The sequence below is a fragment of the Oncorhynchus keta genome, chromosome 31 (assembly GCF_023373465.1).
Source record: "Oncorhynchus keta strain PuntledgeMale-10-30-2019 chromosome 31, Oket_V2, whole genome shotgun sequence".
NCBI lineage: Eukaryota > Metazoa > Chordata > Actinopteri > Salmoniformes > Salmonidae > Oncorhynchus > Oncorhynchus keta.
In genome coordinates, this window is record NC_068451.1 from 915289 (window position 1) to 987377 (window position 72089).

Consider the following 72089-nt stretch of genomic DNA (forward strand, 5'->3'; position numbering starts at 1 on the left):
TACCTATATTGAATACATAATTTAAAAATTCACAGTGTAGGTTGGAAAAAGTATGTGAACCCTTAGGCTAATGACTTCTCCAAAAGCTAATTGGAGTCAGGAGTCAGCTAACCTGGAGTCCAATCAATAATATGAGATTTTCTTTTTTCACCTTTATTTAACCAGGTAGGCTAGTTGAGAACAAGTTCTCATTTGCAACTGCGACCTGGCCAAGATAAAGCATAGCAGTGTGAACAGACAACACAGAGTTACACATGGAGTAAACAATTAACAAGTCAATAACACAGTAGAAAAAAAGGGGAGTCTATATACAGTGTGCAAAAGGCATGAGGAGGTAGGCGAATAATTACAATTTTGCAGATTAACACTGAAGTGATAAATGATCAGATGGTCATGTACAGGTAGAGATATTGGTGTGCAAAAGAGCAGAAAAGTAAATAAATAAAAACAGTATGGGGATGAGGTAGGTGAAAATGGGTGGGCTATTTACCAATAGACTATGTACAGCTGCAGCGATCGGTTAGCTGCTCAGATAGCAGATGTTTGAAGTTGGTGAGGGAGATAAAAGTCTCCAACTTCAGCGATTTTTGCAATTCGTTCCAGTCACAGGCAGCAGAGAACTGGAACGAAAGGCGGCCGAATGAGGTGTTGGCTTTAGGGATGATCAGTGAGATACACCTGCTGGAGCGCGTGCTACGGATGGGTTGCCATCGTGACCAGTGAACTGAGATAAGGCGGAGCTTTACCTAGCATGGACTTGTAGATGACCTGGAGCCAGTGGGTCTGGCGACGAATATGTAGCGAGGGCCAGCCGACTAGAGCATACAAGTTGCAGTGGTGGGTGGTATAAGGTGCTTTAGTGACAAAACGGATGGCACTGTGATAAACTGCATTCAGTTTGCTGAGTAGAGTGTTGGAAGCAATTTTGTAGATGACATTGCCGAAGTCGAGGATCGGTAGGATAGTCAGTTTTACTAGGGTAAGTTTGGCAGCGTGAGTGAAGGAGGCTTTGTTGCGGAATAGAAAGCCGACTCTTGATTTGATTTTCGATTGGAGATGTTTGATATGAGTCTGGAAGGAGAGTTTACAGTCTAGCCAGACACCTAGGTACTTATAGATGTCCACATATTCAAGGTCGGAACCATCCAGGGTGGTGATGCTGGTCAGGCGTGCGGGTGCAGGCAGCGAACGGTTGAAAAGCATGCATTTGGTTTTACTAGCGTTTAAGAGCAGTTGGAGGCCACGGAAGGAGTGTTGTATGGCATTGAAGCTCGTTTGGAGGTTAGATAGCACAGTGTTGTGGTGTCGTCTGCGTAGAGGTGGATCAGGGAATCGCCCACAGCAAGAGCAACATCATTGATATATACAGAGAAAAGAGTCGGCCCGAGAATTGAACCCTGTGGCACCCCCATAGAGACTGCCAGAGGACCGGACAGCATGCCCTCCGATTTGACACACTGAACTCTGTCTGCAAAGTAATTGGTGAACCAGGCAAGGCAGTCATCCGAAAAACCGAGGCTACTGAGTCTGCCGATAAGAATATGGTGATTGACAGAGTCGAAAGCCTTGGCAAGGTCGATGAAGACGGCTGCACAGTACTGTCTTTTATCGATGGCGGTTATGATATCGTTTAGTACCTTGAGCATGGCTGAGGTGCACCCGTGACCGGCTCGGAAACCAGATTGCACAGCGGAGAAGGTACGTGGGATTCGAGATGGTCAGTGACCTGTTTGTTGACTTGGCTTTCAAAGACCTTAGATAGGCAGGATGGATATAGGTCTGTAACAGTTAGGGTCCAGGGTGTATCCCCCTTTGAAGAGGGGGATGACTGCGGCAGCTTTCCAATCCTTGGGGATCTCAAGACGATATGAAAGAGAGGTTGAACAGGCTGGTAATAGGGGTTGCGACAATGGCGGCGGATAGTTTCAGAAATAGAGGGTCCAGATTGTCAAGCCCAGCTGATTTGTACGGGTCCAGGTTTTGCAGCTCTTTCAGAACATCTGCTATCTGGATTTGGGTAAAGGAGAACCTGGAGAGGCTTGGGCGAGTAGCTGGGGGGCGGAGCTGTTGGCCGATGTTTGAGTAGCCAGGCGGAAGGGGTGGCCAGCCGTTGAGAAATGCTTGTTGAAGTTTTCGATAATCATGGATTTATCGGTGGTGACCGTGTTACCTAGCCTCAGTGCAGTGGGCAGCTGGGAGGAGGTGCTCTTGTTCTCCATGGACTTCAGTGTCCCAGAACTTTTTGGAGTTGGAGCTACAGGATGCAAATTTCTGCCTGAAGAAGCTGGCCTTAGCTTTCCTGACTGACTGCGTGTATTGGTTCCTGACTTCCCTGAACAGTTGCATAAAATAAGAATTTGTTCTTAACTGACTTGCCTAGTAAAATAAAGGTAAAATAAATAAATATCGCGGGGACTATTCGATGCTATTGCAGTCTGCCCCACAGGATGTTTTTGTGCTGTTCGAGGGCAGTTAGGTCTGGAGTGAACCAAGGGCTGTATCTGTTCTTAGTTCTGCATTTTTTGAACGGAGCATGCTTATCTAAAATGGTGAGGAAGTTACTTTTAAAGAATGACCAGGCATCCTCAACTGACGGGATGAGGTCAATGTCCTTCCAGGATACCCGGGCCAGGTCGATTAGAAAGGCCTGCTCACAGAAGTGTTTTAGGGAGCGTTTGACAGTGATGAGGGGTGGTCGTTTGACTGCGGCTCCATAGCGGATACAGGCAATGAGGCAGTGATCGCTGAGATCCTGGTTGAAGACAGCGGAGGTGTATTTGGAGAGCCAGTTGGTCAGGATGACGTCTATGAGGGTGCCCTTGTTTACAGAGTTAGGGTTGTACCTGGTGGGTTGCTTGATGATTTGTGTGAGATTGAGGGCATCTAGCTTAGATTGTAGGATTGCCGGGGTGTTAAGCATATCCCAGATTAGGTCACCTAACAGAACAAACTCTGAAGCTAGATGGGGGGCGATCAATTCACAAATGGTGTCCAGGGCACAGCTGGGAGCTGAGGGGGGTCGGTAAGCAGGCGGCAACAGTGAGAGACTTATTTCTGGAGATAGTAATTTTCAAAATTAGTAGTTCGAACTGTTTGGGTATGGACCTGGAAAGTATGACATTACTTTGCAGGCTATCTCTGCAGTAGACTGCAACTCCTCCCCCTTTGGCAGTTCTATCTTGACGGAAGATGTTATAGTTGGGTATGGAAATCTCAGAATTTTTGGTGGCCTTCCTGAGCCAGGATTCAGACACGGCAAGGACATCAGGGTTAGCAGAGTGTGCTAAAGCAGTGAGTAAAACAAACTTAGGGAGGAGGCTTCTGATGTTGACATGCATGAAACCAAGGCTTTTCGATCACAGAAGTCAACAAATGAGGGTGCCTGGGGACATGCATAAACACGCAGAATGGAGTACCGTGATTAATGGACAGTCCAGCATGCATCAGCTATGTAGCCAAGTGATCAGGGGGCAGCGGTGGATGGGGCAGGGAAGCTGGACTGGCGAGTGTTATCCAGGTGAAAAAAACTAACAATGACTAAATAGCTTGTAGCTAGTTAGCTGGTTAGCTTCTGGAGGTTCTTGAGTGTGTTCTAAAAATTTAAAATAATAGCGATTCCGTATCACACTGGGTGAGGCAGGTTACCGGAAGGTATAAACAAATAAAAAAATACCGGAAGGTATAAACAAATAAAAAATCGAGAAGAGATAGAAAGTAAATATGGGTCCAGTGAGTGTTTGGGACGCGGCTATTCAGACGGTTAGCAGGCCTGTGCTAACAAGCTAACAGTTAGTAGGCCGGGGCTAAACACGGTAGCAGTTAGCGGACCGGGGCTAAACAAGCTAGCAGTTAGCAGGCCGAATTAGCAAGCAAGGAGATAGCAAGGGCTAGAGAGTTAGCCTTTGGGGGACGTCGCGATGGGGTGAGTCTGTTTATTCCTCTTCATGCGGTGACATCGATAGACCGGTCGTGGGTCTGGATATTGTAGCCCAGGAGTATGCTACGGTGGTAGCACAGGGGCTCTGGCCGGGCTAGCTTCAAGCTAAGTGGGTAGAAACGCTAGCCAGGAGTAATCATCCGGGGTTGCGGTTAGTTAGATAGCTAGTTGTGAAGATCCAGCTGAAAATGTTCCGTTTGCGGTGGGAATCCTGGGATAAAAAATAAAAATAGGTCCATTATGCTCTGGTTAGAGTCGCGTTGTTCGAACTGGCGAGAGCTTTCCAAGCTAAAGGTTAGCTGATGACCGGTTAGCTGAAGACCGCTAGCAATGTTTTGCTGACTGATAGCTGGTAGTTAGCTGGCTAGCTTCAGTTGAGGGGTTCCGGATCCGAAGTAAATATAAATACTTTAGGAAAAATAGCTACATTGGGTAAGGCGGGTTGCAGGAGAGTATTTAGAAGTTGAGGATTAGCAAAATGTTTTAAAAGATATGCGTAGAACAAAATACGAAAAAAAAACGATATATACAAGGGACACGACACAACGTCTTACTGCTACGCCATCTTGAAACCAAGATTAGAGATGTTGGTTAGAGTTGCCCTGCCCTATGCAAAACACTCACAAAATTAGAGTTTGCTATTCACAAGAAGCATTGCCTGATGTGAACCATGCATCGAACAAAAGCAATAATGCTCAATGAGGTTAAGAAGAATCCTAGAGTGTCAGCCAAAGACTTATAGAAATCTCTGGAACATCTCTGTTGACGAGTCTATGATACGTAAAAATACTAAACAAGAGTGGTGTGCATGGGAGGACACCACGTCTGAAGTTCGCAAAAGGGCACCTGGATGTTATACAGCGCTACTGGCAAAATATTCTGTGGACAGATTAAACTAAAGTTGAGTTTTTTGGAAAGAACACAACACTATGTATATGTCAGTTGGTAGAGCATGGCGCTTGTAACGCCAGGGTAGTGGGTTCGATTCCCGGGACCACCCATACGTAGAATGTATGCACACATGACTGTAAGTCGCTTTGGATAAAAGCGTCTGCTAAATGGCATATATTATTATTATATTATTATGTGTGGAGAAAAAAAGGCACAGCACACCAACATCAAAACCTCATCCCAACTGTAATGTATGTTGGCGGGAGCATCATGGTTTGGGGCTGCTTTGCTGCCTCAGGGCCTGGACAGCTTGCTATAATCGAGTTTATCAAGACTTTTTGCAGAAGAATGTAAGGTTATCTGTCCGCCAATTGAAGGTCAACAGAAGCTGGGTGATGCAACAGGACAACGACCCAAAACACTGAAGTAAATGGCTTCAACTTATGACAATACGCCTTCTGGAGTGGCCCAGTCAGAGTCCTGACCTCAACCCGATTGAGATGCAGTGGAATGACCTCAAGAGAGCGGTTCACACCAGATATCACAAGAATATTGCAGAACTGAAACAGTTTTGTAAACAGGAATGGTCCAATACCGTTGTGCAGGTCTACAGAACTACAGAAAATGTTAAGTTGAGGTTATTGCTTCCAAAGGAGGGTCAACCATTTATTACATCCAAGGGTTCACATACTTTTTCACCCTGCACTGTGAATGTTTACACTCTGTGTTAAATAAAGACATGAAAATGTATAATTGTTTGTGTATAATTAGTTTAAGCAGACTGTGTTTGTCTATTGTTAACTTAGATGAAGACCAATTTAAACAGATATCCAGGTAATTCCAAAGGGTTCACATACTTTTTCTTGCCACTGTATACAGTTTAGTTCAGGGGCAGAATGACAGATTTTTACCTTGTCAGCTCTGGGATTCGATCTAGCAACTTTTCACTTACTGACCCAACGCTCTAACCACTAGGCTACCTACCTGCCGCTCCAAGTTAGTATTGTGGAGTAACTACAATGTTGATCCATCCTCAGTTTTCTCATATCACTGCCATTAAACACTGTAATTGTTTTAAAGTCAGTATTGGCCTCATGGTGAAATCCTTCCTCTCCTGCAACTGAATTAGGAAGGACGACTGTAGCTTTATAGCGACTGGCTGTATTGATACACCATCCACAGTTTAATTAATAACTTCACCATGGTCAAAGGGACATTCAAGTTCTTTTATTTTCTTTACCCATCCACCAATAGGTGGCCTTCTTTGCGAGGCATTGGAAAACCTCCATGGTGGAATCTGTGTTTGAAATTCACCGCTCGGCTGAGGGACCTTACAGAATTGTGTGTGTGTGTGTGGGGTACGGAGATGAGTCATTAAAAAGTAATGTTAAACACTTATTGCACACAATGAGTCTATGCAACTTATGTGACTTTACTCCTGAATGTATTAAGGGTTGCCATAACAAAGGGATTGAATACTTATTGACTCAAGACATTTCAGCTTTTAATTTTTAAATAATTTGTAAACATTTTGAAAAACATAATTCCACTTTGACATTCTGGGTTATAGTGTGTAGGCCAGTGACAAAAAAATCCCAACACAAAAAGGTGGAAAAAGTCAAGGGCTGTGAATACTTTCTTAAGGCACTGTATAATGGCATGGCAAAATATATGAAGTTTAAGGGATTAGTTTCAAAAATGTATTTTAAAAAAAAAAAGGTATACAAAACTGCTCAGAGCGTCGGTCAATAGCAGTGACAAGAGATTGTTGCACAACCACTTATCTGCTCCTCTATTTATCTTTGTACCCGTTTCATAATTATAGACTCACAAACTCTGTCAGGAGACTTGGTAGTCTGTGGTCAGGCCAGGGTATCACACATGCACAAACGTGGTTTCCATATTTGATGCGTTTCATACCATTCCAATGAGCCTGGCCTCCTACAGCGCCTCACACCAGTCTCCACTGAGTAGGATTGTCAAGTCAGTAGTGTTGCTACTGCAAAACCTCTCAAATGACAACTGAAGTGGAAAACGATCTAAATGCGACTCCTCTGAGGCGGGGGGGACTAACAGAGTAGAAAGCTAATGACTTTTAAATGAGCAATGGTGTAGTTCCTCCATTTAATCCTCACAGGAATGATCTACAGAATACAAAACCAAAGAAGAACCGAGGCCGTGTCCCAAACAACACTGAGTCTTGCTAACCAGAAGGACCTGAGGAGGCATCACCGTCATGGACACCTTGAGGAGAGGAGAGCGGTGCCTGTGTAGACAGATTTCTATTGATAATAAATGACAAACCAATCAATATCAAACAGCCCATAATAGTACAAGCACAGCTTGTCATAATAAGTTGTAGGAGCACTGAACATCTTTGATACAACTGACCTAGCTATAAGACGTTTCAAATTAATAAATACATAAATGGTTGACTACCACACAGCGGTTCTCCACAACTATACACACGGTTCATTTCAGTATATTGAAGGAAAAGTAGGCAATGGACCTACCCCAATTCCTCTACGAGCTATAAAAAGGTATCTAGAATGTACTAATGGTGTTATGTGGAAGTAGATAACACCCCCTTGTGGCCAACAGCATTACCTTCAGTGTAATGTCATGTTATAGATTAGTAGTAGTCTATGATAAACGACCAGTCCAAGGGATATATGGTTTCATGCCACTAGTAGCCCAGGCAAAGGTCACTTCAAGGCAAAATTACAACTTGCATTGCCTACAAGCAGTATCATCTTACACTTCTAGAAGTTCTGTGCTTCAAACATGATGTAAACGCTTACATATCACATTAATCTGTACCTTACTTCTTTCTCTATGACAAAAACAACATGTGGCATTACAGTAAATATACATGAGGGAAAAGGGGGAACCACGCATCACATTTCAAAATGTGTTATTATGTATTAACTGGCCTCCAATACACAGAAGAAACTCAGCAGGCAGTAGTGAATTTGTATTCATGCTTAAATGAGAATAAATGTAAAAGGGAAACAGCCCACTACAGACAATAGCTCGCCCCATCCAATCAAAATGAGTCACTGTCTCAACTGCAGTCAATGACTAAAATTACATAATATCCACGACATGGCCGATCCAAAAGCCAATTGAGCAGAATGGGGGGGTGGAAAGTAACTTCAAAGAGCACTTTACACTGGGAGACCCTGGGTGTTTTCACTACAGCTAAGACCAAGAGCATAGGAAGCTAGTTTGCCCAAAACCCTACTTATCCACTAACAAAAGCCCTCTCACACACCTCTATTCTGCCATAGGTGTATGAATTATTTGCATAAGAGGTAATACAACAGAGTACATACAAGGCAAAGAGACTGCTTCCTTAGTTATTATGCTGGAACACCAGCCAAGCAATTAAGTGCATATGGCTTGAAGCTTTGTGAAACAAATGTTCTATGAATCAATGTGTATAACAACTTTTATCAAATCTTTGTGCTTGTCAGTGTTACCAAGTTTAACTTGCTGCCAGCAGGAGATGTTTCCTTTGAGGAATAAAACATTCTTTGAAAATAAATGTTTGCCAGCTAATTCATCACCAACAATACAGGGGGAAAAACTGGCTTAAGTCTGGCTTAAGTTTAGAAGAAGACGCAGTAAGTGCCATGAAAAAGTTAATGGTTAATAAAAAAGCACTTGCAAAGGTTTATGGCAGTGTAGCCACTGTAATGTGTTCCAGGGATCTGTGTGGAAGGGGAATGTTCTCTAAAGCAGTCCTACTGGAGCCACTGCGTGCGCTCAGTGCAGTGGGATGAAGCCCCATGTCAGCAGCGTCTCCCAGGATGATGGTATTGTGGGGGAAGGAGGGTGAGGGGCAGGCCAGATGGAAGGCCGGCTTGTTGGAGTGCAGCGAGGGTCTCTTGCTGCTGCTCACAGGGGGACAGTCCATGGACGGGGCCTGGCGCCCTGAGCACTCTGTGGGGGGAGGCCCATTGGCAGACCCAGAGCAGCCGGTGGGGGGATGCCCATCAGAAGACCCTGAGCAGCTCAAAGGGGGAGCCCAAGCGAAGGAGGAGGGGGCTGGGGACTTGAACTCGGGTATAGCTCTCAACGCCTGGCCAGGGGCAGTCTTGAGGGTGCCGGGGGGCCACAGGCCCTGGAGCTCAGAAGAGCGGATCACCTCACCAGAAGGTCCTTAGTCTTCGGTGTGCACTGTGTGAAGAAAGGAGGAATGCAGAGAAGTCAAGAAAAAGGGAAATGTGAGAAAAGGAAAAGACGAGGGGATATGAGGAAGTGAGACGGACAGCAATGGTATGGCAGAACATGGTTAATGAAGGGAAGTGCACAGGAGCTGAAACAAGCATTCGTTTGGAGAAGCACAGTGAGATTGACGTGAGCGCAAAAGCTAGGTTAGGTGTGACAGCATGGCATTGTGGAGAAGGAGTGAGTAACCTATCCAGTTAGCATAGGACAGGGAGGAACAAAGATAAAAGAGACAATTCGACACAAAGCTTGGGGAAGCTTCCCTTCCCTCTTCTGTTAGGGGAATGAGGATATGTAGGACAGGACAAGGTGTATGGTTGATAGGATAATTATGTTCTCCAGGTACAATTAAATTATATTACTCTGTCTGCAAACCAGAATTTGTCATGGTCGAATGAAACAGACGGAGGCCCAGTCTACCACAGTTAAATGTTTATTCACGGGAACGTTCTGGAGTCAAGAATACAAACAATTCATTTTATACTGACTTCTCACGCCCACACATACACACAAACATAGGCACACACTTGTCCTGCTACGCACACACTGTCTGTCTCACTTCCCAGCCGACAGAGATAGTGACTTTGTCCTTGAGACGTACTCCCAGTTCTCTCCCAAATCTCTAGTCAGGTCGGCACCAAGCTCAGACAGTCTGTGTTTAAATTACCATACAGGCATATTGTTTTACCCTAATTCTAACTAGGACAACACATTTATTGATTATGATTTCATACATTCTAATCAATTCCATACAATTATATGTTTCAGGGCAGAATATTCTAATCATTTAATTAACAGACAATTTTCACCTATCAATGGGTCACCGGGGTTGACAAGATGGGCTTGTTTATCCATTATTAGCACCAGCAAGGAAGGCAATACTGAGCCAGTATCCCAACACAGATATTTCTCACAAATTGTGATGTCATTTCACAGTTACTTATGATAGCAGCCACACATGATGAACATGCAAACGGAACAGATGACAGCCAAAATAAATGTGTGGTGATGGGTTGGAGCTTGAGCCCTACTCTTACCATCGACCCTCTACATGTGAAAGTTAACCGACAGAGCAAAACCTATAGTGAGGTGGAAGGGACACATCACAAAACTGGGAGTTACACACAGTGGAGCGCAGAGATCTGTCAGTTTAGTCCTTGTATAAAAGGAGAATCACTCAAATATTAAAAAGCTACTATGGGAGAAAAGGCCCCAGGACTGCAGGATAAACTGATGGTAATATGGAGTTACTGAAACACTTTTTTTTTTATAAAAAAAATCTATGAATAAAACAGATAAAGATCATTACTAAGCCAAGATGAAGGAAACTTACACCAGAGGACAACCTTAAAAATACATATTTATTTAAGATAAGAACAATTCAAAGTAATGCCTCTACAATGCTACATATTACAGGAAAAATATAGCATTCAGTAGGGTGAAAACCCACACCCACTGCCCACAGTGGGTGAAAACACTTTGGTTATGACATTTACATTTACATTACATTTACATTTAAGTCATTTAGCAGACGCTCTTATCCAGAGCGACTTACAAATTGGTGCATTCACCTTATGACATCCAGTGGAACAGCCACTTTACAATAGTGCATCTAAATCTTTTAAGAGGGGGGTGAGAAGGATTACTTTATCCTATCCTAGGTATTCCTTAAAGAGGTGGGGTTTCAGGTGTCTCCGGAAGGTGGTGATTGACTCCGCTGTCCTGGCGTCGTGAGGGAGTGTGTTCCACCATTGGGGAGCCAGAGCAGCGAACAGTTTTGACTGGGCTGAGCGGGAACTGTACTTCCTCAGTGGTAGGGAGGCGAGCAGGCCAGAGGTGGATGAACGCAGTGCCCTTGTTTGGGTGTAGGGCCTGATCAGAGCCTGGAGGTACTGAGGTGCCGTTCCCCTCACAGCTCCGTAGGCAAGCACCATGGTCTTGTAGCGGATGCGAGCTTCAACTGGAAGCCAGTGGAGAGAGCGGAGGAGCGGGGTGACGTGAGAGAACTTGGGAAGGTTGAACACCAGACGGGCTGCGGCGTTCTGGATGAGTTGTAGGGGTTTAATGGCACAGGCAGGGAGCCCAGCCAACAGCGAGTTGCAGTAATCCAGACGGGAGATGACAAGTGCCTGGATTAGGACCTGCGCCGCTTCCTGTGTGAGGCAGGGTCGTACTCTGCGGATGTTGTAGAGCATGAACCTACAGGAACGGGCCACCGCCTTGATGTTAGTTGAGAACGACAGGGTGTTGTCCAGGATCACGCCAAGGTTCTTAGCGCTCTGGGAGGAGGACACAATGGAGTTGTCAACCGTGATGGCGAGATCATGGAATGGGCAGTCCTTCCCCGGGAGGAAGAGCAGCTCCGTCTTGCCGAGGTTCAGCTTGAGGTGGTGATCCGTCATCCACACTGATATGTCTGCCAGACATGCAGAGATGCGATTCGCCACCTGGTCATCAGAAGGGGGAAGGAGAAGATTAATTGTGTGTCGTCTGCATAGCAATGATAGGAGAGACCATGTGAGGTTATGACAGAGCCAAGTGACTTGGTGTATAGCGAGAATAGGAGAGGGCCTAGAACAGAGCCCTGGGGGACACCAGTGGTGAGAGCGCGTGGTGAGGAGACAGATTCTCGCCACGCCACCTGGTAGGAGCGACCTGTCAGGTAGGACGCAATCCAAGCGTGGGCGCGCCGGAGATGCCCAACTCGGAGAGGGTGGAGAGGAGGATCTGATGGTTCACAGTATCGAAGGCAGCCGATAGGTCTAGAAGGATGAGAGCAGAGGAGAGAGAGTTAGCTTTAGCAGTGCGGAGCGCCTCCGTGATACAGAGAAGAGCAGTCTCAGTTGAATGACTAGTCTTGAAACCTGACTGATTTGGATCAATAAGGTCTTTCTGAGAGAGATAGCGGGAGAGCTGGCCAAGGACGGCACGTTCAAGAGTTTTGGAGAGAAAAGAAAGAAGGGATACTGGTCTGTAGTTGTTGACATCGGAGGGATCGAGTGTAGGTTTTTTCAGAAGGGGTGCAACTCTCGCTCTCTTGAAGACGGAAGGGACGTAGCCAGCGGTCAGGGATGAGTTGATGAGCGAGGTGAGGTAAGGGAGAAGGTCTCCGGAAATGGTCTGGAGAAGAGAGGAGGGGATAGGGTCGAGCGGGCAGGTTGTTTGGCGGCCGGCCGTCACAAGACGCGAGATTTCATCTGGAGAGAGGGGAGAAAGAGGTCAGAGCACAGGGTAGGGCAGTGTGAGCAGAACCAGCGGTGTCGTTTGACTTAGCAAACGAGGATCGGATGTCGTCGACCTTCTTTTCAAAATGATTGATGAAGTCATCTGCAGAGAGGGAGGAGGGGGGGGAGGAGGATTCAGGAGGGAGGAGAAGGTGGCAAAGAGCTTCCTAGGGTTAGAGGCAGATGCTTGGAATTTAGAGTGGTAGAAAGTGGCTTTAGCAGCAGAGACAGAGGAGGAAAATGTAGAGAGGAGGGAGCGAAAGGATGCCAGGTCCGCAGGGAGGCGAGTTTTCCTCCATTTCCGCTCGGCTGCCCGGAGCCCTGTTCTGTGAGCTCGCAATGAGTCGTCGAGCCACGGAGCGGGAGGGGAGGACCGAGCCGGCCTGGAAGATAGGGGACATAGAGAGTCAAAGGATGCAGAAAGGGAGGAGAGGAGGGTTGAGGAGGCAGAATCAGGAGATAGGTTGGAGAAAGTTTGAGCAGAGGGAAGAGATGATAGGATGGAAAAGGAGAGAGTAGCGGGGGAGAGAGAGCGAAGGTTGGGACGGCGCGATACCATCCGAGTAGGGGCAGTGTGGGAAGTGTTGGATGAGAGCGAGAGGGAAAAGGATACAAGGTAGTGGTCGGAGACTTGGAGGGAGTTGCAATGAGGTTAGTGGAAGAACAGCATCTAGTAAAGATGAGGTCGAGCATATTGCCTGCCTTATGAGTAGGGGGAAGGTGAGAGGGTGAGGTCAAAAGAGGAAAGGAGTGGAAAGAAGGAGGCAGAGAGGAATGAGTCAAAGGTAGACGTGGGGAGGTTAAAGTCGCCCAGAACTGTGAGAGGTGAGCCGTCCTCAGGAAAGGAGCTTATCAAGACATCAAGTTCATTGATGAACTCTCCGAGGGGACCTGGAGGGCGATAAATGATAAGGATGTTAAGCTTGAAAGGGCTGGTAACTGTGACAGCATGAAATTCAAAGGAGGCGATAGACAGATGGGTAAAGGGAGAAAGAGAGAATGACCACTTGGGAGAGATGAGGATCCCGGTGCCACCACCCCGCTGACCAGAAGCTCTCGGGGTGTGCGAGAACACGTGGGCGGACGAAGAGAGAGCAGTAGGAGTAGCAGTGTTATCTGTGGTGATCCATGTTTCCGTCAGTGCCAAGAAGTCGAGGGACTGGAGGGAGGCATAGGCTGAGATGAACTCTGCCTTGTTGGCCGCAGATCGGCAGTTCCAGAGGCTACCGGAGACCTGGAACTCCACGTGGGTCGTGCGCGCTGGGACCACCAGATTAGGGTGGCCGCGGCCACGCGGTGTGGAGCGTTTGTATGGTCTGTGCAGAGAGGAGATAACAGGGATAGACAGACACATAGTTGACAGGCTACAGAAGAGGCTACGCTAATGCAAGGAGATTGGAATGACAAGTGGACTACACGTCTCGAATGTTCAGAAAGTTAAGCTTACGTAGCAAGAATCTTATTGACTAAAATGATTAAAATGATACAGTACTGCTGAAGTAGGCTAGCTGGCAGTGGCTGCGTTGTTGACACTACACTAATCAAGTCGTTCCGTTGAGTGTAATAGTTTCTACAGTGCTGCTATTCGGGGGCTAGCTGGCTAGCTAGCAGTGTTGATTACGTTACGTTGCGTTAAAAGAACGACAATAGCTGGCTAGCTAACCTAGAAAATCGCTCTAGACTACACAATTATCTTTGATACACAGACGGCTATGTAGCTAGCTATGTAGCTAGCTACGATCAAACAAATCAAACCGTTGTGCTGTAATGAAATGAAATGAAAATGTGATACTACCTGTGGAGCGAAGCGGAATGCGACCGGGTTGTTGAGTGCGGAAGTTCTATTCAGTAGACGTTGGCTAGCTGTTGGCTAGCTAGCAGTGTCTCCTACGTTAAGGACGACAAATAGCTGGCTAGCTAACCTCAGTAAATTAAGATAATCACTCTAAGACTACACGCTCTAAACTACACAATTATCTTGGATACGAAGACAGCAAAGACAACTATGTAGCTAGCTAACACTACACTAATCAAGTCGTTCAGTTGAGTGTAATAGTTTCTACAGTGCTGCTATTCGGTAGACGGTGGACGTTTGCTAGCTGGCTAGCTGCTGGGCAGATAGCAGTGTAGACTACGTTAGGACGACGAAATACGAAGTTGCAATAGAAGTGCTGACTGTTTCACTTTGTTGTCCTCTTTCTTTTCCTTTTCTTCTGTCCTTCTTTTGTCCTTATTTTGTCTTCCTTTCTTCTGTTAACTAGATATTTTTGTTGTTATTCTTTGTAAGCTAGCTAGCTTCTTCCAGGAGAGTCCCTAGCAACTGCTTAGCAACAAGTAAACAATTCTGCTAGCAATTCAGCTAGCTAAGATAACTGTACAATTTTATGAAAAATAGTTAATTTTTCAAAAGCCTGTCTTTTTGGTTTGTTCCTTGTTTTGTCTTCTATTGAGTCTTGCAGTTTTCTCTTGATTTTTTCGATGTACTTCACTCATTTCACTTCCTTATGTTATAAAATCAATTTTACCAATATGATTTGTCATGTTCTGAATCATTCAGTGGGGTCTTTCTCTAACGTATTATGAACATTATATCTAAAAAGTCTGATTTTGTAAGCTAATGCATCTGATAATAAGAACTGAGGCCAGTTGACAGAGCAGTGCAGCTTTCGACAAAACTTAAGGATTTGACATTTTTTGGTCGTTGTCTTATAAGTTGTTTCCGCGGGCTGCAAATAGCTAAACTAGCATCACACGAGCTGAATTAAATGTAAAAGACTGAAAATAAAGAGCTTGCAAAATGCTCAGTGCTCCATTGACATTTCACAGAGTCTTTGAAACGAACAGGAACTTTGCAATAATATGAAAATACTACATCATGTCTCAAAATCAATATATATATACATAAAAATCCAATTAACTTCACAGATCTTCATTGTAAAGGGTTTCAACACTGTTTCCCATGCTTGTTCAATGAACCATAAACAATTAATGAACATGCACCTGTGGAACGGTCGTTAAGACACTAACAGCTTACAGATGGTAGGCAATTAAGATCACAGTTATGAAAACGTAAGACACTAAAGAGGCCTTTCTACTGACTCTGAAAAATACCAAAAGAAAGATGCCCAGGGTCCCTGCTCATCTGCATGAACATGCCTTAAGCATGCTGCAAGGACGCTAGAGGACTGCAGATGTGGCAAGGCAATACATTGCAATGTCAGTACTGTGAGACGCCTAAGACAGCACTACAGGGAGACAGGACAGACAGCTGATCGTCCTCGCAGTGGCAGACCACGTGTAACAACACCTGCACAGGATCGGTACATCCGAACATCACACCTGCAGGACAGGTACAGGATGGCAACAACAACTGCCAGAGATACACCAGGAACGAACAATCCTTCCATCAGACTGTCCGCAATAGGCTGAGAGAGGCTGGACTGAGGGCTTGAAGGCCTGTTACAAGGCAAGTCCTCACTAGAAATCACCGGCAACAACGTCACCTATGGGCACAAACCCACCGTCGCTGGACCAGACAGGACTGGCAAAAAGTGCTCTTCTCTGATGAGTCGCGGTTTTGTCTCACCAGGGGTGATGGTCGGATTCACGTTTATCGTCAAAGGAATGAGCGTTACACCGAGACCTGTACTCTGGAGCGGGATCGATTTGGAGGTGGAGGGTCCGACATGGTCTGGGGCGGTGTGTCACAACATCATCGGACTGAGCCTGTTGTCATTGCAGGCAATCTCAACACTGTGCGTTACAGGGAAGACATCCTCCTCCCTCATGTGGTACCCTTCCTGCAGGCTCATCCTGACATGACCCTCCAGCACAACAATGCCACCAGCCATACTGCTCGTTCTGTGCGTGACTTCCTGCAAGACAGGAATGTCAGTGTTCTGCCATGGCCAGCGAAGAGCCCGGATCTCAATCCCATTGAGCACATCTGGGACCTGTTGAATCGGAGGGAGATGGCTAGGGCCATTCCCCCCAGAAATGTACGGGAACTTGTACGGGAACTTGCAGGTGCCTTGGTGGGGTAACATCTCACAGCAAGAACTGACAAATCTGGTGCAGTCCATGAGGAGATGCACTGCAGTACTTAATGTGGCTGGTGGCCACACCAGATACAGACTGTTACTTTTGATTTTGACCCCCCTTTCAGGGACACATTATTCCATTTCTGTTTGTCACATGTCTGTGGAACTTGTTCAGTTTGTCTTAATTGAATCTTGTTATGTTCATACAAATATTTACACATGTTAAGTTTGCTGAAAATAAACACAGTTGACAGTGAGAGGACTATTCTTTTTTTGCTGAGTTTACATATATGGACGAGCGATGTCAGAGCAGACCTGACTAAGATACAGTAGTATAGAATACAGTATATACATATGAGATGAGTAATGCAAGATATGTAAACATTAAGTGACAATCGATCCATTCCTTAAAGTGGCCAGTGATTTCTAGCCTATGCCTATAGGCAGCAGCCTCTGTGCTAGTAATGGCTGTTTAACAGTCTGATGGCCTTAAGATAGAAGCTGTTTTTCTGTCTCTCTGTCCCAGCTTTGATGCACCTGTACTGACCTCGCCTTCTGGATGACAGCGGGGTAAACTGGCAGTAGCTCGGGTGGTTGATGTCCTTGATGATCTTTTTGGCCTTCCTGTGACATCGGGTGCTGTAGGTGTCCTGGAAGGCAGGTAGTTTACCCCCGGGAATGAGTTGGGAAGACCGCACCACCCTCTGGAGAGCCTTGCATTTTTTTTACCTTTACAGTGCCTTGCGAAAGTATTCGACCCCCTTGAACTTTGCGACCTTTTGCCACATTTCAGGCTTCAAACATAAAGATATAAAACTGTATTTTTTTTGTGAAGAATCAACAACAAGTGGGACACAATCATGAAGTGGAACGACATTTATTGGATATTTCAAACTTTAACAAATCAAAAACTGAAAAATTGGGCGTGCAAAATTATTAACCCCCCTTAAGTTAATACTTTGTAGCGCCACCTTTTGCTGCGATTACAGCTGTAAGTCGCTTGGGGTATGTCTCTATCAGTTTTGCACATCGAGAGACTGACATTTTTTCCCATTCCTCCTTGCAAAACAGCTCGAGCTCAGTGAGGTTGGATGGAGAGCATTTGTGAACAGCAGTTTTCAGTTCTTTCCACAGATTCTCGATTGGATTCAGGTCTGGACTTTGACTTGGCCATTCTAACACCTGGATATGTTTATTTTTGAACCATTCCATTGTAGATTTTGCTTTATGTTTTGGATCATTGTCTTGTTGGAAGACAAATCTCTGTCCCAGTCTCAGGTCTTTTGCAGACTCCATCAGGTTTTCTTCCAGAATGGTCCTGTATTTGGCTCCATCCATCTTCCCATCAATTTTAACCATCTTCCCTGTCCCTGCTGAAGAAAAGCAGGCCCAAACCATGATGCTGCCACCACCATGTTTGACAGTGGGGATGTTGTGTTCAGGGTGATGAGCTGTGTTGCTTTTACGCCAAACATAACGTTTTGTATTGTTGCCAAAAAGTTCCATTTTGGTTTCATCTGACCAGAGCACCTTCTTCCACATGTTTGGTGTGTCTCCCAGGTGGCTTGTGGCAAACTTTAAACAACACTTTTTACTGACTGTTCTCTTGGTTGGGAGCCTGGTTTGCTAAGTACACTGGTATGGTGGTTACTGGATTTCTGACCCTAATTCTTGTATTTTTTATTATTGATGTGTTGTGCTGCTTGCATCATACCGTGTTTTAAGAAGTCTGTTACAGATGTGGTGAAGGCTTCAGGCATGATTCCTTTGCTTGATGCTCCAGTTGGAGATGCTGATACTGAATCATGCTTTCAGGGGAGGATGGGACTGACAGGATGACTGTATGCTGTGGGTGAGGTAGTAGAATAAATATTACACCACCACAGTTCCTTGTTTTACATTTTTTGTTAAGTTTTCTTTCCAGTATGTTTGTTCTCTCTGTTGTGGAGGTTTGGAGTCCCTGGGTGGCTTGGTGCCCACCTGGTGCAGGATATGAGTAGCTGAGAGGACCAGATGGTTTATAATAATGCTTTGCTCTGCTTTACTCTGTTTTCCATGACCAAAGTTTTATCCTACATCTTACATGTCAATAAAGTTGTATCCTGTTTTTGTCAAAAGGGTTGATTTTTCTTTTTTGTTTCTGTAAAAAAAAAGTTAAACTTTTTATTATTTCCATGAAATGCTATTAACATATTATTATGTTGGGACTGCTGAAAAAAAAAGGATAATGAATGACACCCTGGCGGGTGTCAAAAGGGGGACTTAAATTTAACACCATTTTCTTTTATTCTGTTTTTAAATGAGCTGTTCTCTTTTGACATGAGGGTTTTAAGTTCCTAGGTGGCTGGTAGCCAATCTAGTACATAGTGGGATCGAATGGAGGACATGAAGGTATTTTAAACTTTGTAACTGTAATATGATTCATTGCTGAATTTTTATTCACACCTTTGGGGGTGTGAAAAAGGGGGATTGTGGGATTCTGTGTTTTACATTATAGCCATTACCATATATATGATTAAATATGATCTTATGTTGGTTGTGTGAGGTATCTGCATTTGTGCACTGGAGCATCATTATGAGATTAAACAACTGCTTGCTACTTGCCTGTTTGTGTGTGTGACAAGAACTGAGTAACATGGTGTGACCTGCATGTTGCAAAACTGTAGATAGCAGCCCAGCAGATACTTTGTCCTTGTGTTTGTATGTTACAATATTGAGCACATGGTGTGACTTGCTCTATCTTACAAAGTTGTGATAGGGAGGGGTGTTTATCACGAGGTTCAACTGAGATGGAAAAATACTGAACAACACAATAGCAGGAACTGAGCAACTGTTCTAACTAGGCTGCGATACCAGAACAGTAAGGATCTATACATCGACGGAGGGAGGACTCCAAGAAGCGCCAAGAGGCGGGGACCCGCCTGAGTGCCTGCGATAGGCTGAGCAAGTTTAATCCCAGCCTCTACAGTGATAGGCCAACAGACGGGTTGGAACTATGTCCATCACAGTATAAGAACACTGTTTATTACATACATCCTGTCAGTTCTCTGTTCTGTCCTGCGTGGTATTACAGTGACCCCTTATATACGAAAGTTGCATTTGCCATTTATTACTTAGCTAATAAAAAATACATAGTATACAATCGGTGACTCATTGCACTAACACGCCTGGTTCAATATCAAACTTAATAATCAAGTGTGCTATTGCTGGGCTGGAATGGAAGTCTGCTCACCAGGGATCAGGGATCAGTGGCGCGAGGTTGGTCACCTCTGGTATTGACTTCTTGGGTATGATGCTACAAGCATCACACACCTGTATTTGGGGAGTTGCTCCCATTCTTCTCTGCAGATCCTCTCAAGCTCTGTCAGATTGGATGGTTAGCGTCGCTGCACAGCTATTTTCAGGTCCCTCCAGAAATGTTTGATCAGGTTTAAGTCCAGGCTCTGGCTGGGCCACTTAAGGACATTGAGACTTGTCCCGAAGCCACTCCTGCGTTGTCTTGGCTGTGTCCTTAAGGTCATTGTCCTGTTGGAAGGTGAACCTCTGCCCCCAGTCTGAGGTCCTGAGCGCTCTGGAGAAGGTTTTCATCAAGGATCTCTCTGTACTTTGCTCTGTTCATCTTTCCCTCGATCCTGACTAGTCTCCCAGTCCCTGCCGCTGAAAAACATCCCCACAGCATGATGCTGCCACCACCATGCTTCCCTGTAGGGATGGTACTAGGTTTCCTCCAGACGTGACGCTTGGCATTCAGGCCAAAGAGTTCAATCTTGGTCAGTGCTGGGGCCTATCCTGTTTTTAATTTACATGCTCCCTCTCGGGCCAAATCCTCAGACTATAACAACTGCTATGCTAACAATACCCAGGTTTACATTAACACCATCTCTGCTCCAGTAAAACTCAGCAGCTGCCTAGGGCATGGATGAGAGAGAACTACCTCCAGTTGAACAGTAGCAAGACTGAGACTTTGCTTATTGGGACACCCAAGCAGGTCACCAGTGCTGGAAACATTTGCCCTACAATCAACAGCCAGGCCATCTATATGTCCTCTCATCTCCAACCTGGGAGTCAAGTTTGAGCCATTCCTGTCTTTCAATGCCCACATGAAAAAATATGTAAAGTATAATTTTTCCTTCGAAAAAACATTGCCCAGGTCATCACTCTCCCAGCCAGATGTCTAGGGGAGGGGAGGGGGGGCACACTACAGAGGCTCCAACTAATCAAGAACAGTGCTGCCAGGGTCCTGACTAGGACCAAGAAGTCAGACCATATCACCCCGATCCTGGTCCAACTCCACTGGCTACCGGTCAACTACAGGATCGACTTCAAAATCCTCCTGCTTGTATTTAAAGCCTTGTACGGATTGAGCCCCACCTACATCACCGACCTCACCTCATCGAGCCACCTTGCAATCTCCGCTCCAGCCAATCCCTACTGCTTCAAGTCCCCAAGACACGTCTCCGAACTATGGAGAACAGAGCCTTCTGCTCCCTTCGGAATACTCTCCCTGTCCATCTGAACTTTTAAAACAGATCTTAAAGCCAAATTCTACAGACTCTTTCTCATAGTCCTAGTCCCAATCTGAAATGTATTTAGTGCCATCCCACTATTGCAATTTTATTTGCCTCAATTCTAAATGTGTTTTATTGGGGAATGGCCGTGGATGTCCGGCCTTTTCTGTACCTCCTTGGGGACCAATGAGATGCTGGAGCCTCAGACACCCTCAAGGCCTGATGTGAGAGGGAGCCCAGGGGTAGAGGCCTGTGGTAGAAACCCCCTGAGCTAGACCCTCAGGAGACAGGGTAGATGGAGCAGGAATCTCTGGAAGCAGGTGGGCGAAATGGTTGGTCAGCAGCTCAGACATATTCCTCAATAAGCGGAGTTTCCACATTGGAAATTTAGCCAGTCAATTTTATCCCAGGACTGTACAAAATAGGTGCAGCTCCTACATGGGATGAAATGTTCACCGTAGCCTCGGAAGGTGGTAGCCGCCAATCTGGAAAAAACAGCACGATCATTGCAGCACCTTGTGCTGGGGATGGGCAGTTTTGACAACGCCACAGATGTCTCAGGTTGAGGGAGCGTGCAATTATCATGATGACTGCAGAAATATCCACCAAAGCTCATTTAATATTAATTCCTATACCATAACGTAGTTTGAGAATTTGGCCGCATGCTTAACAATCGCAGACTACGTGTAACCATGCCAGACCAGGACCTCCACATCCAGCTTCTGCACCTGCGGATCGTCTGAGACCAGCCACCCAGACAGCCGATGAAAGTGTGGGTTTGCACAACCAAACAAATTCTGCACAAACTGTCAGAAACCATCTCAGGGAAGCTCATCTGCATGCTCGCCATCCTCAGCAGGGCCTTGACCTGGCTGCAGTTCGGCGTTGTAACAGACTTCAGTGGACAAATGCTCACCTTCAATGGCCAGGAACGATGGAGAAGTGCACTCTTCGCGGATGAAACCCAGTTTCAACTGTACCAGGCAGATGGCTGACAGTGTGTATGGCGTTGTCTGGTTAAACAGTTTGCTGATGTCGACGCTTTGAACAGAGTGCCACATGGTGGCGGTGGGGTTATGGTTTGGGAAGGCATAAGCTTCGGACAATGAACACAACTGCATTTTATTGATGGAAATTTGAATGCAGAGGCCCATTATTGTGCCATTCATCTGGCATCACCTCATGTTTCAGAAAGATAATGCACGGCCCCATGTCCCAGTTCTTCCATGGCCTGCGTACTCACCAGACAGCTACCACTTCCAATTCAAATGAGCTCGAAAAAAAGTGAATTACATTTTTATTTTGTGTGATAATAGAGACACGTTCTAATTGAGCGAGGTGTCAAAGCGGACGACCCACCCGCCCGGCTTCAGTTGGGTCATAATTCAAAACAATACATTCTAAAATAAACCTTGCACCCTCTCCTTTTGAGTTTAGACCGTTTGTTTTTAGACTATCCATAGTTATGTGCACTGCTCCCCTTTTCAAGTTTCAATGTCATTTGCTAGTAATGTTCTAGAGTTAATGATGCAAGTTTTATCAGAAGGTCAACTACAGTAGCTAGCCATGCGTGGTCTGTATTAAATTCACTAAGCTCGCTAGCTAGCTTCATTTACTTTTGATCTTCACTTTCTAGGCGTTTCAAATAGAAAGGCTTGCTGTCTCTGGTGCTGAAATCAATGGCTGAAATGCTGCAAGCAGAATCTATTAACAAAAAACGCTAATTATTTGTGATGCTTTATTACACAATATCTCTTTAGTAAACAAAATATTTAATTAACACATGCACTCAAAAGCACAAACTGCACCCTGTACTTCTTCCAGATACAATTTGATATAATGGAACTTTCAAGTGAATGGAATAATTAGTGGTGCATCAATGCTGGATTGCAAATCAATCCCAATTATTATTATTTTTTTTGGGGGGGGGGGGTAATATTCAAATATGCAATTTTCTGAAAGTGAGATGGAGTGCAAATAAAACGCTTGAACCTTATTGCCTAACACTAACAGAGGTGAGTAGCCAATTGCTATCTAAAATGGCAGCCTATTTATGAAGCAGGCAGAAAATATGGACACGCTTCAGAGCTATTATTATTGCCCTCAAATAATATTTTGTGCACACATCAGGTCTTACATTTACATTACATTTAAGTCATTTAGCAGACGCTCTTATCCAGAGCGACTTACAAATAGGTCTTCAGTAGAAAGTGTCAGGTCAAGTCCACTGTAAGAAGTTACAGGCCCATAAGCCAATAGGAGATGAAGTATCCTAGAATCCAACACGTGGGGATAGAGCATGTCTTCCAGCAGGACAGTAAATGAACAATGGGGTTTTGGGATAAGTACAAGACAGTCCTGTGTAACCTGTTAAAATGCCCTTACATAAATATTTTCCACTGATTCGTTCCTTACCTGCACATGCATGCAGAATGTTCCAAATCCCAGGAGCATTGTAGCATGCACCACATATAAAAACACCCTGGGGCTGTAAAATCCAGGTGTGGGTTTGTCTGGCCGTTTGTTTGCCCCTCTGTCCCACAGCCCCAGTCTCAAGACACCTGTCTGGGTTATTCCTATAGTACATGTAGGCCGCCACCATGTCCAGAGTTGCCATGGGCAGCGCCAGCAGGAAGTTGTGTATCTGCTTAAGCTGGAAGTAGAGCAGGAAGCCCACATCCCAATACACATCCTGGATATGAGAGTAGAGCAGGAGGAGGGGTCGCAGGCACCAGAGGGGTGGGGGTGCGTTTTCGTCAGGTACCCTGTAGCCTTTATCCTCAGCAAGCTGGATGAGGGCAGGGGAAATCTGCTCCAAGGAGAGGGAGGGTGTACAGAACGCCCTGTACCCATAGTACTGGAAGACCAAGAAGGGGAGGGCAATAACTGCTGTGCCCAATGCAGCCGTGAACAGGAGAAGAGCGATGATCCAGGTGTAGTGTAGGCATTTGTTGTATCCATTATTGTCCTTACGCAGTCCCCAGTACTTGTAGAGCGGCTGTTGCAGGGGCAGATACAGCAAGAATCCTACATTCACAAGTCCATTGGCTCGTGCAGCAGTGGCTATACTCAGAGCCAGGCAGGCTCGGAGGGTGTATCCTCTCTCCAGGAGAAAGAGGCCCCCCCGAAGGTCAGTGCAGCAAACAGGCTCTTAGTAACCAGCCATCATGAAGACATTGGCAGGGGTGAGATAGTAGAGCAAACTGGAGACTAGAGCAAGACGCCGGTCCTGCAGTACCACACGGCTGAGTCCATAGAGTGCTATCACACTCAGCAGGAAGAGGGCACTGTTACCCAAGGCAACAGCCAGTAGCAGGCATCCACGCAGTGTAAGACAGCCACTGAGGGGCAGCCCCCACAGTATTACAGGGAACAGGGGGAAGGAGGCATAGTTGTGCTCACACAGGTAGCCCCTCTCAGCAATGAAGAGGAAATGCTCTGCATCCCAGTGGGAAAGGCCCCCTAGAAACCATTGCACTCCAGGGTCCAGAAGCAGAGGCTCCTCTGTGCGTGGAGTGAATGCATCAGCTTCGTGTTCTGGGATTGAAGCATTTAGGAGAGCCTGAAAGGGAGGCATAGCAAACATGAGATAAGCACACACCAATGATACTTTTCTAATTGACTAACATCCAAGTCTTTCAGTCTGTGGATGCCATGCTGTAGATAACCAGCAACTATTGTAAATAAATCATTATTACTGACCTGTATTAGTAGTGACAAGCCTCTTGTGGTTGCGGGGAATTGCAGAACCGTCTTTCACGTCCATCTGTCATTACTATGAACAGCCTTACCCATAACTATCTAGCGCGAGCTAGCTTGGTGTGGATGGAATGAAGGCAACACAATTTAATCTCTACAAATACTCCAAATAGACGGTGACAAATGACAAAACGTTGACATTCATTTACACAGGGCTATTTTTCGCCTATTTTAAAACGTTACACACATTTACCCTTTTGATTAGAGAAGCCAGGTCAGAACCATAGGCCATAAGGCCAGAAACCTTCCCTATTGTCGGAACCAGTTGGTCCGCAAAATGTTACTTCCGGGGGAATTCTCGATTTCAAAATAAAAGTTGGGAGTGAAAAAGCGATCGTCTCAAGCTGTTAAACAGAGGGGAATAATATCAGCTTTGAATGATGTTCAGTTATCATTATTGCATAATGACATTTTACAATAACATAAATCACCTAATTATGATAAATTATAAATCTATACTTTACATGGTATCAACAATGGACTAGTTTGTCTTGATTCAAATCCTAGAAACGAGTCATATAACCAAGGAAGCTGAGACAAAGGGGGATTGCACACAAGTGTGCAGGATTTTTATCCCAGCCCAGTACTAACATAATAACCTGATTCAGCCTATCAATTAGTTGAACCAAGTGTTATAGTACTGGGCTGGAATAAAAAAAAAAAACATTATTATGTACACCCAGTACGTTCACAGAGCCAGGGATTATAGAAAAATGGTACATCTGAGAAAGACACTGCGAGTGCAGTGGAACAAAACCAAACATCTTACGAAGATTTAATGTACATTTATTCTTACCACGTGGAACATATAGTATAAAGATTTCATACTGAATAAATGATATTCATTGAACCAAAAAAAAAGGGGATAGGAGGAATTTACATGTTTTTAGCTACAGTCTGAAATACAAATATCCATATCGCTGGAGAAAATAATTGTCAAATGTGTGTTTCTTCATCTAGAGTTTTTTTTGTTGTACCAGGAGAACAGATTTGATCCGAGTCTGCCGTACTAAGGAGCCGTGGAGTGAGAGGCCGGAGGGGAGAGGGTCTATCAGCAGGGACTGGATGACAGGAACTAAACTCATGGGTCACCTTCGTTTCCTCATCAACAAAAAGTGTGGGAATAGTGACACAGACAGAGACAGAGAAAGGAAGTGTAATGTACAACATCATATATATACACCACAGCAAAGCTGCATCTTTAGTTGAAAACCAGTCCTAAGAGGTGATTTATTTTACAAGGGTCAATTCATACAATCAAGGGCTAAAGAGAGGAGGTAAGGGTGTTGTAGTAGGTTCTCTGTACTTTGGGGAAAGCCTTTTAGCTTTTAACGTCAAAACTAAAATTACCTTTTAAAACTCTAGTAGAGCTGCATTGTCAACGTTTTTCTGTATGAAACTTGTTTACAGAATGCCTGACACTCAAGAGCAGTACGGTACAGAAAATGCCCTACAATCTACTGCACAGCCCTCCCAGTGAAGGTGTCTCAACAGCCAACTGAGTTGTAGGCTGACTGGTAAGCATCCAATTACAGACACTATACCATCAGATCAAGCTGTTCCTCAGTCTGCTTTACCTCCAAACATGAACCAGAGTCTGATTCACTCACTGTGCTCTCGAGGAGAGAGCAAGGGCACACATTATGCCCAAACTTACTGTAAACAGGACAGCAACTTTGGTTACAGTTTGTTTTTCAGCTATTTATTCATCTTTATTAAAAATACAACCCCCCCCCCCAACGTGTGGAACACTCCTAAACCCGGGTTCCCGCACTATGTCATCTAGTTGGCATTAATGTTACAAGTTGTGTCAGTTTGTGGAGTCTCTGGTTTGTAAATCCACCACTACAGCTTTGTGACGTCCCTTCTCCTTGAGTGAGAACAGCGAGAGAAGGCTCAGAGAATGGAATCTGAAGGGTTTGCATAAATTAAAAACAGTCACTTGAACTTTCCCTGTCCTCTACACACATACAAGCCAGGTTGTAACCAGGGGGTGAGGGGGGGGGGGACGAAACCGAGAGGAGGTGGAGCCAAAGCTCCCTACAGCTGTCATGACTGGCCAATCAGAAAGAGTACATCGCAGATGACGTGAGACACCACCGAGTTCATGAGAGGTGACACTGAGAGGTCAAGGAGGCGTGACTCGTAGAGTGTGAACTCTGAGTGGTTCTCCTCCACCTTGGCCAAGGCGTGCAGGGCCCGGGCCGCCCGCCGCATCATGTCATTACTGGTGGGCTCAAAGTGCATCCCCTGCAGGTGCAGCAGAGAGCTCTGGCTCTGCTGTAGCTGGGTGGCCGCCAGGCTGTCCTCCAAGAAGCCCAGGAGGTTACCCACGCTTCCCTTCTGCACGGCAATGGCGCGCGCTGCCATGCTGTCTCCCTGGGCCAGGTTGGCCAACAACACCACCGACATCTCCCTGCAGACGGCCACCTTTCTCTCCCCAACCAGCCGCACCAAGGTCCCATACAGCTTCTCTAACCGACCCAACGGCGGCGTGGCTAGGACCAGGTCCACATTGTTGTCTTGGATGCTCAGCTTGCTGAGAGTCTCCAGGACCAGTCTCTGGGGTGACATTGCGCTGTGGGGCCCCAACGTGGGGAAGGGGTCCTGGGCCTCAGCCGACGGGCACACGGCCCAGTGGAGGAGGCCTTCCAGCAGCGGAAGGCAGATGCTCTCGGGGTAGATGGAGAGGTCCAGCTGGCCAGAGATGTTGGCAAGAGTGACCAGGCAGTTCTCCCTCAACAGCGACAGGCAGTCCCACCACCATTCGTCCCTCTGGCCAAGGCAGTCATCAGACTCCTCCTCCTTCTCGTAGGTGAGCGGGGCCTGCTTCCTCTCAGGGTGGCGGTGGTGCAGCAGCACTAGGCGACCCAGCAGCAGCATGAGGCCAGGGTGTTTGGACATCTCCTGGTCATTGCCAGGCACGAAGGAGAGGCTGCGCACGATGTTGGAGACGCAGACGCAGCGGCGGGCGAGAGCATCCTGCCAGTTGGCCAGTGTAAGCAGTGGGCCCTCGTCCTTGCTGTGAGGCTCGTCCTCCACCACACGCTGGGGGACTTGTTGAGGAGGGCCGCTCGGTTTGTCGTTCTCCTGCTGGCTCTGGGGCTCTTCCGTCTGTGACGTTTCCTCTGTCTCAGCGTCCGAGTGCTCGGACTTCCCCTCCTTACCGTCGGCTGAGGTGTCGGTTGTTGTTGAGGCCTTCTCTGTGGATGATGGCTGGGAGGGCCTCTGATCTCCCCCACCTTTCTGCTTATCTTTCTCTGTGGGGGTAGCATTGTCCTTGTCCCCCACCATCTCTGTTTCTAGCCTTTTCCTCTTGGCTGTTGGGATGACCAGCACTCGTTCTCGTGGGACCAGAAATTCCTCCCTCCTCTCAAAGTGGGTCTGGATGTGTTCTGTGCTGTCTCCCCCACCGGCGCTCCAGTGGAGCAGCCCACTGTCAAACTCCTGCACTTTTCCTCTCTGGCTTGCCCTGCCTGCCGGAAACGGGTCCTTCTTCCGTACCATCTTCAGGGGGAGCTTGTCGAACTTGCTAGCCTGTTTGGGTCTCTCCTGGGGGGTAGCCGGGCCCAGGGCAGGGGGGTCCGATGAAGAGCTGGGCTGCTCAAAGTTAGAGAAGCTCTTCTCGTCATCTTCAGCGTCCTTCTCTTTCAGAGTATCCCGTTCTGAGCACGACTCCTGCTCATCCTCTTGCTTCACCGGAGCCTGTCCCTCGATTGTCGTCCCGGCCGGCTGTTTTGAACGTTGCACCACCACCTCTTCTTCTTCCTCATCGTCGTCATCCTCCTCTCCCTCTATGTCCTCCACCCCTGATTCCTCATCTTCCGTGCAGCTCCAGTCTCTGTCCAGGACGTCAGGGTCCAGTAGAGTCCTCTGGCCGGGGTCGCCCACCTCGTACTCGCGCAGGATGCCGAAGATCTCGATGAGGCAGCGCCGGAAGTACTCCACCACCAGCTCCAGCAGGCCAGGCAGCTGAGGAGGAAGAAATGGAGGAGAAGATCAAACGTTTGCATTGTATGACATGACAGAAAATATGGGAAAGGTTTTGGGAATAGGTGAAATGTTTAAATTTGTGAAAGGATAAATGTAAAAACAAAAGGAGCCCTAAATAAGAAAATATTACACTTCTGATTGTATAGGTTTACCATGCAGCTTTAAAAAAATAAATAAAACCTCTATCCCACATTGTGGCCAGTGTAATAATAATTTGGTGGGTGCTTATTTGTCCTATTTCACACATGTATAAGTGTGTAAATTGTTAAGCGTTTTGCATATCCGACTCTCCCAAAGACACCGTCAGAGAGTGGGGTCACAGCTAGGGTCTGGCAAAATTAGGTTTAAGCACCTTGCTCAGGGATTCAAACTAGCGACCTTTTGGTTACTGGCCCAAATCTCTAACTGCTAGGCTACCTGTCTTGTTAGCTCACCAAATTGAGGTTGAAGGTGGAGATGCTGTTGTCGTCATACAGGAGGATGTTGATGGTGTCAAGGGCCCACGTGCTCTCAGCCAACAGTCCAGACTTGAGGGACATCATCACCCTCCAAGCCTCTGGGGTCCCTGTGGAGATAAACAAATACAGTATTTTAACTCATGCTGATACCCTTCACAGTACTGATGGACCACACAATATAAACACTTTCATATAGGGCTGAAGCAACAATTGTAGTGTCCAAATGGGATCACTAAATAGTTAATACTGTATACTGCATGTATAATAATATTGTGATTATGGGTGGAGTTCTGGGTTGTGATAGCCATACCGATATCTTTCGTGGTGAGGCGTCGGCGTGGTTTTAGGATAGGGTGGGTGGCCTCCACTGAGCCTGGGGGAAAGGGCATATCTCTACGGATCAGAGGGGACTGTACAGACTGGGGCACTATGTGAGAGGCAGGGACCGGGGGCCCTGCCTTTTGCATCTTGACGCCACTGTGCATGTAGGGAGATTTACTGGGCGACGTCCGGCTCTCCATGGGGCCCCCACGGGGCATGGGGGAAGGACTGGACACCTGTGGAATGTGGTTCTGCATGGCCTGAGCGGATTGGTAGTTGGACTGCAGGGTGCGGGTCATGGGCGGGGCCGTCCCTCCAGGAACGTAGGGGGGCTGCCGAGGACCCATCTGACCTGGCCCCCATTGGCCCTCGTGGTTCATGCGTTGCTCCGATGACATAATTTCCTCCGAACCGCGGTTCATGCCGGGGTGTCCGGGTCCCTGGGCTGAGCCCCCTGGGGGGCCACCCTGCCGGTTGGGGTAATTGCCAGGATAGTTCATCTCCCCGCGGCCCTGCCACGTGCCACCCTGGGGGCCGTCAGGGCTTGGCTGCATCATCTGAGGCGGCATGGAGGGCTGGGCGTTGGGCCCAGTGGTGGCCTGCATGCGCTCTCTGTTGAAGGGGAAGGGGAACTGGCCCTGGGGACCAGGCAGGCGGCGGTCAGTGCCGGGGAAGGAGCCGCTGCTGTACTGTGGTTGGTACATCTCTGGCTGGCCAGCAGGGGGTGCAGAGGCCGCCCCTGGCTGCTGCTGCTGCTGCAGCCCTGCACTGAAGGGCCCGCTGTACATCTCCCCCTCGTGTCGCTTCGCTGGTGGGTAGCCCCCTTCCACAGGACGCTTGTAGTTCTGTACAGAGCAAATACGTTTAGGTAGGCCGTGCCATTACATTGCATCAGATGAATGTTGATAACTATTACTTTCCCCCCTATGGCTATTACTCATCTATACAGTAAGTACTACTTTTTGGGGTAATAACACATGGCTAGTGGTTACCACTTTACAGTGACGTCACACTTCCAGTGCATACACAGTGAGTTGGAGCCATCACCTGTTGTTGCTGTGGGTACATTCCTGGCTGTTGATTGGGATAGGAACCACCAGGGGGAGTACCATGGCCAGGATATTGATTACCATAGGAATCATTCCTGTAAACAACCACAACACATCAGCAAGACATTCCACATAAGCCGAGTGTCTAATATTGCTACAGTATACTGCTAGTGTACCAATAAACACTCATTGTGAAATAAACCCTCATTGTAAAAACAACCTTTACAATATTGCAGGACTATAAATGCTGGGACAGTCGGTGCATGGTGTCTGTCTGCAACAGACCGCACCTGAGATAGAGGGGTACTGGGTGGTGAACTGACCGTGGCTGCTGCTGTGATGGGTAGCGGTTTGGCGAGTACATCCCTGTGTCGGCGTTAGCGGGCATCAGGTTTGGCTGCGGTGCACCAGATCCCATGCTGCCCTCTGGGCCCATCCCCTGCTCTGGCCTGGTAAACACCACCACATAGGACAACGTTGGTTGACCACACTTAGTACAATTATTTCCATGAATAAAAAGAAAATAAGCAGACTGCTACAGTCATGATGGTGTCTATAGAAATAGAATTATACTCAATATGGCCGCCAGTCCACCCATCGTAGACACATTGACTTGCATGTGGATGTCCTTTCTAGTAATTATATGTCTATGGCCTATAAGCGTGTGTAGGGTCTTACCTCCTCTCGTAGCCTTGTCCGTAAGGGCCTGGTCCATACTGCTGTCTCTGAGCCATCGACATGTTCCCCATAGCACCTGGTGGAGGCCCACGGTTAAACTGTTGCTGCTCAGCCATCCCACTGTTAGGGCCCTGACTGGCAGGCAAGAACTGCTCCCCAACTGGAAAGAAATACACACTACGTCAGCAAGGGACCCAGCTTCCCAGCACCATCAGTTTCTAGGGATCTTTCTTGTAGCCTCTTCTACCCACCTTTCCGCATGGCACCAAAGGGGTCTTTGTTAGGCCCTGGACCCTCATAAGGCCCTGGACCCATGCGACCTGGCATCTCTGGGGTGCTCATGCCAGACTGGTAGCCAGAGTTAGAGGTCATGGAGTTCCTTCTGGGGAAAGTAGGGTCACTACCGTCAGCAAATGGGTCCTGCAGGGCCACATTGCTCCTAATAGATAGAGGGACGTTTAGTGAGTAAATAGGGATTTATCAAAGCGTATATCAGAGTTGGGGTGAATTCCATTTAAATTCAATAAGTAAATTAAACATCCAATTGAAGAATTTAATCTCCTGAATGCAATTGATAACTCAAAGAGGATGAGATTGAAGCGCTGCGACCCACCTGGCCCCGGGTGGCATCTGGGTGGGGTGTGGGGTGGAGGCAGGTGTGGGGGGCTTGAGGTCGCTGCCCTCGGCCATAGAGCTGCTGGTGGACTGGGGGGTCTGAGGGCCCTGGAGAGAACCCGATCCAGCTACCGGAAAAAAAGAGGGACATTTCAGTTAGAGTTGACTACTATCATTGGGTGGTTCGAGCCCTTGGATGCTGATTGTCTGAAAGCCGTGGTATGTCAAACTATATACCACAAGTATGACAATAATTACTATTTACTGGTCTAATTACATTGGTAACCAGTTTCTAATATCAATAAGGCACCCAGGGGGTTTGTGCTATATGGCCAAAATACTAAGGCTACGCGTTGCGTCGTGCCAAAGAACAGCCCTTAACTGTGGTATATTGGCCACACCTTATTGCTTAATTATACAGGTCATTCAATCGACATTTCTACCAATACTAGACTGGCGACATTATCTATATGAATGCAGCTGCCACTTCTCCATTAAAGCCGTTAGATACATTTAACATAGTGCACTTAGTTTTTATCATGGCGTCAGGTTCAGTACACGCCACTGCATTCTTTACCAGATAGTAAGCTGGTCCTCTGAATTGAAGTAGGTCGAGTCATTGCTTTGTTTTGATTCATAAAGTTCTCTTACAAAAATACCCTGTCTCAAGGATGGCTAACTCTGGAAATCTCTTCAAGTCTCCTCAGAGTTAGGTAAATCGACAGAGTTCCCTACAACTGGATGTGCTGGTGCCTCTCAGGCAGTTCAAAATGATGACTGGGGACCTCTTTGCTGATGAATGTGATTATTTCCAAAAATACATTTTTATATTGTATTTTGTAAAATTATGCGTATGCAGGGCTCCCTTGTGAAAGAGATCTTGGTCCCAATGGGACTCCCTGTTTCAAATAAAATACATTGACTTCCCAACAAACAAAAAAATGATACCAATTTTCATTGCAAAAAGGTTCTCATATTGGACAAGACCAGGTAGTCCCAACCAGTTTCAGTCCGGTTTCTAACGTTCGATGCCTAATAATTACGACCCAGCATAGTGTGGATAACCATCTGCACTGACCTGGGGAGGGTGGCTGGACCTTGGCCTGGTTGGACTTCTTGTTGTCAGTGATGATCTCAGGAGGGGGGTCCTCCCCGCGTTCAATCTTGCACTCGAAGGCGTACAGACACTGGATGTACTGCTTCTTCAGGGAGCTGGCGGCGCTGCTCGACGTGCCAACGTTCAGGTTGGTGGACAGCTCACGCCACTTCTTGTTCTTGTTCACCTGGACATAAAGAGCATGAAGACCGGGACATTAAAACAGGGACCAGAGAGAAGGGGATGAGCAAATAATAACCAAGAGATTGTGCATGGTGTGTTTATACGTGTTCTACGGCGTGTTTGTGCATGTGTTATACTTATTTATTGAACCTACACTACCGTTCAAAAGTTTGGGGTCACTTAGAAATGTCCTCGTTTTTGAAAGAAAAGCTCATTTTTTGTCCATTAAAATAACATCAAATTGATCAGAAATACATTGTAGACCTTGTTAATTTTGTAAATGACTATTGTAGCTGGAAATGGCAGATTTTTTTATGGAGTATCTACATAGGCGTACAGAAGCCTATTATTAGCAACCATCACTCATGAGTTCCAATGGCACACGTTGTGTTAGCTAATCCAACTTTAGAATTTTAAAAGGCTAAGTGAGCATTAGAAAACCCTTTTGTAATTATGTTAGCACAGCTGAAAACTGTTGTTCTGATTAAAGAACTGGCCTTCTTTAGACTAGTTGAGTATATGGAGCATCAGCATTTGTGGATTCGATTACAGGCTCAAAATGGCTAGAAACAAATGACTTTCTTTTGAATCTCGTCAGTCTTATTGTTCTGAGAAATGAACGCTATTCCATGCGAGAAATTGCCAAGAAACTGAACATTACAGCGCTGTGTACTACTCCCTTCACAGAACAGCGCAAACTGGTCCTAACCAGAATAGAAAGAGGAGTGGGAGGCCCTGGTGCACAACTGAGCAAGAGGACAAGTACATTAGTGTCTAGTGAGGCGGCTGTTTCTCAAACAAGTCCTCAACCGGCAGCTTCATTAAATAGTACCTGCAAAACACCATTCTCAACGTCAACAGTGAAGAGGCGACTTCGGGATGCTGGCCTTATAGGCAGAGTTCCTCTGTCCATTGTCTATTATTCCTCTGTCCAGTGTGTTATTTTGCTCTTAATCTTTAATGACACTAATGTACTTTTCCTCTTGCTCAGTTATGCACCAGGGCCTCCCACTCCTCTTTCTATTCTGGTTAGGGCCAGTTTGCGCTGTTCTGTGAAGGGAGTAGTACACAGCATTGTACAAGAACTTCAGTTTCTTGGCAATTTCTCACATGGAATAGCCTTCATTTCGCAGAACAAGAATAGACTGACAAGTTTCAGAAGAAAGTTATTTGTTTCTAGCCATTTTGAGCCTCTTAATCGAACCCACACAATCTGATGCTCCAGATACTCAACTAGCCTAAAGGACGACAGTTTTATTGCTTCTTTAATCAATACAACAGTTTTCAGCTGTGCCAACATAATTGCAAAAGGGTTTTCTAATGACCAATTAGCCTTTTAAAATTCTAAACTTGGATTAGCTAACAACGTGCCATTGGAACACAGGATTGACAGTTGCTGATAATGGGACTCTGTACACCTATGCAGATATTTGTAAAAAAATAAAATAATAAAAAAATATATATATATCTGCCGTTTCCAGCTACAATAGTCATTAACAATGTCTACACTGTAGACATTGTTAATGATCAATTTATTAATGATCAAGTTGATGTTATTTTAATACCCCAAAAATGAGCTTTTCTTTCAAAAACAAAGACATTTCTAACGGTAGTGTATATTTTTTTCCAGGAATTCCCATTGAGGTCAGAAGACCTCTTTTATAAAGGGAAACCTGGCCAAGAGGGCACCTCAATAGGGAAATAAATAGATCAAAACACACTACATACAGTGCATGCATGCATAGTACAGCGCAAACCTACACTGACCTGTGCGAAGCCTCCAATCTCCTTGACCGAGACGTAGAGTCTGAAGAGGTCTAGGGGTTTGCGGCCCACAGCAGGCAGGTTGGTCATGCCCATGGCTTTTTCCTCGATAAAGCCCAGGTAGCGGTCCACCCACATCTTCCTCTCGAGCTCGGGGCCCAACTCGTACAGACGGGTGATCTTCTCGTTGGTTGTCGTGGAAGAGCTCGACTTCTGGAAGGCGGCAAGAGAGAGCCGTCATGAGGGAAAGGGTTTTGGGTAATAAAGACATTGGTCTTATTTTCCCTTCAGTAGCGAGCTCATTGGCAACTGTAATAACCACGGAATAAAGTCAAAAGTATGATGGTAACACGTGTGTTAACAGTTTAAAAACAATATGGTTTATAACGTAGTTTCTTTTAACGTACACACAAGCCCTTAAACAAAATTGTACAGACAAAAAGCCATTATCTTATCACCTTGGATTTAGTCGGTTCCGCTTTCGGTGTTCCGTCCACTTTGTTGTTCATCTTCTGGCCCTGGTTCATTTTTCCATCCATACCAAACTCTGGACTTGGGGCCAAACCTAGGTACAAGGGTACATTGTGGGGTTGAGCACTGTTCAACAGCTTTTGAACAACAATTCTCGGGATCAGGACATATAACAATTTGTAAGTCGCTCTGGATAAGAGCGTCTGCTAAATGACTTAAATGTAAATGTAAATAACAAACAACTGCTGAACGACCAGAGGCAGCTGACATTTTTTTGTATTCTAATTTCAGACATTACAGACTAACAAAGATTCCCCTATAGAACTTATTCATACCGCGGCCATTGTTCATTGACCAACGTTATCTTCAAACAGGATAGGAAGTGCTCTGGTGAAACCAATGCAAAAACTTTCCTCAAGTGTGACTTAGATTAACAACGACTGCACTAAAACAATATTTGTTTTGGAAAACTCATCCGTCCATGCTAGAACTTTCAGATGAGAAAAAGGTCTAGTGTGAAAACACTGCAGACAAATTGCATCAGGCCTTACTTACTGGCCACCCCAAAGCAAGCCTATGCCACTGACCACTGTCCCAAAGTCATCCTGACATATCAAAAATACTTGGGGCACCATGGAGCAACAGTATTGGACAACAGTACTCACCACTGGAGTTATTGGCCATGTTGGGCCCCATAGGGAAAGGCGAGCCGCCCTGCGCGTTCATCATGCCAGGCATGTTGTTCATGGGAGGGCCATAGGGGGCGCCAGGGCCCATCATGCCAGGGGGAATGTTGGGGTAGCCAGGCATCCTGAACGATGAGGGACAACCACACTTTAAGCATGTAGCATGATTTCAGAGTGAAAAACATTCCTCTCCTGCTGAAAAACAATCAGTTATGCAACAATATCACTAAATAAGAAAGACTGTTATGAGTGCCATTGCAAGGGGGAATTTCTTGTTCTTGATACAAAATTGTCTAGTGACTTTGTACACCTGTGAAGACCGTAAAGCCTAAAGAGAGAAAATATGCTGAATCTGCATCTGAACTTTCCAATGTTTTTAATGTGTTTGGTTTTAATGCGAGAGTCAGGTATTCCTCGTAGTGACGGGCTGGAGAACATCTCGTCTGCCTCTGCCTGTCTACCTCTCAGTAAGTCTGTCTTCATCTCATCTGCTCTCTCCTCTGTTCTTTATTTTCTGCTGCTCTAATCACTCCTCCTCTCACTGCCTTCACAGGACCTTCAAAGTATAGGAAAATCTACTAGTTAGGGCCAGATATCACATACTCAACACATTAACAATGATTAAAAAAAATAACATATTGGGTGGAGGCACACACCTGTCTATATAAGGTCCTACAGTTGACAGTGCATGTCAAAGCAAAAACCAAGCCATGAGATCGAAGGAATTGTCCGTAGAGCCCAGAGACAGGTTTGTGTCGAGGCACAGATCTGGTGAAGGGTACCAAAAAAAGTCTGCAGCAATTGAAGGTCTCCAAGAACACAGTGGCCTCCATCATTCTTAAATGAAAGAAGTTTGGAACCACATAGACTATTCCTAAAGCTTGCAGCCCGGCCAAACTGAACAATCGAGGGAGAACGGCCTTGATCAGGGAGGTGACCAAGAACCCGATGGTCACTCTGATAGAGCTCCAGAGTTCCTCTGAAGATGGGAGAACCTTCCAGAAGGACAACCATCTCTGCAGAACTCCACCAATCAGGCCTTTTTGGTACAGTGGCGAGATAGAAGACACTCCTCAGTAAAAGGCAAAACAGTCTGCTTGGAGTTTGCCAGAAGGCACCTAAATTATTCTCAGACCAAATGAAACAAAGATTGAACTCTTTGGCCTGAATGCCAAGCGTCACGTCGGGAAAAAACCTGGTGGTGGCAGCAGCATGCTATGGGGACGTTTTTCAGTGGCGGGGACTGGGAAGCTAGTCAGGATCGAGGGAAAGATGAACGGAGCAAAGTACAGAGAGATCCTTGATGAAAACCTGCTCCAGAGTGCTCAGGACCTCAGACTGGGGACGAAGGTTTTATCTTCCAACAGGACAACGACTAAGCACACAGCCAAGACAATGCGCGAGTGGCTTCGGCACAAGTCTCGGAATGTCCTTGAGTGGCTCAGCCAGAGCCCGGACTTGAACCCGATTGAATATCTCTGGCAAAACCTAAAAATAGCTATGCAGCGATGCACCCCATCCAACCAACAGAGCTTGAGAGGATCTGCAGAGAAGAATGGGAGAAACTTCCCAAATACAGGTGTGCCAAGCTTGTAGCGTCATACCCAAGAAGACTCGAGGCTGTAATCGCTGCTGAAGGTGCTTCAACAAAGTACTGAGTAGAGGATCTGAATACTTATGTAAATGTAATATTTCAGTTCTTATTTATAATAAATAATCAAACATTTCTAAAAAAAAAAAACTGTTTTTGCTTTGTCATTATTCGGTTGTGTAGCTTGATTAGGAAAAAACAACAATTTAATCAATTTTAGAATAGCATGCTGACCACGCCACCATTGCAAGATGAATATACATATACATGTTATTCAATCATTGAATCCAGACTGCTCGCACATGTCTGCATAGCCAGACACTAAAATAGAACTTGGTTCTATTTATGACGCACTGCAAGTCCTGCCTCTCCCATCTCCTCATTGGTTTATAGGAGCATATAACCACATGGGTGATTGAAAGATGAACCGAGGTCCACACTCCAGTCCAGTTGGTAATGGTAATGCACCTTAAAGTTGGTTGCCAACCACCATATAAAGTCCAAAGAAGAAGCCTGAAGGAGGAGAGATTACTAGGGGGAAAAAAACTTGTTTTACCCTTTTATCTGTGGATTAATTGTCGGAGTAGAGGACCTTGTGCATTTCAGGTAAAATAACAACCCAATGTTTATATCCCAGGACAAATTTTTATCCTTTTCGACCTGTCCCCAAATGAATATTGTGGGTTCATTTTGATATTTTAACCTGCGTGTCCTGATCGCGTCTAGTGTGGGTGGACAAAATCAACATGCGCGCGAGCAAGCTGTCTGGTCAGCCTGTAAGGCTGTAACGTAACAAAATGTGGAAAAAGTCAAGGGCTCTGAATACTTTCCGAATGCACTGTACATGTGTAATATGGTTTAGTAAAAAGTATAGTGTACCTGCTGTGTATGGAGTTGGTAGCAGCGTGTTGCATGACTACAGCTGCAGCCTCCTGGGCCTTCCGGTTGAGGCCGGGGGGAGGGCACATCCCTGAGCCCACCTGAGGTGGCATGTTACCCATGTTGGGTGGCATGTTGGGCCCCATGTTGGGGCCATAGGGACGCACTCCCACCTGGCCCGGAGGCATTCTACCAGGGGGGATGCCTGCAAATGGCAGCCCCCCTTGCCCAGACATGGGGTTGCCAGGGTTCATGGGGTTGCCCATGCCAGGGTAGTTGGCATTGGGCATGTTGTTGTATCCAGGTTGCCGGGGATAACCTGTAATAGAATGGACAAAAACAATGTGTGTAAAAAATGTTAAAAAATAAAAACTGCTCTGGTGACATTGGGAAGACTAGTTATATGCGCAAAACAACAAACTAAGTCTTTAATCAACTTGGGGTTCTATTGTGAAAGGTGTACATGACTGCTAATGTCTGTTGAAGCTAATGCTAATGTCTGTTGAAGCACTATACCAAGCTGACAGTGGATTTGTGCACACTGAGCTATGAGCCTGCCATCATAGTGGCAACTCTACTGACAGGGGGGGCTCTGCTATGTCAGCTGACTGTTCTCCATGGCTAAAAATAGCTGCGCTAGGCTAGGAGAGGGAGGGATGAGCTGATAGGAGGGAATTCCTATGAGACAAAAATACATATTCCATGGATTTGGCTGGGGGAACAAACAAGAAGCAACTTGACAGGATGGTGAGATAATTAAGTGGGAAGCATTTATACATTGGCAGTCAAAATGATTAAGAGTCTATTTGGTATATCAACTGAGTTGTTATTTTTCAAGTGCACCAAATGTTGATATTTTGCCACCAGCCCCTTTCCTTTGTTGCACAGTGTAAACCACAGAACTCACCTTGTGGGCCATACTGCCCACCCTGAGGTCCGTAGCCCCCCATGGAGTTGTTCTGCTGCTGATAAGGTCCCATCCCAGGGTGCATCTGACCTCCAGAGGACTGTCGGGGTGACAGGGGAGAGGCAGACTGTGGTGAGCCGTAGGGGGGCATCTGGGGGTTTCTCTGCATGAACCCTGGCAGGGTCAGAGAAGAGAGGGTGAAAGATGTTAATCCTCCAACAAAACACTGGAAATCTCTCATAAGACACATCAGAAGGCTTCGGTACAGAAATTTGCCAGTATTTACGGACATGGTAAAAGTGTTACATGTAATATTATTTGAAGTACCAGAAAGTACTTATTGTTACCACACAATTTTCTGGTAAGTACCAGGTACCATAAAAGAAAGTGCAGCCAAAGTTGCATTAAAACAAAACACTGTAAGTGATCCCTGCAGAGCGGGGTAGTACTGTGTGAGGGGATTCTCAGTTAGGGTGAACTCACCTCTGTCCTGGGCCATGGGAGACTGGCTCATGGCGGGGTGCAGACTCCCGTCAGACTGAACACTCGATGGTCTAGGGGGCATCTGGGTCCCTAAACAACAGAAGGGTCGTCTCAGTATGTAAATAACAAGTCTGAGTAGGAACAAGGCCACAAATGTCACTACTTAGTTAACAATATTTAAGGGACACTTAAATTAATCCAACAAAATGACCATAGATTGCTTCTTGTGTAAATATTTTCTGTCTGGATTTTAATGATTTGTATCCTACTGCAGCCAAGCACCGTATCGTTTTAAAAGATTGAAACAGTGGAGCTACTGCAGTCAATCTATGGTCATTTTGTTGTTATCGTGTATATGTATAACAAATTGCATGTGTCCTAGTACATGTCAGAAAAACCCATGTATGTGTGCGTACTCGTGTGTTCACCTGGCATGGTGGCGGGTGAGAGGGGTCCTGTGCGGGAGGTGGTGGCACTGGCAGGGGAGCCGGCGGGCGACGGCGAGGGCCCTCGGATGCCTGGCAGATGGGGAGAGGTGTGGGGCGAGAAGGGCGACTGGGCCAGGTTGCTCTGCTCACCCTGGCTGCTTGACACACCTGAAGTGCTCACGCCAGGACTCAGAGCGCCATCCGTGCCCGTGGGCAGGTCATCGATGGAGCCCGAGAGATCCTGCAGACACACAAGACAGGAGAGAACGGGCCTATGGTGAGGAGACGCTGTGGAAAAACGCCGGCCTGATGAAATCGACATGACAGCCATTAGCTGACTGTACAGTTAGCAGTGAGACGTCTTGATAACGACTCCATGCACTTCCTGTAGCTCTGTCTACCAGCACAACAGAAGCACATACAGGATGCAAGCACAATTTAATCTCCTTAGTCTTGGAAAGCATGGCAGCACACTTTCTACTAGATTTGGAGACATGTGACACACATAGTTATGGTTATTGATCTTGTCGAGGAAAAGAGAGCATATTAGAGCAGGGGGTTGTCATGGTTACGATGGATGTGTGCCGACTCAGCACGGAGCAGCCCTGCCATGTAAATTTGATACAATCTATACCGTCGCTTTCGCTCTCATTTTATCCAGGCCGAGCTCTGCTCAAATGTACATCTCAAACATACTCAAATGTTCATCTCCCAGACTGCCACACAACATTTCTGCAAGTTCGCTACGCATGCCCAATGACATCTACAGACACACGCACTCAAATGCCATACAAAATAAACACGGGTAGCATTAATTAACCACAACACCACACACACCGGTTTGACTATGTTAAGACTAAAATGGGTCATGGAATCACGCAAACATGTTTCAATGCATTATGATTTCAGAACAATGTAATAATTTGATTTATAGGCGTATAGTATACCTTTGCACAGGTTGGGTGAGGACTCACCGGTAGGCTGGACGGCCGGCCTTGTACGCTGACGTCCTCCGAGCCACTTTTGGGCTGGTTGGAGGGAGGGGCGCTAGACTGGGAACTGAACGAGTCCTGGGATATCTCCTGGGGGAGAGAACGAGACAATCGGAATTGAAGAGCATTCACATACACATATATGTGTACATGAGAATACACAGTGACCATACCAATGCCTTCCATCTGCTTAGCAAGTATGGCAACCGGTACTGCACGTTCAATGACGATATCAAAGGTACCTCAATCATAAAACATAAATTGTGTGCGCGCACGCACACACACACACACACACACACACACACACACACACACACACAAAATTCAGTTGTACCTGCTGTGGTGGAGGAGGGAAGCGTTGGTAAGGTGACTGCTGTGACTGTTGCTGTGGGGGATTCTGGGAGTAGGATGCAGGCTGGACCTGTGGATGCTGGCTGTGACCTGGTGGTTGCTGAGGGGGTTGAGCGGGTGTCTGGGGTTGCTGCTGCTGTGTGGAGATCTGCTGTGGGCCCTGCGTGGGATAGCTAAGCTGGGGCTGCGACCCTGCTGGGACCTGGGAGCTGGCCTGCTGTGGTGGCTGGCTGGGAGGCCCCTGCTGCTGGGGGTAAGGAGGCTGACCAGACTGGGTCTGAGCCTGGACAGGGCCCTGGGAGTAGGGAGGTTGAGACTGTGGGGGCCCTTGGGATGGACCTGGCTGCGGGCCCTGGGACTGGGGGGGCATATGGGGCTGCGGATAGGGCGGCCCACCCTGGGCATGGGAGGATGACGTCTGGGAAGGGTGGGGCTGCTGAGGGTAGGGTGTTTGACCACCCTGCTGTCCTGGAGGTGCCTGGGGGTAGGGCCCTTGCTGCTGGCCTGGGTGTGAAGCCTGGCCCTGTTGGCTGTAGTAGGGCCCTTGGCCCGGAGGCCCATAGCCTCCTGGTCCCTGCTGTCCATAAGATTGCATCTACACACAAATACATACCAAAGTTAGAAATCAAACAAATGGTAGGCATATGATAAGCAAGCCATATAGTAGTGTGTGAAGAGAAGGGCTGATTTCAGTGTGAGAGAATGTAGGATTAAGTCAGCTTGATGACACCACTGACCTGCTGCCCGTAATGCATGCCTCCCATAGCCCCAGGGGTGCGGCCCTGAATGGCCACCGGGTATCTCTGGGAGCTAAGTGGACCGTAGCCTTGGCCCGGGTATGCATGACCCTGCTGGGCTCCTGGGGGAGGCCCCTGCCCAGACTGTTGGGAGTATGGACTGCCCCCAACATACGGCTGGCCTCTCATTTTAGCCATTGGATCCATTGCACCTGGGGGCTGTGGAGCAGAAGATCAAATACATGAACAACACTTCATAAGATGAACACTATAAAACATTATGACAGGTACGGGTGACAGGATGTACCACAGATCACAAAAGACTTTGATACGGGCAGATGACTACACTATAGTTTATAGGCACTTTAATTATCTAGCAGGGGTCTCTCATGCAAGCCAACTCACACATTTCAAGTTTCCCAACACAGCAAGAGCTATAGGGATGCATTTTCCCATCCTGATAGGTAAAAAAACAGAAAATATGACAGAAGGCAAGTCAACAGAACATGTGAAAGCATTTACAAGAGCCAAGCGAACGAGGGGAGTTTTATTTATTAAATTTTTCCCACGATCATTAACCTTTTTTTGTGCCATAGTTACAGAGCAATATATACAGTGCCTTGCGAAAGTATTCGGCCCCCTTGAACTTTGCGACCTTTTGCCACATTTCAGGCTTCAAACATAAAGATATAAAACTGTATTTTTTTGTGAAGAATCAACAACAAGTGGGACACAATCATGAAGTGGAACGACATTTATTGGATATGTCAAACTTTTTTAACAAATCAAAAACTGAAAAATTGGGCGTGCAAAATTATTCAGCCCCTTTACTTTCAGTGCAGCAAACTCTCCCCAGAAGTTCAGTGAGGATCTCTGAATGATCCAATGTTGACCTAAATGACTAATGATGATAAATACAATCCACCTGTGTGTAATCAAGTCTCCGTATAAATGCACCTGCACTGTGATAGTCTCAGAGGTCCGTTAAAAGCGCATCATGAAGAACAAGGAACACACCAGGCAGGTCCGAGATACTGTTGTGAAGAAGTTTAAAGCCGGGATTTGGATACAAAAATATTTCCCAAGCTTTAAACATCCCAAGGAGCACTGTGCAAGCGATAATATTGAAATGGAAGGAGTATCAGACCACTGCAAATCTACCAAGACCTGGCCGTCCCTCTAAACTTTCAGCTCATACAAGGAGAAGACTGATCAGAGATGCAGCCAAGAGGCCCATGATCACTCTGGATGAACTGCAGAGATCTACAGCTGAGGTGGGAGACTCTGACCATAGGACAACAATCAGTCGTATATTGCACAAATCTGGCCTTTATGGAAGAGTGGCAAGAAGAAAGCCATTTCTTAAAGATATCCATAAAAAGTGTTGTTTAAAGTTTGCCACAAGCCACCTGGGAGACACACCAAACATGTGGAAGAAGGTGCTCTGGTCAGATGAAACCAAAATTGAACTTTTTGGCAACAAGGCAAAACGTTATGTTTGGCGTAAAAGCAACACAGCTCATCACCCTGAACACCCTATCCCCACTGTCAAACATGGTGGTGGCAGCATCATGGTTTGGGCCTGCTTTTCTTCAGCAGGGACAGGGAAGATGGTTAAAATTGATGGGAAGATGGATGGAGCCAAATACAGGACCATTCTGGAAGAAAACCTGATGGAGTCTGCAAAAGACCTGAGACTGGGACGGAGATTTGTCTTCCAACAAGACAATGATCCAAAACATAAAGCAAAACCTACAATGGAATGGTTCAAAAATAAACATATCCAGGTGTTAGAATGGCCAAGTCAAAGTCCAGACCTGAATCCAATCGAGAATCTGTGGAAAGAACTGAAAACTGCTGTTCAAATGCTCTCCATCCAACCTCACTGAGCTCGAGCTGTTTTGCAAGGAGGAATGGGAAAAAATGTCAGTCTCTCGATGTGCAAAACTGATAGAGACATACCCCAAGCGACTTACAGCTGTAATCGCAGCAAAAGGTGGCACTACAAAGTATTAACTTAAGGGGGCTGAATAAATTTGCACGCCCAATTTCTCAGTTTTTGATTTGTTAAAAAAGTTTGAAATATCCAATAAATGTCGTTCCACTTCATGATTGTGTCCCACTTGTTGTTGATTCTTCACAAAAAAATACAGTTTTATATCTTTATGTTTGAAGCCTGAAATGTGGCAAAAGTTTGCAAAGCTCAAGGGGGCTGGAGTCGGAAGTTTACATGCACTTAGCTTGGAGTCATTAAAACTTGTTTATCAACCACTCCACAAATTGTGTTAAACTATCGTTTTGGCAAGTCAGTTAGGACATCTACTTTGTGCATGACAAGGAACTTTTCAACAATTGTTTACAGACAGATTATTTAACTTATAACTCACTGTATCACAATTCCAGTGGGTCAGAAGTTTACATACAATAAGTTGACTATGCCTTTAAACAGTGTGGAAAATTCCAGAAATGATGTCATGGCCTTAGAAGCTTCTGATAGGCTAATTGACATAATTTGTGTCAATTGGAGGTGTACCTTTGGATGTATTTCAAGGCCTACCTTCAAACTCAGTGCCTCTTTGCTTGACATCGGAAAACCAAAATAAATCAGCCAAGACCTCAGGAAAAAAAATGGTTGACCTCCACAAGTATGGTGCATCCTTGGGAGCAATTTCCAAACACCTGAAGGTTGTACGTTCATCTGTACAAACAATAGTACGCAAGTATAAACACTATGGGACCACGCAGCTGTCATACCGCTCAGGAAGGAGACACGTTCTGTTCTCCTAGAGATGAACGTACTTGTGCAAAAAGGGAAAATCAATCCCAGAACAATAGCAAAGGACCTCGTGAAGATGCTGGGAAAAAAATGGTACAAGAGTATCTATATCCACAGTAAAACGAGTCCAATATCGACATAACCTTGAAAGGCCGCTCAGCATGGAAGAAGCCACTGCTCCAAATCCGCCATAAAAAAAGACAGACTACGGTTTGCAACTGCACATGGCGACAAAGATCATACTTTTTGGAGAAATGTCCTCCGGTCTGATGAAACAAAAATGGAACTGTTTGGCCATAACTACCATCGTTATGTTTGCAGGAAAAAGGGGGAGGCCTGCAATCCGAAGAACACCATCCCAAAAGTAAAGCACAGGGGTGGCAGCATCATGTTGTGGGGGTGCTTTGCTGCAGGAGGGACTGGTGCACTTCACAAAATAGATGGCATCATGAGGGAGGAAAATTATTTGGATATATTGAAGAAACATCTCAAGACATCAGTCTTAAAGTTAAAGCTAAAGTTAAAGCTTGGTCGCAAATGTGTCTTCCAAATGGACAATGACCCCAAGCATACTTCCAAAGTTGTGGGAAAATGGCTTAAGGACAACAAAGTCAAGGTATTGGAGTGGCCATCAAAGCCCTGACCTCAATCCCATAGAAAATTTGTGGGCAGAAATGAAAAACTGTGTGCGAGCAAGGGGGCCTACAAACCTAATAATATAATAATATAATAATAATATATGCCATTTAGCTGACGCTTTTATCCAAAGCGACTTACAGTCATGTGTGCATACATTCTACGTATGGGTGGTCCCGGGAATCGAACCCACTACCCTGGCGTAACAAGCGCCATGCTCTACCAACTGAGCCACAGAAGGACCAACCTGACTAAGTTACACCAGCTTTGTCAGGAGGAATGGGACAAAATTCACCCAACCTATTGTGGGAAGCTTGTGGAAGGCTACCCGAAACATTTGACCCAAGTTTAAAACAATTTAAAGGCAATACTACCAAATACTAATTGAGTGTATGTAAACCTCTGACCCACTGAGAATGTGATGAAAGAAATTAAAGCTGAAATAAATAATTCTGTCTAATATTATTCTGACATTTCACATTCTTAAAATAAAGTGGTGATCCTAACTGACCTAAGACATCATTTTTACTAGAATTAAATGTCACAAATTGTGAAAAACTGAGTGTAAATGTATTTGGCTATGGTGTATGTAAACTTCCGACTTCAACTGTATGTATGTATGTATGTATGTACGCATGTACGTATGTACGCATGTACGTATGTACGCATGTATGTATGTATGTATGTACGCACACACACACACACACACACAAAAGTATTTAGCCAGCCACCAATTGTGCAAGTTCTCCCACTTAAAAAGATGAGGCCTGTAATTTTCATCATAGGTACACTTCAACTATGAAAGACAAAATGAGAAAAATAATCCAGAAAAATCACATTGTAGGATTTGTATAATGAATTTATTTGCAAATTATGGTGGGAAAATAAGTATTTAGTCAATAAAAAAAGTTTATCAATACTTTGTTATATACCCTTTGTTGGCAATGACAGAGGTCAAACGTTTTCTGTAAGTCTTCACAAGGTTTTCACACTGTTGCTGGTATTTTGGCCCATTCCTCCATGCAGATCTCCTCTAGAGCAGTGATGTTTTGGGGCTGTTGCTGGGCAACACGGACTTTCAACTCCCTCCAAAGATTTTCTATGGGGTTGAGATCTGGAGACTGCCAAGGCCACTAGGCCTTGAAATGCTTCTTATGAAGCCACTCCTTCGTTGCCCGGGCGGTGTGTTTGGGATCATTGTCATGCTGAAAGACCCAGCCACGTTTCATCTTTAATATCCTTGCTGATGGAAGGAGGTTTTCACTCAAAATCTCACAATACATGGCCCCATTAATTCTTTCCTTTACACGGATCAGTCGTCCTGGTCCCTTTGCAGAAAAACAGCCCCAAAGCATGATGTTTCCACCCCCATGCTTCACAGTAGGTATGAGGTTCTTTGGATGAAACTCAGCATTCTTTGTCCTCCAAACACGACGAGTTGAGGTTTTACCAAAAAGTTATATTCTGGTTTCATCTGACCATATGACATTCTCCCAATCTTCTTCTGGATCATCCAAATGCTCTCTAGCAAACTTCAGACGGGCCTGGACATGTACTGGCTTAAGCAGGGGGACACGGATTTGAGTCCCTGGCGGCGTAGTGTGTTACTGATGGTAGGCTTTGTTACTTTGGTCCCAGCTCTCTGCAGGTCATTCACTAGGTCCCCCCGTGTGGTTCTGGGATTTTTGCTCACCGTTCTTGTGATCATTTTGACCCCACGGGGTGAGATCTTGCGTGGAGCCCCAGATCGAGGGAGATTATCAGTGGTCTTGTATGTCTTCCATTTCCTAATAATTGCTCCCACAGTTGATTTCTTCAAACCAAGCTGCTTACCTATTGCAGATTCAGTCTTCCCAGCCTGATGCAGGTCTACAATTTTGTTTCTGGGGTCCTTTGACAGGTCTTTGGTCTTGACCATAGTGGGGTTTGGAGTGTGACTGTTTGAGGTTGTGGACAGGTGTCTTTTATACTGATAACATGTTCAAACAGGTGCCATTAATACTGGTAACGAGTGGAGGACAGAGGAGCCTCTTAAAGAAGAAGTTACAGGTCTGTGAGAGCCAGAAATCCTGCTTTTGTAGGTGACCAAATACTTATTTTCCACCATAATTTGCAAATAAATTTATTTAAAATCCTACAATGCGATTTTCTGGATTTTTCCCCCCTCATTTTGTCTGTCATAGTTGAAGTGTACCTATGATTAAAATTACAGGCCTCATCTTTTTAAGTGGGAGAACTTGCACAATTGGTGACTGACTAAATACTTTATATATATAATAATCTCAAATGGAGGGCAGTCTGCCCAATCTTAAATAAAAACATCCTTAGCTGTGCTTCTGTTTGGTTCGAGGCCAAGCCGGTTTCCCATTGGGGGGGGGGGCAATTCTGGCTCTGAATGAATGACATCATAAATGGAGGGAGAAGTAGGCTACTCACTGTTCTCTGTTATGATGCGAACACAACTATGAGTCATGTATCGTCTCAATGGAGAAAGTTCTTAAATCTCTAGGCCTCCATCTCCTCAACATTATAATTTCACTCTGTAAATCGCTAACCTTAGGCCTATCCGTTTAACTTGCGCAACTCAAAACAACCTGAACAAGGGTCATCAAAAGATTCCATGTCGATAACAACATTAATAACAACAAATGGACAAGCTAATTAAAACATAAGCATTCATTTACCACAGTCGATTCTTATGGGCTTGGATTCTTTATCTGTACCCTTGTCAATGCACACTGCTCTGAGACTTGAGACAGCTCTGGCACGTCACTGCTAAACAAAGGCCTTTAGAAATGGAGGGCAAAAAGTGTTTCTTGACATTTCCCAGCTTCCAGATAATTAATTGAAATAAATAAAAGCAGCACATGGCTAATCTGCATAAGACAGAGTGGAGACTCCCTAGGCGAGGGAGAGGCGGCTGGACGGTCTCTGTGATTGGCCAAGGGGGTTAGAAGGAATTCTTAGTCACACAGAGACAGAGTGGCACATGAGATACAGCAGCTACTCATGCCACACACACGGCTCATGTTCACCTCACTATGCAGTGTCAACACAGGAATGTCATTGATAGATAAACCCATCAAATGGGACATAGTGGATGATGTCTCCCTAACATGTTAACATTGGCATGCATTACCATCCTAACAAAGATCCTATTGATGACCAAAACATTGTCAGGTAGAAGTACAGGTGAGTGAGTATTACTGCTTTAATATGCTAGTGAGTTATGGCATGTAACCAAAGACAACTGGGCATCCATCAGATTGGCCACACTGTAGTTTCGAAGCATATATATATATATATATATATACACACACACATTTCATGACAGTTGGTTAGTTCTGGGCGATATTCATGCATAGATAAATCTGCTCTGACGACCTCAGCTTTCTATGATATATAAAGTGGTCACGCCCAAATATGATTGCGCCAGATTGGGTTCTCAGGTACTGCAGCAAGTTCTTGTTGTAGCCTACATAAGGGTTCCCCATACTTGGTCCTAGACCCCCCCGTTTTGGTTTTTGCCCTAGCACTACACAGCTGATTCAAATAACCAACTCACCATCAAGCTTAGTATTTGAAATCTACTGTATAGTAAAAGAGCAAAAACCAAAACGTGCACCGAGGGATGCCCCAGGACCGAGTTGAGGAAACTCTGGCCTACAGTGGATCAAATTCAGTTGCTTCCAAATGTGAAAAATCCTGTCAAAATGGTCTGCGAACCTGACCTTGTCAAATAATGTTATTTTAGCAATGTCTTTATTTCATTCATATCACACCCACACAGTCTTTGATCCTTCAAATTGTTGTGTTAAATGTTTATGATGGATTGCTCATCATCTGGCATCTAGTGTACACATCTTCGTTTCAAATTTGTAGCTCATAAATGCGTGGTGCAGAAACAAAAACTATTTAAAAGGACTGTGATAATACCTTATTAACTTGAGTGATTTACCTTGTCACTTTACGTCGATCCAAAACGAGAGGATACAGTGGATGCTTAACAATGAGGGTCAAGATACTACAGCCATTTTCATCTGCCTTTCTTTATAGGATGGTGCAAATACGGTTAGGAACTTAATACGTGAAGGCTACAAAGTTCCGTAAACTCTTCTATTTGCCATGTTGGTCACGGTTGCAGTTTTGTTTATGAATCTAGAAATTCAACAGGTATGGGTTAGGCTATAGCATGTCAAATAAAAATAAATAAATAAAAAACAGTGGCACAGAAAATGGCACACAATTATCAACCTGGATTGACAAAAGTTAAACGTAATTAACTTGATCAATGGGACAAACTCTGATCATCTCTCATTATGTGGTCCTTCTGTAGCACAGTTGGTAGAGCATGGCGCTTGTAACGCCAGGATAGTGGGTTCGATTCCCGGGACCACCCATACGTAGAATGTATGCACACATGACTGTAAGTCGCTTTGGATAAAAGCGTCTGCTAAATGGCATATATTATATTATATATTATTATAGAATGCATGTGGAATAGTGCAAACAGGCGTTTCATACGTGTGGGAAACAGATGATTGCAAAGTAGTAATTTAGAGAAATTGTCAAAAATGCATTAAGTATGAGCACTCATGGATTTGTGCAGTGTGGAGGAGTGCACTTATCAGGATTTTTTTTTTCTGCCTTACAGCATATGCAATTATAAATGGCCAAGAGCACAGGATGAGGAGCCAATCAGATCTCAGCTAGCATGTCAAACCAAGACCAACTGTCTACTGGGTTTGACAGCAGGATTTTTACCTCCACAATTCAAAACCCAGAGCAAAGCAACCTGCACTCAGTCACTCAAATCACTAGGCCAATGTTTACAAGCAGAATGCAGTGATGGAAGCAGTTCCTGACAACAGAGGCGCCAAATGACACTCATAAATAGGCCAGTGTTGTGTTGATTAAAATGTAACATTTTACATAATTTAGTTACTCATACGGTCCACTTAAAATCACTTTCAAACACACGTGTACACTTGAGTCTAGGCAAAATCTGTGTTCTGAGCTTGCTAATGCTGTGCACTGACTTCACAATTTCCATAATGATCAAAACAGACTTGTGGACATAAAAATGTATAGTCTATTCATAAACATTAAACTGTATTCCAAAACGACTGACGTTAGCAGTGCAAACGATAAGAAATGCACTATTAAGGAATAACTGTTTAATTACGTTATACACCGTCCTGCCGAGAAACAAGTCTGAGTAATGAATATAGGCCTTTTGAGCTTTTTCACCTCATTCAAGATTCGGGCCTCCATTCTCTCAACGTTCGAAGTTCAATCTCATAAGGAGGATTGCCGAAGAAGAGTTGCCTGAAAGTGATAGAATTCATACCAACTAAATAAATACTGTTTAATGAGATGGTGTTGGAAAAACGAGAGGCAGCCATTTTAGAGTGTCTTTGCAAGCGAACTGGCTTGCAACAATGGCTGGCCTGTTACGTTGTGAATTACATACATAAGATTACACCAAATGTACAGTAAAAAAGATTCGTTAGAACATGGGCCTTTACCTGGCTTCTACCTAGGGGTTGCCCTGTACTTCCAGGGCTCATAGGCGGCGGATGATGGGTCCTTTGTTGCCAACCCGGATTCCCCCCTCCATACTGACCGCTACTGCCCGTGTCTGTTGGTCCCTTACTAGCTCCTTCCTGATTACTATATTCACTAGATGGGTAATTTGGATATACCCGCGTGGAGCTCGGAGAGGTTAGGAGCTGGTTGAGGGTAGGGGTAGATGTTGGCTGTGGATTCCCCATATTATATCTCTGATTGTTGTAAGATGCAGCCATTGCTGTGGGTCCTCCTGCTGGTTGCTGCTTAACGTTAGCTGGCTGTCCCCCAGCAGCCGGAGCCTGGGTATTACGCGAGGGGTTCATGCCGTATCCTTGGCCAGAATAGGGAGTTCTGTTCGGGAATGGATTGTAATTGTTAAACTGGTGGTTAGAAAAGCCATGGTCGTGCGAATTGGGTTGATATGGGTCCATCATATTGCTCGACTGCACGGCTGGACCTGCAGCAGCTGCCATGCCAGGGCTTTGTTGTCCGCCATGTTGATGAAAAGGGGCCCGGCCGTAGTGTTGACTGTATCCATAAGAAGGTGGAGGAAAACCGGACCCATGGTGGTGTACCATCCCAGGATGGTTATTCCCCTCGGATCCGATGGAATCATTCTGATTATTAATAGTCCTGGACGGGTTCCCGTTCCCGTTCTTCATCTCAGGTTCCCCTCCTCCCCCTGCATTTCCAACATCGGCCCCGTCCTGCAGATCCCCCCGGCCCGGAGATCCGCGCTCTAATCCCGACTGCTTGTTTTCCTGCTGCTTTTCCCCCAGTATAGAATCCTCATTTGGGTCTCGATCCGACTTCTTTAGTTCGGAAGGCGGGCTTGTGTTGAGAGTGGCGGCGCTGGCGACCTGAGCGGCCATAATACCCCCCTCTCTCGGCGAGTCAGTCACAATCAAACGCTAGCATTGAATATAAATAATTGTTTATAACCATTTATCCTTGTCCCGATTCATTCCCACCCCTTTCACCGGACCGAATCCGGTTGTCTCCTGATTCCGATGTGAAAATAATTGGACACGTAATAATAAACCTCAAGGATGCATAAACAGACATATATTCTGGGGGTTCTATTACTGAGCGAGAGTAGACGCAAGGAACGGAGCGAACCAGCACGAGGCTCCGCGAGATACAGCCATTTTACTGAGCCGTACAGGCAGAAGTAAAGTACGGATTGGCGCTCAGTGGGAACACGGAGTGGATTCGTTCAATTTTACATTGCATACGGGCACAAGAGTGGTTGCATTTGTAAAGTAATGTTTGGGTTTTAAATGTAACTATTCTCAAAACATGCATAATTTCTTTGTTCCATTCTTTCGACAGTTTTTGAACAAATCAACATGCGACAGGCCAAGCAGGCACCTGATGATTGAGTGATTATGTTTCATGATTTGGAAGTCTGAATAATAATTACTATTAAATACATTGTTTCATTATGATGTATCCACGTTCAAGGAATATCGGTTGGTTGAAAGACTCCTGCTCTGGGCAAGGACTGAGAGGGTAGCATTTCACCAGTGTCGATGTGTCATCGTGTGCGAACTACGGAGCGCATACTATGGGAATGAATGAGGAAGTGAAAACAATTAATAAGATAGTCACACAAATCAGCTACAATCTGGTCATGTTAGCATGTTCTAAATATCAAAATTCAGTTGAGCCTAAAATTAATATTAGCTCGGGAATTTTAGAGGGAAAACCTTGCCTGAACGAGACTAATGCACCCTCTCACTAATTCCACGCCCTCTCCCTACCCACCCCCTCTCTCTCTCTCTGTCTGTCTGTCTGTCCGTCTCTCTCTCTCTCTCTCCTAACCGCAGCCGCGCAAGCAGAAACACTCCTCTTGTGAGTGTGGGGGATGGGCAGTGAACACAGTTTTCTCAGCCGCCAACATTGAACTACGCTGGCCAACCCTGACCTTGCCCTGAGGTGGGGAATCCCACTCACAACAAGAGTTAGTCATTTTTTAAATAAGCATTTTGCATCTTGTTCTTTGAGTGTATCAAAATTCCTTGAGGGGTGGGGGGTGAATTGGGTTGTTGCATTTAAGCCATATTCTGATCAATGTGAGGTTAATCTACAGTCCCCCCATGTACACACACACACACACACGCACACAGTTGTAAAGGGAGAGCTAATGAAAAAGGCAGTAAGTGGCAGTCAGTAGGCACAATCACATGTATAAACATTGACAACGACAACACACTTCATGAATGATGGTACTTTGCCCAGTACTCTAAAATGAACAAAATCCCTTGAGCAAGGCACTTAACCCTAATTTGCTCCAGGGTTGGCGTACTACTATGGCTGATCCTGTAAAACAACACATGTCGCTGCACCTATTCGGTCTATGTGACAATAAAACATCTTATAGATTTGTATACCAGACAAGCAAAGTTACTTCTATGCTTGCTTCGAGGCAAGTAACACTGAAACGTGCATGCTGTTCCGGACAACAGTGATCAATTCAAAAACTTTATTTGTCATATGCACCGAATACAACCTTACCATGAAATGCTTACTTACTACAAGCCCTTAACCAACAGTGCAGTTCAAGAGGAGTTTACCAAATAAAGTAAAGTAAAAAATAATAATAGAAAGTAACCATAAAAATAACGAGGCTATATATAGGAGGTACCGGGTCAGTGTGAAGGTGACAGGTTAGTTGAGGTAATTTGTACATGTAGGCAGGGGTGAAGTGAATATGCATAGATAATCAACAACGAGTAGAAGCAGTGTACATGGGGGTGTAAATAGTCCGATGGCGATTTTATTACTTGTTCAGCAGTCTTATGGCTTGGGGGTAAAAGCTGTTGAGGAGCCTTTTGGTCAGAGAATTGGCACTCCGGTACCGGTTGTCGTGTGGTAGCAGAGAAAATAGTCTATAACTTGGGTGACTTGTCTCTGACAATTTTATGGGCTTTTCTCTGACACCGCCTATTATATAGGTCCTGGATGGCAGGAAGTTTGGCTCCAGTGGTGTACTGGGCCATACGCAGTACCCTCTGTAGTGCCTTACGGTCAGATGCAGAGCAGTTGCCATAGCAGGCGGTGATGCAACTGTTCAGTATGCTCTCGATGGTGCAGCTGTAGAACCTTTTGAGGATCTTGGGACCCATGCCAAATCTTTTCAGTCTCCTGAGGGGGAAAATGTTTTGTCGTGCCCTCTTCACGACTGTCTTGGTATGTTTGGACCATGATAGTTTGATGGTGATGTGGACACCAAGGAACTTGAAACTCTCAACCTGCTCCACTACACTGAGCTGTAGTCAATGAACAGCATTCTCACATAGGTGTTCCTTTTGTCCAGGTGGAAAAGGGTATTGTGGAGTGCGATTGCGTCATCTGTGGATCTGTTGGGGAGGTATACAAACTGTGGGTCTAGGGTGTCTGGGAGGATGCTGTTGATGTGAGCCATGACCAGCCTTTCAAAGCATTTCATGGCTACAGATGTGAGTGCTACGGGCAGTAATCATTTAGGAAGGTTACCTTCACTTCCTTGGCACAAGGACTATGGTGGTCTGCTTGAAACATGTAGGTATTACAGACTCTGTCAGGGAGAGGATTAAAATGTCAGTGAAGACACTTGTCAGTTGGTCCGCACATGCTTTGGGTACACGTCCTGCTAATCCATCTAGCCCAGCGGCTTTGTGAATGTTGACCTGTTTAAAGGTAAAGGTTTTGTTCACATTGGCTACTGAGAGCATTATGACAGTCATCCAGAACAGCTGGTGCTCTCATGCATGCTTCAGTGTTGCTTGCCTTGAAGTGAGCATAAAAGGCATTTAGCTCGGCTGGTAGGCTTGCTGTCACATTTACATTTACATTTAAGTCATTTAGCAGACGCTCTTATCCAGAGCGACTTACAAATTGGTGCATTCACCTTATGACATCCAGTGAAACAGCCACTTTACAATAGTGCATCTAAATCTTTTAAGGGGGGTGAGAAGGATTACTTTATCCTATCCTAGGTATTCCTTAAAGAGGTGGGGTTTCAGGTCACTGGGCAGCTCGCGTCTGGTTTTCCCTTTGTAGTCCGTAATAGTTTTCAAGCCCTGCCACATCCGACGAGAGTCAGAGCCGGTGTAGTAGATACAATCTTAATCCTGTATTGATGCTTAGCTTGTTTGATGGTTTGTCTGAGGGTATAGCTGGACTTCTTATAAGCATCCGGATTAGTCTCCCGCTCCTTGAAAGCGGCAGCTCTAACCTTTAGCTCAATGCGGATGTTGCCTGTAATCCATGGCTTCTGGTTGGGATATGTACGTAAAGTCACTGTGGGGACGACTTCGTCGATGTACTTATTAATGAAGCAGATGACTGAGGTGGTGTACTCTTCAGTGCCATTGGATGAATCCCGGGAAACATATTCTAGTCTGTGCTAGCAAAACAGTCCTGTAGTGTAAGCATCCGTGTTATCTGACCATTTCCGTATTGAGCGAGTCTGTTATGCACGTGAGTGAGGACCCAAAGGCGGTTTAACAAATACAGAGTCCTTTAATGTCAAAACACAGGGAAGACCTAGATCCTCTACAGATGTATATAATGGCAAAATAGACAACCCGCAGAGAGGGCGACAAATGAATCATAAAGTCCTTCTGATAATTACAGAAGAGTCCCCTTCTTAGCAGCAGAGGAGAATAGCTGGGTTAGAGTCCCCTTCTTAGCACCAGAGGAGAATAGCTGGGTGAGCGGCGACAGACTGCTGGTCTCTCTGGGTAGGCGCGGGTCGTAGAGGACAGAGGTACCTGATCACACGTAGCATCAGATGAACAGGTAGATTCCGACAGGACAAGGGTGAAGCAAACAAGACGATAGTTTGGTTCTGGCATGAGAAACTCAAACGAGAATCTGACAAAGACAGAAGCAGGAACAGAGAGAGAAATAGAGACCTAATCAGAGGGAAAAAGGGAACAGGTGGGAAAAGGGTGAACGGGGTAGTTAGAGAATATGAGGAACAGCTGGGGGAAGGAGAGGAAGAGAAGGTAACCTAATACGACCAGCAGAGGGAGACGGAGTGAAGAGAAAGAACAGGAACAAGACATAATATGACAATACATGACAGTACCCCCCCACTCACCGAGCGCCTCCTGGCGCACTCGAGGAGGAAATCATCGATCAGCGAACGGTCCAGCACGTCCCGAGAGGGAACCCAACTCCTTTCCTCAGGACCGTACCCCTCCCAATCCACTAGGTACTGATGACCACGGCCCCGAGGACGCATGTCCAAAATCTTACGGACCCTGTAGATAGGTGCGCCCTCGACAAGGATGGGGGGGGGGGTGGGACAAGAGCGGGGGCGCGAAGAACGGGCTTATCACAGGAGACATGGAAGACTGGGTGGACGCGACGAAGATATCGCGGGAGAAGAAGTCGCACTGCGACAGGATTAATGATCTGAGAAATACGGAACGGACCAATGAACCGCGGGGTCAACTTGCGAGAAGCTGTCTTAAGGGGAAGGTTTTGAGTGGAGAGCCATACTCTCTGACCGCGACAATATCTAGGACTCTTAGTTCTATGCTTATTAGCGGCTCTCACAGTCTGCGCCCTATAACGGCAAAGTGCAGACCTGACCCTCTTCCAGGTGCGCTCACAACGTTGGACAAAAGCCTGAGCGGAGGGGACGCTGGACTCGGCGAGCTGAGACGAGAACAGCGGAGGCTGGTACCCGAGGCTACTCTGAAAAGGAGAAGCGAGGAAGCGAGGAAGCGAGTTGTGGGCGTATTCTGCCCAGGGGAGCTGTTCTGACCAAGACGCAGGGTTACGAAAAGAAAGACTGCGTAAGATGCGACCAATAGTCTGATTGGCCCGTTCTGCTTGGCCGTTAGACTGGGGGTGAAAGCCGGAAGAGAGACTGACGGAAGCCCCAATCAAACGGCAAAACTCCCTCCAAAATTGAGACGTGAATTGCGGACCCCTGTCCGAAACGACGTCTGACGGAAGGTCATGAATTCTGAAAACATTCTCGATGATGATTTGTGCCGTTTCTTTAGCAGAAGGGAGCTTAGCGAGGGGAATAAAATGAGCCGCCTTAGAGAACCTATCGACAACCGTAAGAATAACAGTCTTCCCCACTGACGAAGGCAGTCCGGTGATAAAATCTAAGGCGATGTGAGACCACGGTCGAGAGGGAATGGGAAGCGGTCTGAGACGGCCGGCAGGAGGGGAGTTACCGGACTTAGTCTGCGCGCAGACCGAACAAGCAGCCACGAAACGACGCGTGTCACGATCCCGAGTGGGCCACCAAAAACGCTGGCGAATGGAAGCAAGCGTACCCCGAACGCCGGGGTGGCCGGCTAACTTGGCAGAGTGAGCCCACTGAAGAACGGCCAGACGAGTAGGAACGGGAACGAAAAGAAGGTTCCTAGGACAAGCGCGCGGCGACGGAGTGTGAGTGAGTGCTTGCTTTACCTGCCTCTCAATTCCCCAGATGGTCAACCCGACAACACGCCCCTCAGGGAGAATCCCCTCGGGGTCGGTGGAGACTACTGACGAACTGAAGAGACAAGATAAAGCATCAGGCTTGGTGTTCTTAGAGCCCGGACGATAAGAAATTACGAACTCGAAACGAGCGAAAAACAGCGCCCAATGAGCCTGACGCGCATTAAGTCGTTTGGCAGAACGGATGTACTCAAGGTTCCTATGGTCAGTCCAAACGACAAAAGGAACGGTCGCCCCCTCCAACCACTGTCGCCATTCGCCTAGGGCTAAGCGGATGGCGAGCAGTTCGCGGTTTCCCACATCATAGTTACGTTCCGACGGCGACAGGCGATGAGAAAAACACGCGCAAGGGTGGACCTTGTCGTCAGAGAGGGAGCGCTGAGAAAGAATGGCTCCCACGCCCACCTCTGACGCGTCAACCTCGACAACGAACTGTCTAGAGACGTCAGGTGTAACAAGGATAGGTGCGGATGTAAAACGATTCTTGAGAAGATCAAAAGCTCCCTGGGCGGAAACGGACCACTTAAAGCACGTCTTGACAGAAGTAAGGGCTGTGAGAGGAGCAGCCACCTGACCGAAATTACGGATGAAACGACGATAGAAATTCGCAAAGCCGAGAAAGCGCTGCAGCTCGACACGTGACTTAGGAACGGGCCAATCAATGACAGCTTGGACCTTAGCGGGATCCATCTTAATGCCTTCAGCGGAAATAACAGAACCAAGAAATGTGACGGAGGAGGCATGAAAAGTGCACTTCTCAGCCTTCACATAAAGACAATTCTCTAAAAGGCGCTGGAGGACACGTCGAACGTGCTGAACATGAATCTGGAGTGACGGTGAAAAATAAGGATATCGTCAAGGTAAACGAAAACAAAGATGTTCAGCATGTCTCTCAGGACGTCATTGACTAATGCCTGAAAGACAGCTGGAGCGTTAGCGAGGCCGAAAGGAAGAACCCGGTATTCAAAGTGCCCTAACGGAGTGTTAAACGCCGTTTTCCACTCGTCCCCCTCCCTGACGCGCACGATATGGTAAGCGTTACAAAGGTCCAACTTAGTGAAAAACCTGGCTCCCTGCAGGATCTCGAAGGCTGAAGACATAAGCGGGAGCGGATAACGATTCTTAACTGTTATGTCATTCAGCCCTCGATAATCTATGCAGGGGCGCAGGGACCCGTCCTTTTTCTTAACAAAAAAAACCCCCGCTCCGGCGGGAGAGGAGGAGGGGACTACGGTACCGGCGTCGAGAGCTACAGACAAATAATCTTCGAGAGCCTTACGTTCGGGAGCCGACAGAGAGTATAGTCTACCCCGGGGGGGGAGTGGTTCCCGGAAGGAGATCAATACTACAATCATACGACCGGTGCGAAGGAAGAGAGGTGGCCCTGGACCGACTGAACACCGTGCGCAGATCGTGATATTCCTCCGGCACCCCCGTCAAATCACCAGGCTCCTCCTGTGAAGAAGAGACAGAGGAAACAGGAGGGATAGCAGACATTAAACATTTCACATGACAAGAGACGTTCCAGGAGAGGATAGAATTACTAGACCAATTAATAGAAGGATTATGACAAACTAGCCAGGGATGGCCCAAAACAACAGGTGTAAAAGGTGAACGAAAAATTAAAAAAGAAATGGTTTCGCTATGATTACCAGAGACAGTGAGGGTTAAAGGTAGCGTTTCACGCTGAATCCTGGGGAGAGAACTACCATCCAAAGCGAACAAGGCCGTGGGCTCCCTTAACTGTCTGAGAGGAATGTCATGTTCCCGAGCCCAGGTCTCGTCCATAAAACAGCCCTCCGCCCCAGAGTCTATCAAGGCACTGCAGGAAGCTGACGAACCGGTCCAGCGTAGATGGACCGACAAGGTGGTGCAGGATCTTGAAGGAGAGACCAGAGTAGTAGCGCTCACCAGTAGCCCTCCGCTTACTGATGAGCTCTGGCTTTTACTGGACATGAAGTGACAAAATGACCAGCGGAACCGCAATAGAGACAGAGGCGGTTGGTGATTCTCCGTTCCCTCTCCTTAGTCGAGATGCGGATACCCCCCAGCTGCATAGGCTCAGCACCCGAGCCGGCGGAGGAAGATGGTAGTGATGCGGAGAGGGGGGCAACGGAGAACGCAAGCTCCTCTCCACGAGCTCGGCGACGAAGATCAACCCGTCGCTCTATGCGAATAGCGAGTTCAATCAAGGAATCCACGCTGGAAGGAACCTCCCGGGAGAGAATCTCATCCTTTACCTCTGCACGGAGACCCTCCAGAAAACGAGCGAGCAAAGCCGGCTCGTTCCAGTCACTGGAGGCGGCAAGAGTGCGAAACTCAATAGAGTAATCTGTTATGGATCGATTACCTTGACATAGGGAAGACAGGACCCTGGAAGCTTCCTCCCCAAAAACAGAACGATCAAAAACCCGTATCATCTCCTCCTTAAAGTCCTGATACTGGTTAGTACACTCAGCCCTCGCCTCCCAGATTGCCGTGCCCCACTCACGAGCCCGTCCAGTAAGGAGAGATATGACGTAGGCGATACGAGCTGTGCTCCTGGAGTAAGTGTTGGGCTGGAGAGAAAACACAATATCACACTGGGTGAGGAACGAGCGGCATTCAGTGGGCTCCCCAGAGTAACACGGCGGGTTATTGATTCTGGGCTCTGGAGATTCGGAAGCCCTGGAAGTGGCCGGTGGATCGAGGCGAAGATGGTGAATCTGTTTTGTGAGGTCGGAGACTTGGGCGGCCAGGGTCTCAACGGCATGTCGAGCAGCAGACAATTCCTGCTCGTGTCTGCCTAGCATCGCTCCCTGGATCTCGACGGCTGAGTGGAGAGGATCCGAAGTCGCTGGGTCCATTCTTGGTCAGATTCTTCTGTTATGCACGTGAGTGAGGACCCAAAGGCGGTTTAACAAATACAGAGTCCTTTAATGTCAAAACACAGGGAAGACCTAGATCCTCTACAGATGTATATAATGGCAAAATAGACAACCCGCAGAGAGGGCGACAAATGAATCATAAAGTCCTTCTGATAATTACAGAAGAGTCCCCTTCTTAGCAGCAGAGGAGAATAGCTGGGTGAGCGGCGACAGACTGCTGGTCTCTCTGGGTAGGCGCGGGTCATAGAAGACAGAGGTACCTGATCACACGTAGCATCAGATGAACAGGTAGATTCCGACAGGACAAGGGTGAAGCAAACAAGACGATAGTTTGGTTCTGGCATGAGAAACTCAAACGAGAATCTGACAAAGACAGAAGCAGGAACAGAGAGAGAGATAGAGACCTAATCAGAGGGAAAAAGGGAACAGGTGGGAAAAGGGTGAACGAGGTAGTTAGAGAATATGAGGAACAGCTGGGGGAAGGAGAGGAAGAGAAGGTAACCTAATACGACCAGCTGAGGGAGACGGAGTGAAGAGAAAGAACAGGAACAAGACATAATATGACAATACATGACAGAGTCATTGGTAGTTTTTGTTTGTAAGCAGGAATCAGGAGGATATAATTATGGTCAGATTTGACAAATAGAGGGCGGGGGAGAGATTTGTATGCATCTTTGTGTGTGGAGTAAAGGTGGTCTAGGATTTTTTTCCCTCTGTTTGCACATGTGACATGCTGGTAAAAATGTGGTAAAACCGATTTAAGTTGGCCTGCATTAAAGTCCCCGGCCACTAGGAGTGTCGCTTCTGGGTGTACATTTTCTTCATTGCTTATGGCCTTATGGAGTTGGTTCAGTGCGGTCTTAGTGCTAGCTTCATTCTGTGGTGGTAAATAGACAGCTACGAATAATATAGATGAGAACTGTCTTGGTAGATAGTGTGGTCTACAGCATATCATATGGTACTCTACCTCAGGCGAGCAATACCTTGAGACTTCTTTAATATTAGACATCACACACCAGCTGTTATTGACAAGTAAACACACCCACCCACCCCTTGTCTTACCAGACGAAGATTCTCTCTTCTGCGGTGAATGGAAAATCTCGACAGGTCTATTTTATCTGTATCATCGTTCAGCCACGTCTCGGTGAAACATAAGATATTACAGTTTTTAATGTCCCGTTGGTAGGATAATCATAAATCGTAGGTCATACATTTTATGATTGCACGTGAGCAAGAAGAACGGATGGCAGTGGGAGTTTACTCGCTCGCTTACGGATTCTCAGAAGGAAGCGACCTTCCACGGACCCTTTTATTCAAACAAATTACGGGGATCTGGGTCTATTCCAGTAAAGCAGTATATCCTACTCGTCGGACTCATTAAAGGAAAAAAAGTTTCTTGCAGCCTGCGGTGAGTAATTGCTGTTCTGATGTCTAGAAGTTATTTTCGGTCATCACGCTCCCTGCAGCCAATGTGAGTAAGACCATTCAAATAGGTCAATATTCACAAGGCCGCAGGGCCAGACAGATTACAGGATGTGTACTCCGTGCATGCGCTGACCAACTGGCGAGTGTCTTCACTGACATTTTTAACCTCTCCCTTTCTGAGTCTGTAATACCTACATGTTTCAAGCAGACCACCATAGTCTCTGTGCCCAAGAACACCAAGGTAACCTGCCTAAATGACTACCAACCCGTAGCACTCACATCTGTAGCAATGAAGTGCTTTGAAAGGCTGGTCATGGCTCACACCAACACCATTATCCCAGAAACCCTAGACCCACTCCAATTTGCATACCGCTTCAACAGATCCACAGATGATGCAATCTCTATTGCACTCCACACTGCCCTTTCCCACCTGGACAAAAGGAACACCTATGTGAGAATGCTATTAATTGACAACAACTCAGCGTTCAACATCATAGTGCCCTCAAAGTTCATCACTAAGCTAAGGACCCTGGGACTGAACACCTCCCTCTGCAACTGGATCCTGGAATTCCTGATGGGCCACCCCCAGGTGGTAAGGGTAGGTAAACAACACATCCGCCACACTGATCCTCAACATGTGGGCCCCCTCAGGGGTGCGTGCTCAGTCCCCTCCTGTACTCCCTGTTCACTCATGACTGCACGGGCAAGTTTGCTGATGACACAACAGTGGTAGGCCTGATCACCGACAACGACGATACAGCCTATAGGGAAGAGGTCAGAAACCTGACCGTGTGGTGCCGGGACAACAACCTCTTCCTCAACGTGATCAAGACAAAGGAGATGATTATGGACTACAGGAAAAGGAGCATGCCCCCATTCTCATTGACAGGGCTGTAGTGGAACAGGTTGAGAGCTTCAAGTTCCTTGGTGTCCACATCAACAAACTAACATGGTCCAAGCACACCAAGACAGTCATAAAGAGGGCACGACAAAACCTAATCCACTGGAGACTGAAAAGACTTGGCAAGTGTCCTCAGATCCTCAAAAGGTACTACAGCTGCACCATTGAGAGTATCCTGACAGGTTGCATCACTGCATGGTATGGCAACTGCTCAGCCTCCGTTCGCAAGGCACTTCCAGAGGGTAGTGCGTACGGCACAGTACATCACTGGAGCCAAGCTTCCTGCCATCCAGGACCTCTATAGCAGGCGGTGTCAGAGGAAGGCCCTAAAAATGGTCAAAGACTCCAGCCACCCTAGTCATAGACTGTTCTCTCTGCTACTGCACGGCAGGAGGTACCAGAGCGCAAAGTCTAGGTCCAAGAGGCTTCTAAACAGCTTCTACCCCCAAGCCATAAGATCTAATCAAATGGCTACACAGCCTATTTGCACTGCCCCCCTTACGCCGCTGCTACTCTCTGTTATCTATGCATCGTCACTTTAATAACTCTACTTACATGTACATATTACTTAAGACTAACCGGTGCCCCCGCACATTGACTCCGTACCGGTACCCCCTGTATATAGTCTCGCTATTGTTATTTTACTGCTGCTCTTTAATTATTTGTTACTTTTATTTCTTATATTTTGAGTTATTTTTCTTAAAACTGCATTGTTGGTTAAGGGCTTATAAGTACGCATTTCACTATTGTATTCGGCGCATGTAACAAATAACATTTGATTTGATTATAATGGCAGTCGGGATATGACCTTTCAAGGTACTACAGTCTGCCATTATTTTACCAATGTTAGCACCATCTGTGTCTGTGCCTACATCCCCAACTGATATGAGAAGAGGCATCTATATAGAGGTCCATACTAAATATCAATCTTAAACGGCCATTTTTAATACCAGGGAATAATAGCAGAAACACCTGGAAGGATTTTGACCTTTCACTAAGGACTCAGAGGAGAGATGGAAAGAATTGTCCACATTCTCTCAAAGCCACTATACTGTTAATACATAAGACATGCAGGGCCTTCCCATCCCAGAGAACAGACACAGGGCCAGTTGTGCAGAAACACAGATTTACTGTGGCTTCCTCTCCCCTCCTGACTTAGTATTTTTTGTTGCTTTGGCCACCTGTAAAAGCTGGAGTATAATTTTTTAAGGGATCTTGGGAAGGGGATTTGGATACACTGGTGCCATCTCCTGGTCAGAAAGAAACTTAAAACAAATAAGTTTGTACAAATACAGTACCCAAGATCTCCTATTTATACTTAACAAAAATATAAAGTGCAACATTTAAAGTGTTGGTTTCATGAGCTGAAATAAAAGATCCCAGAATCTTTCCATACGCACAAAAAAAGCTTATTTCTTTCAAATCTTGTGCACAAATTTGTTTACATCCCTGTAAAATAAAATGTCTCCTTTGCCAAGATAATCCACCACCTCAACAGGTGTGGCCTAAGCCGATTAAACAGCATGCTCATTACATGGGTGCACTTTCTGCTGGGGACAATAAATGGTCATCCTAAAATGTGCATTTGTCACAACACAATGCCACAGATGTTGAAGGAGCATGCAATTGGCATGCTGACTACAGGAATATCCACCAGAGCTGTTGCCAGAGAATTTAATGTTCAGTTCTCAAACATAAGCCGCCTCCAACGTTGTTTTAGAGAATTTGGCAGTATGTCCAACCGGCCTCACAAGCACAGACCACGTGTAACCACGCCAACCCAGGACCTCCACATCCGGCTCCTTTACCTACAGGGATCGTCTGAGACCAGCCACCCGGACAGCTGATGCAACTGAGGAGTATTTATGTCCGTAATAAAGCCTGTGTGTGGGGGAAAAAATAATTCCAATTGGCTGGGCCTGGCTTCCCAATGGGTGGGCCTGGCTCCCAAGTGTGTGGGCAGGCCCACCCATGGCTGCGGCCCTCCCCAGTCATGTGAAATCCATAGATTAGGGCCTAATTAATTTATTTCAATTGACTGATTACCTTATATGAACTGTAACTCAGTAATATCTTTGAAATTGTTGCATGCTGCCTTTATATTTTTGTTCAGTACACATAACTTTAAATAACGGTATATTGTCACATTCGGCCAGAGTTATGCTTGGTCCAGTCTCCTTCACCAGCCATGTATTTTAATCAAATCCAATTTTGGGAAGCCATTTGATTACCGTTTCGGGAGTCTTATGGCTGGGGGTAGAAGCCGGTGCCTTTTGGACCTCGACTTGGTGCTCCAGTACCGCTTGCCGTGCGGTAGCAGAGACAGTTGCAGAGGGAGGTGTTTAGTCTCAGGGTCCGTCCTTAGTGATGAGCTATGGGGGCACTATGGTGTTGAATGCTGAACTGTAGTCAATGAATAGCATTCTCACATAGGTGTTCCTTTTGTCCAGGTGGAAAAGGGCAATGTGGAGTGCAATTGAGATTGGGGTAGTATGCAAATTGGAGTGGGTCTAGGGTTTCTGGGATAATGGTGTTGATGTGAGCCATGACCAGCCTTTCAAAGCACTTCATTGCTACAGACGTGAGTGTTTCGGGTCGGTAATCATTTAGGCAGGTTACCTTAGTGTTCTTGGGCACAGAGACCACGATGGTCTGCTTTAAACATGTTGGTATTACAGACTAGGTCAGGGACAAGTTGAAAATGTCAGTGAAGACTGCCAGTTGGTCAGCGCATGCTCAGAGTACACGTCCTGGTAATCTATCTGGCCCTGCGGCCTTGTGAATGTTTAAGAACAGCTGATGCTCTCATACATGCTTCAGTGTTGCTTGCCTCGAAGCACACATAGAAGTTATTTAGCTCGTCTGGTAGGCTTTTGTCACTGGGAAGCTCAGGACTGTGCTTCTCTTTGTAGTCCGTAATAGTTTGCAAGCCCTGCCACATCCAACAAGCATCAGAGCCGGTGTAGTACGATTCAATCTTAGTCCTGTATTGATTCTTTGCCTGTTTGATGGTTCGTCGGAGGGCATAACGGGATTTCTTATAAGCTTCCGGGTTGGAGTCCCACTCCTTGAAAGTTGCAGCTCTACCCTTTAGCTCAGTGTGGATGTTGCCTGTAATCCATGGGTTCTGCTTAGGGTATGTATGTACAGTCACTGTGGTGACAACGTCATCGATGCACTTATTGATGACTCTAAGTAGGGTTAGTTTTTGACTTTGCCAATATCCTGACAGTGTATTGTTTTTACATGGAATAAAGGTTAACAAGAAAGCAATTCTCCATGGATAAAACATATCAACATTAATCTATTTATTGGTTTCCCAACAAGCCTCTGGACACTGCTGGTATGAACTGTTTTCTGAGCATATGAAGGTCAAGATTACTTCTACCTTTCTAGATGTACAGCAGCATTCGTTCCATTTAAGCTACATCTTTGAAAGGTTGGCAGACAACAAATCAGGACAGTGTGACTCATACTTTGGAGATAGAACTCCATTCCATGTTTTGAAAACAGCTCTACTCTATGAGCTAGGTGATTTACCAAGGTGGTTATAAGTGTATATTTGAAACCTCTATCATTTTACATCCTTAAAGCGAGCATCCAAAACAGGACTGGTTAAGAATCTTGCCTACTACGTTGCACACGTCTATTGTTTTAATCCGCCTGTGAGCTTCTTTCTGTTGGCTATCAGATGCCACCTTTTGAGAACAAAAGGTACCTGAATAGATTCAGGAGAGAAATTAAGGGAACAGCTGCATTCAGGGACCAGTACCTATGCTGCTGATCTGACTCAAGCTCCAATCTGAATTCTCCCTCATCTAAATGTGTCACAGGTCTGGGGTAGATAGGGAGATGATGCTCAGTTTGAGATAGTCCACCTTACCCTCTCCTGGTCTGCACCTATTACACAGAGCTATAGGTCCACACAAACACACAAGAGGGCACATCTGTAAATGTCTGTTGTACATGCATGTAAGACCAACTCTTCAAACTTTATTCATTTAAAAAACACTTATTAACAGTTGATTTTTCTGATCTGCAAAGGGATTCATACCCAATGTACAGACTGAAGGGCTGACCAAACTGCCCTCACACACCAGGGTATTTCTCATTACAAAATGTAAATAATTTTCTGTAGTCCAGAGCTCCTGGATTTGTCCATCTTTTTCACTGGCAGAATAAGAGATGAGCATTTGCATCCAACTAAACAACACACTGTAGTCCGTACTATCACTGGAATTATAACCCAGCCACAAAGCCAAGGATATATCAATTCAAATTCTTAACCCAGACTGATCTAATTCTTGGATTGTGGGGTAAGAAGCAGTTGGTTTGAATTCTGTTTGCAGTCTGATGCTTCTAACCCTTTCTCTCCTCTATATAACCAGAACCAGCCATATCAAGCTAAAAGAGTGAACATTTACGTGTTCAGGAAAAAAGCAAAAGAATAGCATTTGCTGCGTTTGACACACCACTTCCAAATGTACTGTCAGTCCTTTGCTGGCACAGTGCAAGCAACATGGAGGTCAGCAGCATCCATTGATTGGTGTTCGGTGATTTACAGATCCATCACCACCTCCTCCAGTCTTTTCACCATCTCCAACATACCTCTCTTGCACGCCTAGAGTTCTAGGGGTAATATTTAAGAAAATCGAATCAAAATTATATTTGTCACATACACCGTAAACAACAAGTGTAGACTAACAGTGAAATCCTTAGGAGTGTAGGTAGACCAGTCATCTATGGTAGGCAACATTCTACAGGCAGATCTGTTATGAACAGAACACACTATTCAAACCCAAATAATTGTCATCACTTGCTGAGAGACTGCTTAAAAAAAGGTCCAAATGCAACAGCTAGTATCACTGTCACAATAATGAGTGAAGAGGTGTGGAGTCAGGCGCAGAGAGCAAGGATGTGGGCAAAACAACACGCTTTAATGTCCCGGAAACACAACATGTACAAAGTGAAAACACAAATGAACAGAAATATAAACGGACAGCGTGAAACCCAAAATGCAACAAAATACACTCAACCAACATAACAGACGAACAAGCCCGCACGAAACAGAAGCGGGCTAAACAGACTATATATACACCCTATCCTAACAACCAAACTAGAAACAGGTGCTACCAATTAGACAAAACTAAACGAACACAGAACAACGGATCGGCGATAGCTAGTAGACCGGCGACGACGACCGCCGAGCGCCACCCGAACAAGAAGGGGAGTCACCTTCGGTAATATTCGTGACAGTACCCCCCTCCTGACGCGCAGCTCCCGCAGCGCGCCGACGTCGGCCTCGGGGACGACCCGGAGGCCGAGGCGCTGGGCGATCCGGACGGAGGCGATGGAATTCACTCAACATGGATGGGTCTAGAATATCCCTCGCCGGAACCCAGCACCTCTCCTCCGGACCGTACCCCTCCCAGTCGACAAGGTACTGCAAGCCTCTCACCCGGCGTCTCGAGTCCAGAATAGCTCGTATCTTGTACGCCGGGGACCCCTCGATGTCCAGAGGGGGTGGAGGAACCTCCGGTACCTCATTTTCCTGCATGGGACCAGCTACCACCGGCCTGAGAAGAGACACATGAAATGAGGGGTTAATACGATAATACGAAGGAAGTAATAATCGATAACAAACCTCATTTATTCTCCTCAGGACTTTAAATGGCCCTATACACTGCGGACCCAGCTTCCGGCAGGGCAAGCGGAGAGGCAGATTTCGGGTCGAGAGCCAGACCCTGTCCCCAGGTGCAAACACGGGGCCTCACTGCGGTGACGGTCAGCGCTCTTCTTCTGCCTTATACTCGCTTGGCGTAATGACTCCTGGACTGCCCTCCAGGTCTCCTTAGAGCGCTGTACCCACTCCTCCACCGCAGGAGCCTCAGTCTGGCTCTGATGCCACGGTGCCAGGACCGGCTGGTACCCCAACACGCACTCAAATGGTGACATGTTGGTAGAAGAGTGGCTTAGTGAATTCTGGGCTATTTCTGCCCAGGGAATATATCTCGCCCACTCGCCTGGCCGGTCCTGGCAATACGACCGCAGAAACCTACCCACCTCCTGGTTAACTCTCTCCACCTGACCATTACTCTCCGGGTGATACCCTGAGGTAAGGCTGACCGAGACCCCCAGACGTTCCATAAATGCTCTCCAAACACGGGAGATAAATTGGGGGCCCCGATCAGAAACTATATCCTCGGGAACCCCGTAGTGCCGGAAGACATGGGTGAAAAGAGCTTCCGCAGTCTGTAGGACCGTAGGGAGACCGGGCAATGGGATAAGACGGCAGGACTTAGAGAACCGATCCACAACGACCAGGATAGTAGTGTTACCCTGAGAGGGGGGGAGGTCAGTAAGAAAATCCACCGAAAGATGGGTCCACGGCCGTTGTGGAACGGGAAGAGGTTGTAATTTACCTCTTGGCAGGTGTCTAGGAGCCTTACTCTGGGCGCACACCGAACAGGAGGAAACATAGAATCGCACATCCCTCCTCAAAGTGGGCCACCAGTACTTCCTCTCAAGACCTCTCACTGTCCTATAAACACCTGGGTGACCCGACGAGGGTAGACAATGAGCCCGTCGAATCAATTGATCACGAACAGCCAGCGGCACGTACCTACGACCCTCCGGACACTGTGGAGGCGTAGGTTCCCCCCTTAGTGCCCGCTCGATGTCCGCGTCCACATCCCATACTACCGGTGCCACCAGCTTAGCTGCCGGAATGATGGGAGTTGGATCGATGGACCTGTCCTCAGTGTCATAGAGTCTTGACAGCGCGTCAGCCTTAGTGTTGAGGGAACCTGGTCTATATGAGACAGTGAAACGAAATCTGGTGAAAAACATGGCCCACCTTGCCTGACGAGGATTCAGTCTCCTAGCTGATCGGATATACTCCAGGTTACGATGGTCAGTCCAGATAAGGAAAGGGTGCTTAGCCCCCTCAAGCCAGTGTCTCCACACCTTCAGGGCCTTAACGATTGCCAACAACTCCCTATCCCCCACATCATAATTCCGCTCCGCTGGCCCGAGTTTCTTAGAAAAAAAGGCACAGGGGCGGAGCTTCGGTGGCACACCCGAACGCTGTGAGAGCACCGCTCCAACCCCAGCCTCGGATGCGTCCACCTCTACTATAAACGCCAAAGAAGGGTCCGGATGTGCCAACACCGGCGCCTTAGTAAACATCGCCTTCAACTTTTGAAAAGCTCCGTTCGCCTCTGCTGACCACTGTAAATGCACCGGTCCCCCCTTCAGCAGTGAGGTAATAGGGGCAGCTACCTGACCAAAACCCCGGATAAACCTCCGGTAGTAATTGGCAAATCCCAAGAACCGCTGCACCTCCTTTACCGTGGTCGGAGTCGGCCAATTACGCACGGCCTTAACGTGGTCACCCTCCATTACCAAACCTGAGCTGGAAATACGATAACCCAAGAAGGAAACTGATTGTTTAAAAAACTCACATTTCTCCGCCTTCACATACAGGTCATGCTCCAGCAGTCGTCTAAGAACTTTACGCACAAGAGATACATGCGCAGAGCGTGTAGCGGAGTAGATCAAAATATTGTCAATATAAACCACTACACCCTGTCCGTGCAGGTCTCTGAGTACTTCATCCACGAAGGATTGAAATATAGCTGGAGCATTCTTTAAACCGTATGGCATGACGCGATACTCATAATGGCCCAACGTAGTGCTAAATGCAGTTTTCCACTCACCAAATTATAAGCACTCCTGAGATCCAGTTTAGTGAATAACTGCGCTCCGTGAAATGATTCCACTACCGTAGCAATGAGAGGTAGTGGGTAACTAAAACCCACTGTGATGGAATTTAGACCTCTATAATCAATACACGGACGCAAACCACCATCTTTTTTCTTCACAAAAAAGAAACTCGAAGAGACAGGTGACATGGAGGGCCGAATGTACCTCTGTCCCAGAGCCTCGGTGATATAATTTTCCATAGCCACCTTCTCCTCCTGAGACAAAGGATACACATGACTCCTGGGAAGTGCAGCGTTAACCTGGAGATTTATCACGCAATCCCCCTGCCTATGGGGTGGTAATTGGGTCGCTTTCTTTTTACTGAAAACATAGCCAAATCATCATACTCAGCTGGAATGCGCACGGTGGAAACCTGGTCTGGACTCTCCACTGTTGTAGCACCGATGGAAACCCCTACACACCTGCCTGAACACTCATCAGACCACCCCTGTAGAGTTCCCTGTTTCCATGAAATCGTAGGATTATGAATAGCCAGCCAGGGAATCCCCAGAACAACTGGAAACGCAGGTGAATCGATAAGGAACAAACTAATTCGCTCCTTGTGATTCCCCTGCGTAATCATCTCCAACGAAATTGTGGCTTTCTTCACCAGCCCTGAACCTAATGGTCGACTATCTAAAGAGTGCACGGGAAAAGGGGGGTTTACTTTTACTAACGGAATCCTCAACCTCTGAGCGAGTCCGGGATCTATAAAGTTTCCAGCTGCGCCTGAATCTACCAGTGCCTTATGCTGGAGAGAAGGAGAATAATTTAGGAAACAAATTAATAGAAACATGTGACCAACAGGAAACTCTGGGAGAGTGTGGTGCTTACTCACCTGGGGTGACCGATGAGTATTCTGCCTGCCCTCATGATTCCCAGATGAATTCCTCCAGCACCGACCAGACGTGTGCCCTCTCCGGCCACAACTGGTACAGGAGGAGCTTCCTCCTCCGATCTCCTTGATGCGGTACCTCCTAACTCCATCGGAATAGGGGCAGGAGGATCAGGAGGTAGAACTGACAAGACCCTTTCAGAACGTCCACGAGCAGCTAGCAGATGGTCCAACCGGATCGACAGGTCTATCAGTCCATCCAGGCCAAGTGTAGTATCCCGACAGGCCAGCTCCCTACGGACGTCCTCTCTCAGGCTACACCTGTAATGGTCTATCAGGGCCCTGTCGTTCCACCCTGCTCCCGCAGCCAAGGTCCGGAACTCCAGCGCGAAGTCCTGCGCGCTCCTCGTCCCCTGTCTCAGACAGAACAATCTCTCACCTGCCGCACGACCCTCTGGAGGGTGATCGAACACGGCCCTGAAACGGCGGATGAACTCTGGGTAGTTGTCTCTCACCGAGTCGGGCCCGTTCCAGACCGCATTAGCCCACTCCAGGGCTCTACCAGACAGGCAGGTGATGAGGACCCC

At 46.3% G+C, this 72089-nt stretch overlaps 2 protein-coding genes and 1 pseudogene across 5 annotated transcripts; all 3 read right to left on the reverse strand.

Annotated features, from left to right (window-relative positions):
• Window positions 1–22429: 22429 nt before the first annotated feature.
• On the reverse strand, window positions 22430–24516 carry LOC118364171 (GPI mannosyltransferase 2-like; annotated as a pseudogene).
• An 841-nt stretch (window positions 24517–25357) lies between these two features.
• On the reverse strand, window positions 25358–52696 carry LOC118364170 (AT-rich interactive domain-containing protein 1A-like). Of its 4 annotated transcripts, none has more exons than XM_035745445.2 (20): window positions 51215–52696; window positions 42275–42493; window positions 41521–42132; window positions 41169–41276; window positions 40195–40435; window positions 39767–39856; window positions 39284–39457; window positions 38377–38695; window positions 35886–36031; window positions 35208–35314; window positions 34753–34962; window positions 32785–32989; window positions 31705–31834; window positions 31343–31530; window positions 31092–31251; window positions 30737–30862; window positions 30412–30508; window positions 29354–30209; window positions 29020–29150; window positions 25358–28564 (listed from the first exon to the last, which is right to left on the reverse strand). In XM_035745445.2, exons 1-20 carry the CDS (start codon window positions 52127–52129, stop codon window positions 26642–26644), a joined length of 6957 nt encoding a protein of 2318 aa, XP_035601338.1. In that variant the 5' UTR covers window positions 52130–52696; the 3' UTR covers window positions 25358–26641. The 4 variants fall into 4 exon arrangements, with proteins under 4 accessions (XP_035601338.1, XP_035601337.1, XP_035601336.1 ...); XM_035745444.2 differs by having other exon boundaries at window positions 34747–34962; XM_035745443.2 differs by having other exon boundaries at window positions 41142–41276.
• A 15123-nt stretch (window positions 52697–67819) lies between these two features.
• Window positions 67820–71622, reverse strand: LOC127914255 (chromobox protein homolog 2-like). The gene is made up of 2 exons (XM_052489262.1): window positions 71506–71622; window positions 67820–68479 (listed from the first exon to the last, which is right to left on the reverse strand). The coding sequence occupies exons 1-2, from the start codon at window positions 71538–71540 to the stop codon at window positions 68083–68085; spliced, it is 432 nt and encodes a 143-aa protein (XP_052345222.1). The 5' UTR covers window positions 71541–71622; the 3' UTR covers window positions 67820–68082.
• Window positions 71623–72089: the final 467 nt, after the last annotated feature.

Bases quoted from the DNA above. Each gene is read 5' to 3' on its own strand.
- LOC118364170 (XM_035745441.2), bottom strand. From the start codon at position 52,129: ATGGCCGCTCAGGTCGCCAGCGCCGCCACTCTCAACACAAGCCCGCCT. The intron at 38,696-39,283 runs GTGAGTTCTGTG...ATTCTATTACAG, and splicing joins TGGGCAGTATGGCCCACAAG to GTTATCCCCGGCAACCTGGA. The intron at 31,252-31,342 runs GTGGGTAGAAGA...ATTTCTTTCCAG, and splicing joins CTTTGGTGCCATGCGGAAAG to TTGGGGAGCAGTTCTTGCCT.
- LOC127914255 (XM_052489262.1), bottom strand. From the start codon at position 71,540: ATGAGGGCAGGCAGAATACTCATCGGTCACCCCAG. The intron at 68,480-71,505 runs GTGAGTAAGCAC...GTCTCTTCTCAG, and splicing joins ATACTCATCGGTCACCCCAG to GCCGGTGGTAGCTGGTCCCA.